The 72,089-nt window shown below is 39.7% G+C and overlaps 2 protein-coding genes across 7 annotated transcripts; one reads left to right on the plus strand and one right to left on the minus strand.

The window, feature by feature from the left end:
• Positions 1-2,234: 2,234 nt before the first annotated feature.
• Positions 2,235-31,341, minus strand: METTL4 (methyltransferase 4, N6-adenosine). Of its 4 annotated transcripts, XM_077810403.1 has the most exons (10): positions 31,200-31,341; positions 29,837-30,337; positions 24,960-25,025; positions 21,192-21,558; positions 19,681-19,750; positions 17,589-17,763; positions 17,231-17,337; positions 16,067-16,158; positions 3,213-3,304; positions 2,235-2,397 (listed from the first exon to the last, which is right to left on the minus strand). In XM_077810403.1, the coding sequence occupies exons 2-10, from the start codon at positions 30,257-30,259 to the stop codon at positions 2,386-2,388; spliced, it is 1,404 nt and encodes a 467-aa protein (XP_077666529.1). In that variant the 5' UTR covers positions 30,260-30,337; positions 31,200-31,341; the 3' UTR covers positions 2,235-2,385. The 4 variants fall into 4 exon arrangements, with proteins under 4 accessions (XP_077666529.1, XP_077666526.1, XP_077666527.1 ...); XM_077810400.1 differs by having other exon boundaries at positions 2,235-3,304; XM_077810401.1 differs by lacking the exon at positions 31,200-31,341 and adding an exon at positions 30,799-31,112 and having other exon boundaries at positions 2,235-3,304.
• An 18-nt stretch (positions 31,342-31,359) lies between these two features.
• On the plus strand, positions 31,360-57,989 carry NDC80 (NDC80 kinetochore complex component). Of its 3 annotated transcripts, none has more exons than XM_077810399.1 (17): positions 31,360-31,451; positions 34,883-34,993; positions 36,491-36,577; positions 37,807-37,930; positions 38,072-38,241; positions 40,033-40,135; positions 41,028-41,114; positions 45,120-45,213; positions 46,622-46,728; positions 49,563-49,707; positions 50,567-50,772; positions 51,998-52,150; positions 52,702-52,791; positions 54,479-54,571; positions 56,073-56,203; positions 56,834-56,936; positions 57,359-57,989. In XM_077810399.1, exons 2-17 carry the CDS (start codon positions 34,893-34,895, stop codon positions 57,479-57,481), a joined length of 1,917 nt encoding a protein of 638 aa, XP_077666525.1. In that variant the 5' UTR covers positions 31,360-31,451; positions 34,883-34,892; the 3' UTR covers positions 57,482-57,989. The 3 variants fall into 3 exon arrangements, with proteins under 3 accessions (XP_077666525.1, XP_077666523.1, XP_077666524.1); XM_077810397.1 differs by having other exon boundaries at positions 31,370-31,477; XM_077810398.1 differs by lacking the exon at positions 31,360-31,451 and adding an exon at positions 31,486-31,562.
• Positions 57,990-72,089: the final 14,100 nt, after the last annotated feature.

Raw genomic sequence — 72,089 nt, forward strand, 5'->3', positions numbered from 1 at the left:
AATTAGAAACACTGAAGAATATTTTTCTATGTTTTGTTCATTAAAGAGCACTCTGCATAAAGTCAATGTTCCTTGTTGCTGCATTAAGAGACCCACACAAACAACAAGAAAGAGGAAAACCTTTTAAAAATAGGAAAAAGATGACAAAACAGAATTTGTCAGGAAAACTAAGGGGCACACATAATACATAGGCAGCTGCTGTGTATCACACTGATCTGAATTAAACTCATATCATCTTGTGCTCCTTTATGTATTTCCAACTGTTCTGTCATTTTATGCCTAGGTTGCAAGGTCTTTGGGCCAGGGATTGTCTTTTTATTCCATGTTTGTACAGGCCCTGGCACAATAGGCCGGGGTTCCTTTCGCTATGACCACAATACATAGTAAGTACCTGTAATTTTTTTTTTTAAGAGATTAACTAGATTTCAGGCGGACAGGAGTCCACTTAAGTTCATTTGATTTTACTCTGCCCTGAATTTTCAATGTGCATCAGATATTTGTATGGACAATACAAATGGCATTATAGAAAGATTTGGCAGCTGGTAAGAGACAGATGGAAACTTTTTGCAGTCAGGAAAGTGTTGGAAACAGTTTGGGATTATGGGACAGACATAACAGCTGGCTATTTCTGCTAAAATAATCACTGACAATATCAGTGTCATTAGGTTTCAGAGTTAACTGTTCATTGAAAAAATGAGGGCAACTCATACCTTGTTAATGCCATTGTTTTAGATTGGCTGCAGACTCAGAGGACAATACATCTGTTTACATTGCTTCATGTTTGGAAGTATTTCTCCACAGCCATAAGGACCAGGAATGTAGTAGTTTTTTAAATAAATTTTTGACTCTGCCACATAAGACCTGATCATGGATAAGTCACTTAAGCCTAATCTTTCAACTTTTGGCAGACCTGGTTTTCAAAGATGAGTTCATGGTGCATCTGCTGAGTTTAACAGGAACTCTGGATCCTCATCTTCTAAAGATCAGGTCCCAACTCTCTTCAGATGGAACCCTGAAACTGAGACACCTAAAACTAGTTGACATTTTAAAAATGAAGGTGCCAACTCTATGCAGGTGGACTGTGGCACCCATGTGGACTCCACAGGTTTCAGTAGTGTCCCTGCTGGCCCAGAGCTCTGCCTGCCTGGAGCCAATAGGAGGATTAGGCCCTCAGACTGTAATCTCTATGGGTGAAAAATGTGCTGTGTCTACAAGAGGTGCAGCACAAAACTCAACCTCTGTGGGACCTATGGTGGCTTTACGCCACTTCTGACTTCTCCATATTCTGGACTGCTATGGCACCCAGAATAAGTCACACAGCCCTGGAAGACAGCCTAAGTTATAGCAACCGGTTGCCAGCTGCCTATGGGTGGTAGCAGCACCTCAGATCCCCAAAATACTAAGTGCTGTAGCCCTTCCCCCAACACACCCTTCTCCCTGCTAACTCCATGGCACCACACCCCTTGCTGGCACTTGCAGTAGAGGCTTTTTAGAGCTGCACAAGAAGTGTTAAACAAAGCCCAGAATAAGTCACACAGTCCTGGCATTGTGAAGCTTATGTAATTACATGTTTATAAAAAAAGTGTAGTGAGATCCTCAGTTTGGGAGCTGCTCTAGACGTTTTGAGTTTTATATGGTATTTATTTTCCTCTTGCAGTCCTTGACATTCAACTATCTTAAAACCATATTCTACACTTACTCTGTAAGCAAAGCTTCCATGATATCAATAAAAGTTTTGCATAAACATTTTTCCCCTTTATGATTGTTCTGTGTTAGTTTTTTAACTACGAGTTTAGCTTCCTAAGGGAAGCCTAAACAAACCCAGGGAAAATGTAATATATACACCCAGACATATTAAAAGCTAATTATATATATATTGTACATACTTAGCTTTTCCCCCCTTACACTTTGGACAATTCAAAAACCCATAACTGTTATTTAATACAATAGCCAACAAGAGGTTTTTGCCCACTGGTAGGATAACAGCTTGCACTTCATTGTTGAAATATTTGTGTACATTTTTTGTTTTGAAAATGACCTATCTAGCATAAAAACAACCATTATTTCAGCTTTGCTAATTCTACTGCCCAAATAAAGAAAAAAAAGTGAAACTGAACCACAATATAAACTATAACAGAGAAATTGAAAACCCGTGCATAATACACTGACAAAACAAATTAAATTTAAAAAATTTGTGTTAAAGTTACAAAAGAGAGAACTTGTAAACATCAGGCTTTGGTTAAAAACAATCAAAAGTTTATTTAATTTGAGGTGTATGATTTATTTTGCTTCTTGTTATCAATAATGGCAATGTATCTTCTGAAGGATCTCTTTGCCTCTAATGTTGCATACAAATAGCAATGTTTCATTAAACAGTTATCTTTTTCATAGTAAAACCTAAGGGAAGCAAAGGACATATGCAGTATATCATTCTAATTTAATTATTGCAGAAACAGTTATCAGTTCAAAAGAAAAGATATAAAACTTTAAATAAATATTTTTCAAGAACATTACAAGAAAGAGGAGCTAAAAAAAGTAAGTCAGGTATAAATTGAAACATGAAGCATAGCTTAGTTTTTAAAATGTTTTCAAGAATGAGGAAACAGTTTATAAAATATTTATATTCTGCTAAACTTTTGCAATATATATATGCCTTAATATGCAGAATTTGTAAGATATTGAGACCATACTCAAAGTATTAACAGCATTTAAAAAAAGATGGAATTGTTGACTCTTTTAAAAGTGTAATTTTTAGAAATATAGACTATGTACCAGTCAACGTACCTTCTTCTCAGCGGATAGAAGGGCACGTGACTATGTGGTAAGATATGCTGTATTTATACTTATTTACTTCAGTTTCCCTTGTTTTCTGATTTGTCACAGATCCAAAGTAGTATTTTCTTTCAGAAAATCAATCTGATTCAGAAGCATGTATTTCAAGTGATCTGCCCTGCTTCTCAAGGGGAATCAAAATACAGGAACACCTTGTGAAACCGAAGACACCACCATAATCTAATCAGAAGGCTAAGCACTATGAGGATTGCAATTTAAGTGTCTGTTTCATTTACATTGCCTTCTGAGTGCACCCCACATAATAAAATCGTGTTCTAGAACTATGGGGAGTGGGGCAGTTTTCAAGTTAAGCTAAAAGATCCTACTTCATTTTCGTTGTGCAGAGCAATGAAATAATCAATGTGTTGGAATTTAAGAACCTCATTTCCGCAACTGGTCCAACCAGGTTGCAGGCAGCGAGCAAACAACTCCAAACATTCCGCATCAGGTTTGATATATTCTGTCAGAATCTCTGTGCAAAAGAAAAAAAAAGAAACAGATGATGATGAAAAAGGAGAGAAAAAAAATCAATTTCCTCTGAGCTGTTGGGAGATGAAAAAAGGAATGTTGCATTAAAAAAAAAAAAGGACAGCAAATTAATTTCAAGGATTTCATCAACCAGCTTGACTATTTATAGTCAGAAAGTCATTTGAAATAAGTGCCCTTGAGATTTTGAACAATACTGTCAAAGCCTTCAATAGCCCTGATTTATTGGTTTTCATTTGGAGTCAGGGAATGAGGATTTCACTGCCTACACTGGTGACTTTTCAATTTTTCAATATTGTCATCGTAACATCTCCTGAGTACTGACTTGACTCTCTTTTTAAATACATGGACATTCAAAAAAATATATATAGTTTTCCTTCTTAAAGAGCAATTGCTTCTGATTATTTATTAGGGCTGCAGTACCCCCCACCTTTCGCAACACAAAAAGGATAAAGCAATTTGTGACGACATCCTATAAAAAGGTGAAGGAGAAACACCAGTTCAAGCATCTAGGAGGTAGTTAATACAGAGACTTCTTCATAAAACTAGAACCATTCTATCCTGGAAGCATTAGGAGAAAGATCTATTAAAGTGTTCTTTCCTTTAGTGATACAAATATAATCATACTTCTCCTACAATTTAGTATTTTTTTAGATGTTTAAATCTAAATAAATAGATATTTTCTGTTAAAATACCAATTACTTCACTGATTATGAGGAATATTTGGTAAGGGGGGGCAGGTAAGGTATCTTGATTGATTGATTTTATCTGAAAGGTATTATTTCAAATATTTCTTACATTTTTGAATGGGGTACTTGTCAGACAGATCAATATAGCTTGCTGCTGGGTCAAAGGGATTCTTAATTGTTATGTTTCAGGGAGAAGGTTTAAAGTACAAAAAAAAAAAGCTTACTAAGTAAAAGGTTTTAAAAAGTGACACAGTATGTAGGAGTGGGAAAGCCTGAAAAATACCTCTAGAACAAAAATATGTCCCAGCAATGTAATTTTTACTTCTAACTATGACTAACTACAGAATTGAAAAAACTCCCCCTTTCTCAACTTTCCTCGAGAACTCATTCAGAATTTTCACTATTCCTCATGAAACATGAGGTATAGAAAACAGTTCATTATTATATCAGGCATTTTGTTACCTGAACTGATCTCTCCCTCTCACTATCATTTCAGAAAGCAGAAACACATCTAATCAGCATACATCAGAGAAAGGGTGGGAACATTTATGGCTAGAATCCATTGTTTGATTTTCAGGTCAGAGTTGCCCATCAAAGAATTACACTGTTCTATCTCATCTGTTCAAACGCACATCATGAAATGCTCCTGCTGCTGGAAGATGAATATTCTCCCAAAGATCTACTGTGTGGCAATCTTACCACATGCTTTTTCTACCCAAACATTTTCCCTCCTCTGAAACCTGAAACCCACTTTAAACTCATTCTAATATTGTATTTTAAAAGTTATTTTCTCCGTTAAAGTTTCCATACTTCTCACATTTTGGTACAAGAACAGGGCATGTAAACCTGCCCCAACTCTTTTAAAAACAAAAAAACAAAAATTCTGTAGATGACTTATTCACATTGGGTTTTTTTGCCACATAATACTGCTATTACTAATAATCTCATATCGGAAAATCTATTCCTTTTAATAAGCAGGCTAGAAAACCTAATCCAATCTAACATTTGCATAAGCGTCTGGCAGGTTTAGAACAGAATGTGCATTCTGACACCAAGCCTGCTACACTGAACAGTGCTTTTTGATCTCACAAGAATTTCCCTCCCTCCACCTAATTAGACAGTTAGATAGTACTCCTTGAAAAATGTGCCTGTACCATTTTGCAAAGCCATCACCTAACAAAACAAAAAACAAAAAAAGTAAAACCTGTCATTCTTTTCCATGCTTTCTTTAGTTAAGGATTGTTTGTGTACGGATATGCTGCCAGTATTTTAACAAACATCTCCCAAAAAATCTATTCCCCCAATCTAAGAAAGCCCATCTACTAGGGTATGTGCCCTTCCAAAAGAGGGAAACTCTAAAGCCCCAAGCTGTCAATAAATTTGCCCTGGGAAGAATTCTGCTCTTTTGACTTCAACAGGGACCAACAGCGCATGCAGCGCTTATTGAAACATCAGCGCTTTAGTTTCTTTTCCCCATTTAGAAATAAAACGCACTTTTCATAACCAAAAAATCCAAAAAAGGAGACAATACCATTTGACCAACAAGGTTTTATTAAATATAAATTTTGGAGTACTTGTATTTTGTGTGTGTGTGTGTGTGTGTGTGTGTGTGTGTGTGTGTGTGTGTGTGTGTGTGTGTGTGTGTGTGTGTGTGTGTGTGTGTGTAAGTAAAAATGTATATATATAAAAATGAGAGAGAGAGAGAATGAATGAATATTGTTGCCGCAACAGGAAGTCCAGCGGCACTAGTCTTACCAATTATTGAGCATCAAAACTTCCATCTTCTGAAAATAATTTTAAAATACCTACTATCTGACACAGCACAAGGGAGAAATTACTTCTGATAGGGATTACTTAGCTGTAACTAGAGGTGTGACACCAACCTTTCCCTCAATTTTGGTGACAGAATTTAACCAGGGGTTCCTAGGAGTCTCTCCCACTTTCCCTTCCCCTACAGCCCCTAAAGATCCCACTCTAGTACATGATGACTGTGTGCACAGATGCAGCCAGATTATATTTACAATAATTCAAGCTATCACAATATAATTTTTCATTGCTTGGATTGGGTATTTACATAATCACATCAGGAAGTAACCTTCAGTGCAATGAAAATTAGCATATATAGAGGGCAATAACATGGCCATATTTTGTTGGTATAAAATCTAATGCCGCCAGTTTACTTGAACATTAACTTATAGCTTAAAATAGAATGTTATAATAGTATCTTTGTTAGGGTCTTATGGCCTTCCTACCTTCACAAGTATATGTTAACATACACTTGGGGACGGATCTTCAGACATTAAGCAAAACTTTGAGTTTTTCAACTAAGTAAGGACTGAAGGGTCAGGCCTTTGATACCAAAAGATAAAAAATATTATTTTCTCTAACTGCCACACATTAAAAATACTTTTACTTTTTCAGTTCTATTCACTATAAACACAAATGTCACTGAAAATCAATATTATTTTAATTTAAAAAGCTACTATCAACTTGCACATTTTGGGCCAAGTGTATTTTAGAACAACATTTATTTTAAATAAGAATTCAAAGAAAGGGTCGGTTTTTAAACAAGCAACCATTCCCCTGTAGTGTTTGAAACTCAAATACTGAACAAGTAGGAACCTAGACAGGAAATGGTCTATATAAATGCAAGTAAAAAAACTTCATTGATTCATGGTCTGAAATGTAAACATAAAACAAACAGTGAAAGGAAATCAAATGACTGAAATTCTCTCATGTTTAGTAATATATTAGGAATATTGTTCACAACATGTGGGCCAGATTATCTGTGCAGACTGATTTGTGCTTAGCACAGGACCAGAAAAGGGTGGCGAGGAAGTGTTGGAGGTTGGGCAAAGGTGGCATTATGCCACCTAGCCTTTGTCTAAGTTGTCTGAGTTCCAATTTATACCTGGCTGCCAACAGCCCCACAGACTATTGCACAGCACGGTACCACATGGGACATAAGGACTCCCTGTACATGCCTTCTTTAATTCCCTCTCAGACATGTCTCTACAACATGGCTCAAGGGGCACAGAGCTGCTACAGGAAGCAGGTTTTCTCTGGGCTTCCAACTGTTTTGCTCTGCTAGAGCAGGGTAAAGTGGCTGGGGCAGACCCAAGAATAAGGCCCAGGATTTTTAAGTGGGCTGTCTCTTCATAATTAATAGCTTCTTTACAAACTGAGGAAGAAATATGAAATCTCAAGAGCCAGTATATGAACCCGTACAGAACGTTAAAAAAAAAAAATCACATTATTTGAAATTCAATATTGCTCAGTGTCCTCCATGTAAGAGAGCCACCCTTTACGAATCCTAGCAGCAACAATGAATTGGACTAGAAGGAAAACCTGCTGTTATTTGAATCAAAATCATAAGTGATAAAATTTCATTTTAAAGTATTTGCATAAAGCAGTTTAAGTACATTTATAATGACATATTAAAGCCGTGAGCACTAAACACAGAACATGTATCACCAGAAACCCCTACAGTCATGATTTCATAGTTAAATGCACTGCAGGAACCTGAATGTCTGTTTTTGATGGCTTGCTTTAATTTGCATCTTCCTCTTCCCCCAGAGAAATAAATTGTTATAATCAGTCATTAAATGGCTACATATGTACCAACATAAAACTTTACAATAGTAACAAGAAATCAAGTGCCAGACAGTAGCAATAAATACTAATATTTTTGGCTTTGTTGCTACTTAAACAAAAACACAAAGAATGTGTGTGTGAGTCATCAAGTTTCCTTCTCCCCATCCCCAAACTTCAGCTTCTGTTCATGTTGTTCTAAATAATCTAGGAATGTGGATCAGCTGCTCTCTACTGGCAAATCTAGAATACTGCCTTTGAAAAAACAATAACAAAAAACAAAAAAAACGCAACCACCACCCTGTGTAATACCACTACTAAGAGTGTTTGCAACATCTTTAGACAGAAGCAACACCTTTACTCTTTAATTTTTGCTGTTCTAAGAGTAACCTTTACTTATTGAAAATATACATGTACATTAGAAAAAAAAGTGTAAATCACTGGCCAGATGATCTGTACTCAGTGGCAAATTTCTTCTTTCAGCAATAAAAATGAATAAAGTACAACAGGCATGCAGCAATTCTCCAAAAGAATTTTGGCATGTAATGTACACACATCTACATCAGATATTATGTGAAAGCTTATTTTATGTATCTTTATAGGAATATGATGTGGAGCTGTCAAGTGGTGCGGTAAGGCTGAAGGACACAGTGAAGCAATGGTATCCAAAATGAGTGTGTCTTTTTTTTGCAGTTCTGGAAACACTACAATATGACTGACTATAGTTTTTACTCTTCATGTTAATGTCAACACCTTAATGTGGTGTTTATTGGTCAAAACTACCAAACATCAATGTATTAAAGTATTTTTAATGGTTTTGCATGGGCAAATATTTTTTCCAGCAACGATTAAGCTATTTCGCACCTGGCAAAAATGGCAAATATCAACATTTTGCAATGTACTAACGTGAAATGTTTTCACATCACATTCTTCATTGTCAAAGTATCTCCTGAGTGATAACAGTTTTCTATATTTTCAGTTGAAATTTGCTAAACTGATCAGTCTCACACTGAAGATTGTGCACTAGTAACAGTAGATTGTGTGCCTATAGTTTGTACTACATAGTGGGCAGATATAAATGTACATGAATTTTTAACATAATACTTCTCCATTTGTCAGCTTTTGTACATACAATGTAGCCTCTAGTCTGCCTGGTAGACTGTTTTAATTTGTAATTGCCTATTCATGCAGTACTAACCTTTGAAATACACTAGAAACTAGCTTTTTAATTCAGTGGCACACATACACAAGTGAGTGTTAGTGATCATAATACACAGCTTCATATTATGAAAATGCAAAAGCTATGAGAGAAAGCAGCGGCCTAATGAAATAGTGAAGACAAAGTCCACAAACAAGTCCTTGCCTCTAAACTGCAGATGAAGAGCATCATACAAGAGTCTCGACTGAAAACAGCAGATGCTGAAGTATAAATGGAAAGATCTCTGTAAGGTGCATTTGATTTTCATGGGACATGTAGCTTCTTCAGCCCTGTCAAGAAATTTGTCATCAAAACATATGCTGACATGATGAAAAAGACCAAATTTAAGTCTGGCAAGGGAAGGACAATCACAGCAGCTATCTGTCTTGAAACTGTTTTCTGCAGAGCCCAATCCTTAGCAAGATACAGAGAGGATGTTTCAATACCAGCTACTCTTAGTCTCCCATGGGTACCTGAGCCTATGTCCCTCTTACATGCTGATGTAACAATAAGAAGCACAGACAAAGCTGAATTAGGGAATCTGAAGGAATCCATGAGCTAAGAGCATGCAACAAAGAAATGACAGTGTATAGCAAAGACGCCATGGCTGTCATACAAATAATGGCTGGACACAAATTCCACACATTTGATGAACTGGCTCCTGAGTACTTCAGGCAGGTCCTAAAAGCTAATTCTATACCTGAAGTCTTTGACAGAAAACTGCAGAAAGACAGCATCAGACAGGATCTAAGGTTAGATGCAAGAAATACCAGGTGACTGGTGGACACTCCATGCTTCCATGGAAAGAGTTTTTAAACATGGCATCCAAGAAGCAGTCACTTGTAAAATTTCTCTGTGAATATACAGTTCAAAATGCACCTGAGTGTGTAGGAGCACGCCAGCACAAACACTCCTTCTTGCTCGATGCATTTTCAATAATGAAGTAACAAAGTCCATCACCACTAAGTGTGTTGAAGAAGTCCAATGGCAGGTCTACACTACGGGAGAAAGTCGATCTAAGCTACACAATTTGAGTTACATTTGTAGCATAACTCAAGTCAATATAGTTTACATTTACTTACAGTGGGGTCAACACTATGCATTGTCAAAGGGAGATGTTCTCCCGTTGACTCCCCTTATTCTTCTCGTTCCAGTGGAGTACCAGAGTTGACAGGAGAGCGATCTACAGTCAACTTAGCGGGTCTTCACTAAACCTGCTAAACTGACCCCTATTGGATCGATAGCCGCAGTATCAATCCACTGGTAAGTGAAGACAAGCCCCAACACTTGAACAGTACCCAAAAGGAAGTGGACACAAAGATGCTTCTGCACGCTGTATGTGCCAGAGTGGCTTTTGGGTTTCTTGTGTGTCAAAGGAACTATAACAATTAGGTCATCTGACACACATGATTTGGATGTGCTGTTCACTACTTTCCAAAAATGGAATATGCAGATAACATGTGGCCTAAAACAGGCACCACTACAAGCACAACTAACAAGCATTGTTTCATACTTGTGAAAACAATTTGTGGCACACTCACTCCTGACTTCTGCAACATACCTCTTGCTATACATGCATTAAGAGATATAACGGTCTCATCCCTATTTGATATTGGGGGGGAAAAAATCTGTGTTTAATGTTGTCAAAACAAAGGGAGCTTACCACTTCAGAGATCTTGCCAAATTGGGAGAGTCTGACAAACAAGCTTCAATTTCTGGAGCAAAGCAGTACTCTATGACCAGAGCAAAAAAAGAAAACCCACAGAGACCTGAATTGTTTGCACCTCAATCTATTCATCAAAAAAGACAAGTCACTGGCCAAATTCCCCTCACATGAGGACAGTTTTGAATAGCATGTCAAAAGAGAATCTTGCCAAACAAAGATTTGGATGTCTTTGCATATAGGTAAACCAGATATTGGATCACCATTGCAACATATATGGAAAAATGTGTATGATCTACTTCCTATATTCTTCATGGGACCAATGGCATCTCAGCTCCTGCAAGACCTTTTTTGTGCCTGTACCAGTAGGCATTGCTCTACAGTTAACTGCGTCTATAGTCAGAACAATCTTTACTTCATAGAACTGCGTACATGCCAAGGCAAGGAAGACCGTGGTAACGCACACTCTCAATAGAGATCAGGAAGATGATGATAATTATGTTGACTAGAAATGTCACCAGTCATGTTTCAATGATACCAGTACAAAATGTATTAGATTTTGTTTTACACTTTAGATTGTTGTTGTGATGCTTTAAAGTCACAAAGAAATCCAATTTTGTGTCTTGAAATAATACATAGAGCAATTACACTAACAAACAAAGGCAAATATTTCAAAGTGGTCATTTTAGTGTGTTGATAGTGTCACTATTTATTCCTGTTTCTATTCCACTTGACAGCTCTACATCATCTCTCATCTTAAAGTAGACATAATAAGCTTTCAAAATGACGTATGTGTGCACGCACATAGTGAGGGTACATTAAGTCTACCAAATCGTGGTGCCTACCACTCGCCTACAATGGCGTTAGTACCAGATATTTGAGTGACAAGCAAGAAGCACACAAATGAAAGATGAATTCTAATCATATTTACTTGACTATAATTAATTTTGCCAAATCCCTGGCTTTAAATACTTTTGCTAATCCACAAAGTACAATATTTTGTTTTTAATCCAGTTTCAGACCTGAATTCATATACATGAATTCACTAGTGTCATTTCTATAGTTTGTATCAGACACATACAGTATGAAGGAACTACTCTAGTACAGGATTCCTGTACTAATCTATACATAATAGTGTCACCATTCTGCGCAGTGTGGATATAAGACACTAATGCAGTGGTTCTCAAACTTTTGTACTGGTGAGCCCTTTCACACAGCAAGCTTCTTGAGTGTGGCCCCCTTCCCTTATTAATTAAACAAAAAAACACAAATTTTTATATTAAAAACTATTATAAACGCTGGAGATAAAGTAGAATTTGGGGGTGGAGGCTGAGAGCTCACAACCCCCCATGTAATAACCTCACGACCTCCCTGAGGGGTCACAACCCCCAGTCTGAGAACTCCTGCACTAAGGGAAATCAGACATTTTGAGATGCAAGATCACCAGTGACCTAAGTCACTTCTGTCAGAATTGGATGGCAGTCTCCCTAGTACCTGACCAATGTCCAACACGGATGCGAGATAGTTGGCTGAAGTTCAATCCAAATAAGAAACTGATAGGTAGGGAGAAGCCTCTGGAGGGTCTGGTAGTGGTGGGGGTTGCAGCTGTTCCCTTGGGGGTTCTGTCTGCTCCCCTGATTCCCACATCACCCATTTCAAGATTGCCCACTCTCCCTCCACAATACTAGGGGCTTTGTGCATCCATTTTCCCATGCCAGGGTCTCTGCCCCCCATTTCCCCTTCAGCACTGTCTCTGTCTTCCCTCCATCCCCCACCCCTCCAAGCAGGATCTCCCATTCTCAGCACAAGGCCAGGGGCTCTGTTCCCCTATTCCTCTCTTCCCCCACTATATGGATCCTGTTCCAACCCATTCCTCCTATGCCACAGGCTATGTGACTCCCCTCCCACAAATCATACTCACAGAATCATAACAATGTCAGGCTGGAAGGGACCTCGAGAGGCCAAGTCCAGCCCCCTGCACTGAGGCAGGAGCAAGTAAATCTAGACCATCCCTGACAGGTTTTTGTCCATCCTGTTCTTAACCTCCAACCTCCCTTGGATACCTATTCCAGAGTTTATCTACTCTTAGAGTTAGAAAATAGTTCCTAAAAATCTAACCTAAATCTCCTCTACTTCAGATTAAGTCCATTACTTCTTGTCTGACCTTCGATGGACATAGAGATCAATTGATCACCATCTTCTTTATACCAGCCCCTAAGATATTTGAAGAAGACTTTTTTAACCTTTCATCTTTGGCCAGCTTTTCTATACGATTTGCTATTTTTGTCACTCTCCTCTGGACTATGTCCAAAGTACCTTTTTCCCCCAGGATTGAAAGGGAGGGGAGCACTTCTGCCTCCCTCCCCACCACAGAGCAGGAGTTGTGGAGGCAGGACACTAGAAGGGAGAAATGAAGCCTTCTTCTCTCCCTCTGTCTGCCCCTACTGGCTGAGCATCTATAACACAGCTTTCATCAGGAAGAGAAATTATTTCTCTTCTGTCTGTCTGGAAGATAAATCAGTCAGGGTGTCAACCACATTAAATTCTATTGGGAGGATGAGCAGGGGTTATGCTGGAAGGCATTAAGGGTACCATCAACAAGTTGCAAAAAGAAAAGGAGTACTTGTGGCACCTTAGAGACTAATCAATTTATTTGACCATAAGTTTTCGTGAGCTACAGCTCACTTCATCGGATGCTCAAATAAATTGGTTAGTCTCTAAGGTGCCACAAGTACTCCTTTTCTTTTTGTGAATACAGACTAACACGGCTGTTACTCTGAAACCCATCAACAAGTTGTTTGAACTGCAGACAAAGTGCAGAGGTACATGAAACTGTGGCTGCACTGAACAGATGACAGCAACTCCATATATTCCCCATTTCCCCCCTGATCAATAGGATTCTGCCCACTGATAACTAGATCTCTTCCTGAAATTTTGGAATTGATCTAATGCACCATTCAAAAGTTATCACATTACATACACTCAACTCGACTGCATTTCTGTTTGTCTGTAAAGCCTTTCCAAGCTTGGCCAGTAAAGTCTTAAGAGGTCTGAGCCCCAGCTGCCTCAGTGACCACGAATCTTGCAATCATATAGATCAGTCCAGGCACTCCCGTTAATCAACCAGAAAGATTTAAATTCTACGGCTTATTGCAGGACATTGCTGATAGATGGTCAAGGATTCAAGCTTGCTTATATTTCAGATTACTAAATTGTGCCCAATTACTTGTCTCCAGACACATGTATATTAACACCCACTACTAACAAAACAAAAAAAACCCCAAAAATAAACACTTCAAAAACTCCCTCTCAGACAAGAGTGAAAAGGAGTTGAGACTAGTACCCTATCCACAGACAACTCTGCTCCTCAGACACAATGCAACTTTCTACCATGAGAGTAAATCTTGTTAGTGCAGGAGACAGAGCTTCTTGGGGGTTGGACCAAGAATGTGGAACAAATTCCCACAGGAACCAAGAATCACCTCCAATCTCATCACCTTCTACTCCAAGTGCAAGGCACGCTTCTTCAACCTGACTGCTACACCAGAAATACATAGCATTATATGAATATGATTTTTAAACCTACAATAACCAACACTACACTGCACACACAATTTCCCCCCTTGGGAGAGGATGAACTGAAGAACGAACCACACATGACATATGTTAGTCATGTCATTTAATGGACCACTGGAAGGCGCTCAGATACTACAGTTATGAGGTCAGTATAATTACCTATATAGAAGAGTAATCAAACTAGGATTTTGTCAGAAGTGCGTATGGAGAGAAGTGTGGGCTACATTAAAGTTGAAAGACTTCTACTTTGCACACCCTGTCACCAAGCTCTCACACATTTAAATCCAGTAATTTAACTCAAACTGATCTCATTTATGGTAGTTCAAGGTGAGAGACGCAGTCTCTTCAACAGCCAAGACCCAAACCAGTTATAAAAATCAGTCAGTGACTGGATTTACACCCAAAACCTAATATGGATTCGGTGCAGTGGCCAGAGAACAAGTCTAACAGGTTCCCTGTGGTTACTGGCACCTTCTGCAGATGGAACATGAAGAGTCTTCAAGTATAGCATATTTCAATGATACAATCCATAAGTTCATAGATTCCAAGGCCAGAAGGGCCACTGTGATCACCTACTGTAGTAATATAGGTCAACATTAGATTTGGGTGAACCACAGTTTTAAATTAAGTTGCGATATTAGCATGAGCAATGGGCTCAAAGCATGTGACCAAAAAGAATGAGTTCATGTGAAAGAAGAGTTGTGTTAAACTCGTAGTGACCCTTCAAAATATCAGTATTATCTTAAAGTATGGGCTGAAGTAAGAGAAATAAAACACAGTTAATTGGATACCAAGTGCAGTAAGTAATTTGCTATATAAGAAACTGCTTCATCTGGCCTTAACTGAGGTCTGATAATTGGCAATGCCATCGCTTGTTTGTTAAAAAGAGAATAAAGTCAACTCTTAAAGCGTTCATGGCTAATACCTGTCTGACCAAGTTGAAGCCAACCAATATGGATCTAAGCACTCCTGGAGTTTAGCCTATTTATAAGTATCTTGATCAAATGCTTAGAAGTGTTTTGTTACTGTTTGGATGTACTAAATTGCTTATTATTTAGGCAGGTTTAGAGCAATTATAAATAGCATTTGGCCTTTAGTTTTACCCGGCATAAATAATAATACTTCCAAAACACTTAGTCTGACCTCCTGTATAACACAGGCCACAGAACTTCCAAAAAATAAATTCCTAGAGCATATCTTTTTGAAAACATCCAATCTTGATTTGAAAATTCATCATTGATCCGCCAGAGCCCCAGTTTGCAGACCCTCATGGCACTGTGTACAGGTCAAGAGATTCTTCAGACCTAGCATGAGCAAGGGCTTGGATGGGAGGCACCTATAGTCTAACTGATTGGCTGGAGATCAACCCCTGTAATGTATAATGGTTATTGGTAATTAATATGGGTATGGTCTACTTGCTGTCAATTACTGTCATTTTGTTAAAAGTTATTTTAATTAAATCTGTGGTTTTAAAAAGATATACAACATACCCAAGGTTTTGTGCTATATGTGCATATTCTGTGTATGAAAAAATAAATAAATCTCTTCCACAATTAGGTGTCCCAGAAAGAAAAGACTGGTAGTTTTAATTAAGTAAGCAATAACCAGTCTATTTTATGTATTCCCAGCCAGGGAAATGCTGCTCACCACACAAAGGAAAGAACTCAGGTCATCTGGAACTATTTCATACAGAATGCAGGAACAGAGCAATTTTGAAGTAGTTATAAAACTAGAAAACAAATGCAAAAAAATTTTTTTTTTAAATTTAAGACCTCTGTCCAAAAATTTCAAACAGAGATGCCCAAACTTCGGTGCCTAAAACCCATATTTAAGGAACTAAATGTGGCAAGATTTTCAGAGATGTTGAACACTTGTCATTCCTATTGACTGCATTTGCTTGACATCTCTGAAAATCAGGCCACTTATTTGGCATCTATATATGGATTTAGGTGCCTAACTTCAGACATTCAAGTTTGAAAAATCTTGGTCTATACAAACACTATATTGTAGAGAGGTGTTCAAAGAACATACCAGTAAGAGGAGGTTTGTGTGAATGAAGAGTGCAGGGTACGCTGACAATTAATTTGTGGTCTGGAATTGGAAGTACTTCCACGTCTGATTTCCTGTTGTATAAAATCAGAAGAAAATAAATGAGATTTCTCAATCAATACTGTGATACAGGTACGCGTTTTCATGGGGTTTTGTCCCAAATGGGATATAAAAAATACAGAATACTCATTCACTATCAGACTTCACCGCAAGCCTTGGGGAAGCTAAATATCTAAATGTTGAGTATATTTGTTTTCCTGAAAGCTAAAGGTCAGTTTATGACATTTCAGAGGCTTTGAAGAAAATATAGGTAATAAAGGGATAAAACAAGAGGGGGAAAAAATCCAAACTAATCAATAGCTCTGTCACTTTTCAACTGCAGAATATCAGTGACTTTAACCAAAAGAACCCAAAACACACCCCTACATTATGTGCATACACAAATACATACACACTGGCGCTCTGCTATGGTGAGGAATGCACAGCACAACCCCACCCACTTGTTCCTCCTGATTGGGGCCACCTGTTCATTTGACTGGTCCCCCAGTGAGAGAGAGAACAGACAAAGGACTGCTCTAACTTCTGATGGCAGTCAACAGCCCCAGGCAGGTAGGACTGCAGCTGAGAAGTGCCAGCAAGGGGAAGCCATGTCCCCTTTCCCAGAGCCATGCGCCATACACTGGCAGCTGGGAGACACAGGAGCTGCTTTGGTCACTCTGTGCCACTGGAGAATTCCCCTTTCACTGAGATGATGCTCCCAAGGGTGACTGTGCCAACTTTAGGAGCAGTATGCACCAGGTGAGGGGCAAAAAGTGACTGGTATGGCATAGATACATGCCTTAGTGTACAGGTACAGTATCACAAGTGTAATTTGTAGAGTCAAAATGACTAAGAACTTAAAAACTGGATTGTAACACATCACAGATCCCACTGATGATTACACCTGATGATATTCTGAACAAAAAAGAGCTCTCAACCTTGCTTATAGCTGTTTCCATCGCTTCACACTGACTAAACAGAGATTCTAGGCTCCAGAGTGACACATAGTGACAACCCTGAAAGCTTATTATATAGCTTATATAAGAATGACAAATGCAAAAAGAACAACCACTTAGAAAAATACTTACTAAAAATAGTCTCTCCTACCTTAATGGAAAATCTATAATTCCTTGAACTCTCCCCAACACAAGGACTTCATAGGGTTTCTTGTGGGAAGAATCTAATGGAAATACAAATTCTCCAGATCTGGTAATCTGACAAAAAGAAATGAGAAATAAATTTTGCATGTGACTTGGTATACAATAGGTATATTTTTTTCTATTAGTAATTATTAATCTCTTTCCCCCCCTCCCCAAAATGAAGATCTAAAATTTCTGCCTCCCAGTGAAAAAGTAATGACCTTTAAATACAAAAAACACTAAGGGACAGAAAAATTACAGAAATATGCAGAAAAGCACCATGTTGCATGCCCCACCCACCAAAAGCAAACAGATTCAGAACTTACTTTCACCCAGTGCCACTCAGCAAGAGTCTTCACAGACCAATGAGGATAAAGTTCATCCCTAACAAAACGCAGGTGCTTCTGTCTATTGGTCACCCATGTGACCACAAGACAATTTGGAGCAGCTAGTGATGGTATGGGAATTTGCTTGATTTGCCAGGAAGACAAGTGGTTGTATCTGTACCTCAGGATATTTCAGAAAGTGTATTAGCAAATACAAAACTAGTATAAAAAACAACAGTGAAAGGCGCTATATAAAGCCCCAACTCTGACATTCTTCTTTAAGAAACATTTCCTGAATATAAATAAAACCCCACAGTTAAATAAACTTAAATACGAGTCAAGAGTGACATCCAGTGGCCAAATATGTTGGATGCTTTTGAAAAAACCCCACACATATGGTATACATATGGTATATATATATAGGTTGTAATTTTTATCTAAATATTTCTCCCATTCCCAAAACAGATCAGCTCTGTAAGAATTCTACTTTTGAAAAAGGCTGAGTTCCAGTCTTAATTTTGATAAAGATTACTGCTTTTAATCCAATACTCTCATCTGATGACACGATAGTTTCTGTTTATATTGTAGTTTCCACTCAAGTCAATACCATTCACTCTCGAATAAGAAATCTCCCATCTGAATGAAAAGCAAATGGAGTAACCTACAAGCGCAACAGTAAGACTGTTACAGTAATCCAGGAGTTCATACTTGTTACTGGGTTGGTGAAATCTAATTATAGAACATATTGCCAGTTTGGGGCGTCTGCCATGAGGTTAGCATTCATGGTTGTGAGCCACTCCAGACAACGTGACATTACATACAATTTTTTTTTCTTTTAAAAAGAGAGTAGCTCCTGTTTCCCTCCATTTCCCAATGCCGCACAACCTTAACTGACTACACCAACATGTCTTACTGACAGACATACTTCACTTTAAAAGTCTGTAATGTGTTATTACCATTTAAGAACACTTGAAGAGAGTTAATGTTGTGCATATGAGTGTGATTTTCAGGATTGCATTGGTATGTATTGTCTGTGGCTGAATGCTAAAGCAGTTTATTTCAGAAGAGGCGACCGGAACTCTATTTGGATTTTATGATTAAGAGGCAAAGCATGGGGTGTGGATATTAATGTTTTAAGTAACAAATTATTTAAAAAAAAAATTGCAGACAGGATAGAATTGAAGTTAAGTATTTCCTGAGTTGGCAATTTTTTTGGTCTGGGTTTCAAAATTAAAAACACCAGACTAATCCTGTGACATTAGAAGTCTGATTTTTTTTTCAATTGCAAGCTTCCAGAACTACAGGAGAGAAACTATATCAATATTCACTTTGGAAAGTTATAGGTCCAAATTCTCCACCATTTTCACCACTTCTACATGGTGGTGAGTCTATGTAACAAACTGAGTCCTAGTGGAATAAAATGTATGTAGCTCACTTAAGAAATAGGGCCATAAATTCTAATGTAATGACTTTGCAAACTAGAGTTCTCAGCAGCTGACCTCATTATGCCTGAGAATTTCAGTACTGTATTATTAAATTTTCTACTTCTACCAATCAAGCAGAAAATCAAACCCACAACAAAAAAATTCTGAAGTTTCTAAATTAGGCCCCAGTCCCGCAAACACTTATGTAATGCACTTAACTTTGAAATCAACAGTAGTACTCAGGGTAATAAAACTGAGCACATGCGTAAGTATTTGCAGGATTGGGGTTTTGCTATAAAATTGGCTTCAAGCTCTCCTGGAAAGTAATTTAAGTGCCAATACTGTCAACTCTTTGGCACATGAAGCATTTGACTAGTCTCAATGAAATCCACGAGATTACTCACATGCTTCAAGTTAGGCAGATGTCAAAAAAAGTGTTTGATAACTGCTAGCTTAGGCCCCGATCTTGCAGTGTGTTGGATTGTATTACCATATAATCAACTGTATCTGTGTGGAGGTAAAAAACCAAAAATAAAACACATAATCAGAACTTTGCAGGAACACTGCAACAGCACATGAACAAAATCAAATGTGGGGTTTGGTGGGTTTTTTTTTTTTTTTTTTTTTAAAAAAAACAGTATATATATATAAATTTACAAAAAAGTTACCGGTTACTTCTTTTAACAGACTTGTTCTGCCATGGTGGATCTATCACAATTACATCATATTTATTCTTATCTAGAAAGAAAGTAAAATTGAAAGACTAGTTTTAAAACAAAAGCTAAAATTGTTCCCCAAAGTTTAAGCAACCTAATTACAAAGACCAGAAGACTAGACTGTGCAGAAGAGGGGCGATATTCTACTTTGCTTTCAAAAATAACTAAAATGCTTCTAACTACTTTAACTTACTACACTATAATTATCATCATTTTGAGGACACTGTATCAGACTAAGATATTTTTCTGTTTTGATGGGTCACTGGGTCAGATATTAATGATTTTTAAATGGCTGATCAGTTAGAGCTCTGGTTTTAGGCCACACTCAGATTCTGCTATGTTTTGTCACGTTGACTACTTATGTATTAATGTTTCAGCTATTATCCTGCCAGTACTGTAACCACCACTTTAATGGTCATAAGAGAAAAAAAACCCTTAAAATTCTTTATCTAAATTCAGATTTCTTTCTGACAGAATTTGGCTTAGATTACAATTTTATTCAGTTAAAAATACTGAATGAGATACCCAGTGTATTTAAAAGGCACAAACTTTAATTACTCACTGTGGAAGAGTATGTGTAAAGAATGATGCAACAACCCATCATTCTAAGTTTTTAAGAACAGATTAGACCAGGCATGGGCAAACTATGGCCAGTGAGCCTTGTATGGGCTTTCAGACCTTTCAGTCCAGACCTCGAGCTGCCAGTGATCTTGCCCCACTCCGATGCTCCAGCCGGGGAGTGGGATCCGGAGTTTGCTCCGCGCCATGACTTCCAGAAGCAGCGACATGTCCCCCCACTCCAGCTCCTACACATAGGGGCAGCCAAAGGGCTCTTGCATGTCTTTATCAAAATATGGGTGATTTCTTTTTAATTTTAAGATGGAATATTGGAGAGTGGGAAATAAAAGTAACTATCAAGTCACAGGTTATTGGTTACAGCCTAAGTAACTTATTCTTTTGGTAATACACATGAAGGAATTAATGCTGGGGGGGGAAAAATTCTCTCTCTTCTTAAATACCTTGTCATATTGTAGTTATAAATTACTCAAATGAGTAAACACCACATTCATTTAATGGACTATTGGGGGAAGCACAGAAATAAAGTGCTTAGCTAATTAAAGCAGCATTAATCTGTTGAGTTTCACACAATACACTGCAGATGAGATTTTCAAAGGAGCCTAAGGGATTTAGAAACCTCTCAGAAAGTTGGGCAACTAACTCCCATATGCATCTTTGAAAATCCCAGCCAATCTGCATGAAGAATAGCTCATTCTCAAACTTCCAATGGTAGCAGCTTGCTAATGTATTCCCTACTACCAATACTTCAATCCACATTGAAGTCAAATATCAAGATGATTACTTGAGAATTGGCTCTGTGGCTTAACAGACAACATATTCCAACAGTGAGCAGATTGATGGGCTACTGACAAAAAGAGAAAATTTTAATGAGTAAAGATACTTACAATTCATAAGTGGTTGCATGCAGGAAATATCAGATAAAAGGAAACTGCTTTTTGGCGGCACCAGGTACTTCTGCCCCATTAAATTTATTATCTTTGCATAGTCTGTATCGTTCTCTGTAACGCATGAAAGCAGATCCTGCTCTGGAATGGATGTTTCCTCATCTATAATTTGTGCAGATCTGTGGTCATTTTCATTCAGAGAAGGAAAACGTTTTGCCATTTCACATAATTCAGCCATCCCACAGCCAACATGTCCTGTAACAACATTCTTGATGCTACTCTGTTTTGCAGAAATGGGGTGAAGAAAACCACTTTTGAGTCCTTCTTCGATTAAACACCTGGTTCCTTCCAATATCAGCCCCCTAATCTGTACAGTAATAAGAGATACAAAGCAGAGGGAAAGGATCTTTGAAATGTCTGGTTGATACCTCTGGAGAATTAAACAGAAATTTCATAAATATTTGCTACACTGCAAATCTGCAGATCATCATCAGGACCCGTATTGAGACAAACAAATTTACAATCAGGAAAACTGAGGATGTCAGTATCCAGAAATTTTAATATGGTATCTTTCCAGAACCTTAAACTCACTTTAAACACAACAGGTTTTATGCATTAAACTAAGAATGATTAAAAAAAAAGTTAGTGAGTCAAATTATTATAACTTGTTTTTAGTGACCATCTAAACGACACCCTCTTAGGCCCTGATCCTGGAAGTCATTCATGCAGGCAGATCCTTGAACTTGCACAGAATCCCAGTGACTTTAATTGAGAATCTGGTTATGCACCTCTCATTGACAATTCCGAGCCTCAAATTACTACCTGCATCCATAATCATCATCAAGACCCCAATATTTTCAATTACCGTATATACTCGTTCATTAGCCCATTTGTTTATCAGCCGACCCAAGATGGATAGGTAAAAACAGTAAAAACTGTATGACTCTTTCATAAGTCGACCCTATATTTCAGGGGTTGGCAAATTTTGGCGCCCAGCCTGTCAGAGTAAGCCACTGGTGGGTCAGGACGTTTTGTTTACCTGGAGCGTTCACAGGCACAGAGCCCCTCAGCTCCCTGTGGCTGCTGTTCACCGCTCCCATGGGCTGGGAACGGCAAACCGCGGCCACAGGGAACTGAGGTGCTCTATGCCTGCAGATGCTCCAGGTAAACAAAACAAAAATGTATTAGATATTCAATCCAACGATTTCACAGAGTTTAAAATCATCAAATTTTGGTGTAGACCATTTATAAGCCGACCCCCGCTCTTTGAGTCACATTTTTACCAAAAATATTTGGCTTCTGAACTAGTATATACGGTATAAACCAAAGAATACTGTCCATTTATCAGTGTTGCCAACTATCATGAATCTTACAATATTTATTATTGTTTTTAAAGCCCCAGCTCCTGGAATCATGAGATTGTGTGGGAATCTTAACTTTTAAGTAAATTTCTAGCCTTTATGGTTACAATGAACTTTTAAAGGATCAAACATGAGAAGGCAAATAACAAGAACCCCATATTTATTATTTTTAAAGTCTCACGAGTAAGCCAATCTGAATATTTTTGAATACTTGGGGTTGGCAATATTGGAATATAATTATAGTCTTAGCATACAAACATTCAGGAATACCAATGAATGAACAAGGGGTTCCTAAAAAAAAAAAAACAACCAAACAAAAAAACACCTTAAAAAATGCACTTGCTCTGTTCCTACAACAGCTATGAATAAATGTTAAAACAATTTGAACTTACTTATCCTATGTAGAAGAACAACCTGGGGAGGTTAGCTTTTACTGCTCTAAATGCAAAGTTTAATTTTCTAATGGTTTAAAAAGAGGCTAGTAGAGATGACTAGTGTTTCATTAATGGCTACTGTTTGATTACACCTTCATTAAAAAAAAAAACAAAGTTGTGCACATAGCTAGTATCAGCAACCAAGAGATTTTATCGCTTGTCCGTCTTTCTCACTCCCTCATGCACTGTTTTTATTTTGCCCCAATTTTGCAAAGTGCTAAGCACACATTTAACTTCACAAACAGTGATCTCATTGGATTCAGTTCATGAAGTATGTGCATAAGTCTTTTCAGAATCAGGGTCTTAAACTGTAAGCAATTTGGAGCAATGCATTTGTATAGCACCTAGCATACTGAACCCCTAATCGGACTCAGACCCCTGGATCACATTATATTATAAATAATTTTAAGTTTAAAGCATTTTGAGATCTGTAGATAGGTGATGTTACCTGCATAAACAGATCACAAAGTTTGGTTGGAGTATACAATGGGGATCCTATACATATATTGTGATGTAATATAAAAATTATGTATCTTAATATTTTAAAATACAATTTCAAGAGAAAAATAAAAATTAATATAGTGATTATCACCAATTTCAGGAGAAAGGAATGCAAATACACCTCTCAATTGAGGAAAGTATTACTATTCAGGAAACACATAAGCATGTGCATAAGTGCTTTCCTGAATTGATGCCTTAAAAATCTATTGCTTTATGCACCTGGCTTATATTTTTTTTTTAATTATGTCATATGAAAGCGCCAATGTTTAACCACAGAATCAGTGTATACTTGATACAAATATAATCTAAAAATACATGTATTTCTAGTAACGTGATCATGTATAAGAAATATGTCACAACGGTGTTAATGAATCCATCTGACACCAAATATTAATGTCTTCACCCCATCAAAACTGCGTTTGATAATTCTTTCAATATATTTTATCTACTTTTAAAAACTACACAAACTAATGTTCTACAACACTGATTTTTTTTTGTTAGTAATAAATTTTGACAGTCTATATGTGATATAGATCTTGTTTGCAATCAAACAGAACTGAGGAAACTACCATTTATATAACATTTTCTTGCTTTTTACAATCAAATTTTTCCATGAATTAGATTCAGTGTTGGATAGAACACAAATCATCACTTTACTGTGCATTTCTACTCTTATAAATGAAATGTCAAGACTAAAGATTCCTACTCAAAAAGAAATTAAACTCCTCTCACACATCCTCCCAAGTCAACTCACCTTCAAAGATAAGCACAATTTTTTTTAAAAAAGCCACATTTAAGTAACTTCACATTTCTACAATAATTTTCCATTTACCTGACTGACATGTTTAAGCTCAAATCATTTTACAAATGTTAAAAAAATTAAATACAAACTATAAAGTTTCAAAAACTAAAGCAAGGAAAATTTTGGAAACATCATGGGCCAAACAGGATACTATATAAGATGTTAAAGAATGGGTAATTCTGCCCCTCTCCAGTGGATGTGACACATCAGAGCATCTTTGTACGGAGTTGGGGAATAATCTCAGTTCAGCATCCAATATACACATCATTAGAACTGTTTATACTGCCCAGGCTCAAAACCAGCATCTGTAGCATTTTCTTGCTGACATTACCTAGCTAGCTAAGTCAGTGCTTGCTCCAGGAGGTTCAGCGACCTAGAATATCAAAGATGTTATGTGAAACCAGTTTCTAGCTCTTTGAAATTTCTCAGCAGCAGTTTGATTTTTATACAAACACACACACACACATAAACACACACACTTAAAATAGTCTCAGTATTGAGTCCTCCACTTGGGGACTGGCGAGACCAAATATTGCTTTAGCTGTAACGAACTGAAATTACAAGACTCATGCTCCATATATTTTGGAATAGTTTCAGAGGGTTTATATTCAATAAATTACCTATAGATACATACCGTACACTTGTCATTGTTACTATTGCTCAGGCTTACCTTTGTATGGTATTCTAAAGCATCCAGTTCACCTTGATTGAACACACTACACTTTCTTTTATGTTTCTGCAGTGAAAAAAATGACAAAAAAAAAAAAAGAGGGAGTCAGCTGTGCTACTACATGGCATAAATATGCTAGAGAAATACACACATGCCTTCAGAGCTTGTAACAATTTGCCATACCCTTCTTTATTATGAACTTAAGTCCTTTATCAAAGTCATCTTCTGTTGGTGCCAGAGTAATTTTAAAATCTAGGCTGATACAGATAAAGTAATAAAATAATCTTACCTCACGTTTGCCAATGCTATTCAATGATACCTATGCCACCTGACACCTCATATTAACTCCAATCTTCACTGCTTAGTTTTTCTGTCTCCCTTGGGATAATGCTATGAAATCTTTGTTTGGTTGCCAAGCCCAGGCTATTGGCAACAAGAAAGTGTCACCTAACTCCAGAAAGCTACAATTATTGATTTACCCCAGACATCATATACGCAAAATTTAAAGGGAACAGACACACCTCATATTTCTGTATTTCAATGAACACTACATGAAGCACATCAGCAAAACTGTCAAAAAAAACTTCAAGCCCATGCACAAAATATATTTATCCACCCTTACCATGTTAATTAAAAAAAAATAACCCTCAAAATGACTTAATCATCCTTGGCAAATACACTTGTCGCAAGGCTGTATTTAAAGAAAATTTAAGTATAGTCCTGCAGTTGTAAAACAGTATTTGCAATTAAAGTAAAAAGAAAAAAAAAGTTGGGTTTTGTTTGGTCAATAAATGAAGTGCAACAACAATTGGCAAAATCCAGAGATCCATCATTTTGCCCATCTTCATTAAATTTTCAATAATACAGCATGAAGAGTATTTAATATACACAGTAGAACCTCAGAGTTACGAATACCTCGGGAATGGAGGTTGGTCGTAACTCTGAAATGTTCGTAATTCTGAACAAAACGTTAAAGGTTGTTCTTTCAAAAGTTTACAACTGAACATTGACTTAATACAGCTTTGAAACTTTACTATGCAGGAAAAAATTCTGGTTTTAACCATCTTAATTTAAATGAAAAACAGAACTTTCCCTTTTTTTTTTTTTTTAGTAGTTTACGTTTAACACAGTACGGTACTGTTTTTGCCTTTTGTTTTTGGTCTCTGCTGCTGCCTGATTGCACACTTCTAGTTCCAAGCGAGGTGTGTAGTTGACTGGTCAGTTCATAACTCTAGTGTTCATAACTCAGATTCTACTGTATACACCCTAAACCTATTCAGTTACTCCACTGGACATACACTCTTCTGAGTGTGCCTGGATATGCAGTAACAGCCTCAATATAGAATAGCAAACATGCCAACAAATGCTGTAAAAGTTGCAGTAGGGTCAGAAAACAGTGTGCAAATGAAAGGTGCTTTCTTAACAACATATCTGCACCAACAGCATTTTCAGAGATATAGCTGTTTTTTTGACTAACGAGTTGTTATTAATTTAAAATCAGTAGTGAGTTGTATTCTTTTCAGTCTTACATATAAATCAACAAAATTGCGAAGTTTCACTTGCAGCTTTGTTACTGATCGTTAGGCGTTAGCCAAAACACAAACAAACAAAACCCCAACAACTTGACTCTCAGATCTGAGTTTGTAAAAAATAGTTGTTAAAAAAAAATAGATATGCCAGTTATTTATAAATTGAGCAAGTTTAACCAAGGAGTCATTCAAAGTTACTTTTTACAAAATATAACTACTGTAAGGTTATCTAAGCATCTGAAGTTCCACTACAAATCTTTGTTTTCAGTCTTTCCTTCCTAACACTGCTCTTTTGGGCTGAAATGGTTGACGATGGATTTCAGCCAAAGGTACTCTTTTTAAAAAGTTTGAGTAGAAACTACCCAGCCATTTTAGAAATGCTATTTACAAGAAAAAAAAAATAGATGAGCATATCCTCAGATATCAACAGAGCTCCATTGAAATCAGTGAATTTACACCATCTAAACACCTCGCCACAGATTTATTTTAGAACGGAATAATTATGGGGGGGAGGGGAGAGTTAAAATAATTTTAAAATAGCAGAACACAAAAATTCAAGCTCTTCTTGACCTGCTGCTCACAAACCGGGAAGAATTAGTAGGGGAAGCAAAAGTAGATAGGAACCTGGGAGGCAGTGACCATGAGATGGTCGAGTTCAGGATCCTGACACAAGGAGGAAAGGAAAGCAGCAGAATACAGACCCTGGACTTCAGAAAAGCAGACTTTGACTCCCTCAGGGAACTGATAGGCAAGATCCCCTGGGAGAATAACATGAGGGGGAAAGGAGTGCAGGAGAGCTGGCTGTAATTTAAAGAATCCTTATTGAGGTTACAGGGACAAACCATCCCGATGTGTAGAAAGAATAGTAAATATGGCAGGCGACCAGCTTGGCTTAACAGTGAAATCCCTGCTGATCTTAAACACAAAAAAGAAGCTTCCAAGAAGTGGAAGATTGGACATATGACTAGGGAGGAGTATAAAAATATTGCTCGGGCATGCAGGAGTGAAATCAGGAAGGCCAAATCACCTCTGGAGTTGCAGCTAGCAAGAGATGTTAAGAGTAACAAGAAGGGTTTCTTCAGGTATGTTAGCAACAAGAAGAAAGTCAAGAAAAGTTTGGGCCCCTTACTGAATGAGGAAGGCAACCTAGTGACAGAGGATGTGGAAAAAGCTAATGTACTCAAAGGCAAAAAAAGCATTGTCTTCATGAACAAGGTCAGCTCCCAGACTACTGCACTGGGCAGCACAGCATGGGGAAGAGGTGACCAGCTCTCTGTGGAGAAAGTAGTAGTTCGGGACTATTTAGAAAAGCTGGACGTACACAAGTCCATGGGGCCGGATGCATTGCATCAGAGAGTGCTAAAGGAGTTGGCGGATGTGATTGCGGAGCCATTGTCCATTACCTTTGAAAACTCATGGTGATCGGGGGAAGTCCCGGACGACTGGAAAAAGTCTAATGTAGTGGCCATCTTCAAAAAAGGAAAGAAGGAAGATCCTGGGAACTACAGGCCAGTCAACCTCACCTCAGTCCCTGGAAAAATCATGGAGCAAGGAATCAATTCTGAAGCACTTAGAGGAGAGGAAAGGGATCAGGAACAGTCAGCATGGATTCACCAAGGGCAAGTCATGCCTGACTAATCTAATTGCCTTCTATGACGAGATAACTGGTTCTGTGGATGAGGGGAAAGCAGTGGATGTGTTGTTCCTTGACTTTAGCAAAGCTTTTGACACTGTCTCCCACAGTATTCTTGTCAGTAAGTTAAAGAAGTATGGGCTGGATGAATGCACTATAAGGTGGATAGAAAGTTGGCTAGATTGTCGGGCTCCATGGGTAGTGATCAATGGCTCCATGTCTAGTTGGCAGCCAGTATCAAGCGGAGTGCCCCAAGGGTCTGTCCTGGAGCCGATTTTGTTCAATATCTTCATAAATGATCTGGAGGATGGTGTGGATTGCACCCTCAGCAAGTTTGTAGACGACACTAAACTGGGAGGAGTGGTAGATACACTGGAGGGTAGGGATAGGATACAGAGGGACCTAGACAAATTGGAGGATTGGGCCAAAAGAAATCTGATGAGGTTCAACAAGGACAAGTGCAGAGTCCTGCACTTAGGACGGAAGAATCCAATGCACCGCTACAGACTAGGGACCAAATGGCTAGGCAGCAGTTCTGCAGAAAAGGACCTAGGGGTGACAGTGGACGAGAAACTGGATATGAGTCAACAGTGTGCCCTTGTTGCCAAGAAGGCCAATGGCATTTTGGGGTGTATAAGTAGGGGCATTGCCAGCAGATCGAGGGACGTGATCGTTCCCCTCTATTCGACACTGGTGAGGCCTCATCTGGAGTACTGTGTCCAGTTTTGGGCCCCACACTACAAGAAGGATGTGGAAAAATTGGAGAGAGTCCAGCGAAGGGCAACAAAAATGGTTAGGGAACTGGAACACATGACTTATGAGGAGAGGCTGAGGGAACTGGGATTGTTTAGTCTACAGAAGAGAAGAATGAGGGGGGATTTGATAGCTGTTTTCAGCTACCTGAAAGGTGGTTCCAAAAAGGATGGATCTAGACTGTTCTCAGTGGTAGCAGATGACAGGACAAGGAGTAATGGTATCAAGTTGCAGTGGGGCAGGTTTAGGTTGGATATTAGGAAAAACTTTTTCACTAGGAGGGTGGTGAAACACTGGAATGCGTTACCTAGGGAGGTGGTGGAATCTCCTTCCTTAGAAGTTTTTAAGGTCAGGCTTGACAAAGCCCTGGCTGGGATGATTTAATTGGGGATCAGTCCTGCTTTGAGCAGGGGGTTGGACTAGATGACCTCCTGAGATCCCTTCCTAACCTGATATTCTATGATTCCAACTTTGTATGTGGATAGTTCTCCTTCAAGAAGTTAGAAAACATTAGAAATCAAAAACAAGCCATTCATTTCTAAGCTTGCTGGGTAGGCATCTGCTAAGCAGATTTTCAGAGGGACTGAGCAACTCACACTCAAGTCAGCTCACCACTTCTGAAAATTCAGACTGTAAGTGTTTAGCATATGCATGCTAAATGATACAGGACCAACGGCTTGAAAATGGGGTCATGAGCTACAAGGCCCTGACATCATCTTGTTAAGGAGCTAGGTAAATCCCTGTGAGTATCTAGCAAAGGCTTCAGTTTCACACAATTTTTAAGTGCAGACCTCTTTCACATTTTGAAACCTGCTGTGGATCTACATCTCCCTCCTGCCCCCTAACAACTTGTGCTTTAAATTATTTCAGGAAGCAGCAAGACAATTTGCAAGAAGTTGTTATGGTAGACTGTTCAATGCATAGTTATTTTATTAATTGTTTGATTTTTCTATAGACCATACCTTCCTAGCACTGGCAAAGGAATCCCCATCACTGTTCTTTGCTCCTTCGTGCTGCTCTGTTCCATTGCCACTGTCTTTCCCCTCCCTTGGGCCAGCATCAGAGTTTCCTTGCTGGGGCTTCTGTTGGGAAGCTGAAACTATATGGGGCTTAAAAACATGAAAGAACTCTTCCCGAAACACATATTTTTTCTTTTTCTTTAGTGTTGCTTCTGCTCTCTGTACTGCAGCTCCAGCAGAGTAAGTAATATCAATGGTGGAAGGAGCAACAAGATCCTCTGTAGAGGGGGCGGAAGAAACAGGAGCAACACGAGAAGCCGAGGGAGCAGGGTATTGGTGAGAGGGGCAAAGCTGGTATCCAGCCTTGTTGATGAAGGAAAGATGATCCAGTAGCCACCCAGCTGACAGCTGATGCACCACAGACATCACATTTTCTCCTTTTCAAGGACAGTCTCTGAGTAATCGGAACTGAAATTCACACTCGCTTTCTACTTTAGATGTTTCCTATAATTAATACAAAAGCAGACTTAATAGAATTATTAAAGTGTACTAAAACAATGTCTAAAGTGTGCTAGGCATTTCAAATATACAGTCTGTTGCTGACCTCCACCATGCACTGTTAATAATTCTGCAGAAACCCCAGCCTTTAAACTCCCTGGCCATAGTACTGTAACTGTATGTCTATTTCTCAAGTGTCTCTATAAAATACAGACTAACTACCTGTTGTAACATGTCACAATTCCCTACTCCATGATTATCCCTTTAGCTCAGCAGCTCTGACCGTTTTAGGTAAAATGAGAGCCTGGGCTAGACAACCCCCGACACAGGAATGCGCAAGTGCTCCCTTTGAAAATAACGTGCCACGAATTCACACACAGCTTGGACAGACTTCTGCAACTTGCTGCGCGGGCTGGGGAGGGGGCTGATCCTGCAGCCCCCAGAGAGGATGTCGGGTCACCTCACACCTCGAAGGGCTGGTCCTGGGCAGCGGCGCCAATCACAGCCCGCTCGACACACACCCAGATTTTGTCCCAGGTCTTGCTAGGGCCTCGGCCCTCCAGCCACCCCAGGCCCGGCGGCACCTGCCCGTTTCGCCAGCCCGTGACCGAAGCAAGGCGCCGCGACGGCGCTTCCGGCCGTAGCTCGCAGCCCGCCCGGCGCCACCTCACGGCAACACCGTGACTAGGGCGTGCGCAGCTCAGGGCTAGCGGCGCCTCTGGGGTGAGAGCGAGGCAGCTAGCGGGACCCCTGCTCAGGTCCTAGAGAAGCCCCATAGGGCCTGCTTGCGCGAGCCCCTCCTACTGGCCCCTCATTCTCGGACACTGACAGGCGAACGTCCGGTTGTGCGAGGAGAAGCTCCACTCACCTGAGCGATTAGAGCCCACACTGAGCGCAGCCATCTTGTTGTACGGACACAGCAGCTGTGTCAGGCGGACGTTCCCTAACTTCCGCTGAAGCGCCACAGCTAGGACTGCTAGTAAACCCGATGCTAATGAGGGATTGTTTTTTTAACTGCCGTAGCTATTAGAACAAATACCCTCCGGAGGAGAACGGAAGTGACGTCACCTCCGTGAGACGGCGCTCCTTGCCACTGGCAGAGCCTCCCCCCTCGCCTGACGTAAGACGCTCGGCTGCGCGCATTGGGTAGGAGGCCGAGAGACGCCGGTGGCGGGTGGATTTGAAATTGGGACGGGAGGAAGAAAAAGTTGCGGCGGCCGTAACGACAACAGTGAGTGGGTGGCTCCGGCGCGTGCGGCCGCGGCCAACGGGTGGGAGGGAGCCTTTAGGGATGGCGGGGCGGTCTGGCCGGGGCCGGGGCCGGAGCCTCTCGCTCAAGTTCTCTCCCGCTCTGCAGGCGTCGTTGCTGGTAGCTCCCGCTCCCTGGCGGGGCCAGGGCAGAGTCCCTAGGGGCGGCCCGGTTCCTTAGGACTAGGGTTGCCAACCCTCCAGGATTGGCCTGGAGTCTCCTGGAATTGGTATCGAACTGCTGGTGACTATTGAAAGCAAGCCAGGAGACTTAAGTGGGTATTTTAAGAAAACAGCATTGCGTCGTGTTGGGGGGACCTCCAGAATAGCTTCAGTCAGAGTTGGCAACCCTACTCAGGACCGCTCTGCCTGTGAGAGAAGGAGGTGGGGGCGTGTGTCACGTGGAGCCCCTGCTCCGCCTGCCAGGGGCACGGACAGGCCTTACTGCCAACTAGCTGCCGAAGGCACCACTGTACTCCTCCCACCTCCCCCCGTACACACGCACACACCCCAGTAGGGCAGGCCTGCCCTGCACTAGCTATGCAGGCCTTGTGGGGCTGGGGAGGGTGTTGCGGGTAAAACCAACAGGTGCCTGGGTTGGCCTGGATTTTGCAGCTGTCTCCGTCCAAAGCGCACGGGCTGCAGCAAAGAGATCGCCCAGGGGAAAGGGTTAATCTCAGTGCAATATATTAAAGTGGGGTACACGTCCTCCACTGAGCCAAAAGGCTGGTGTGTACATTGTCTCTTCGGCGATAGCGGACTTGGTAATTTCTGGAAGTGTCCAATGACAGGGTCTGGATATTGCAAGGGAATGCTCTTTGAGGGGGGCTTGAAGGTTGGGGTGCACCTAATGTTAAAGTAAGGATAGGATTACCAGAGTCCTGAGAAGAGTGCCTGAGTTGTTGAAAGGCTGGTGTTGCAGTGGAGCTGATGTCTATCTATAATCTCATCCCCTCACAAACCCACCCCAGGGAACTTCTACATGCTTCCCAAGATGCATCTGCCTGGATTTCCTGCTTGTATATCATATGTGGGTGTGGTATTCCTTCTGAAGCAATATCGGGACTCCTAGAACCTGTCTTTAAACCATACAAAGGGCAAGTTTTCTCCAAGATTCAATGGACTTTCTCCAGGAACTTTGCAACTTTAACAGTTTCCCTCAGAACACTATATTTACCACCATGGATGTCACCTCCCTATACACCAACATCCCTCACCATGACGGCATTGCTGCCTGCCTCAAATATCTAAAAGACAGATGGCAAAACACACACATCCATCCCATCGCAAAACTCATCCATTTCATTCTCCATAACAACATTACATTCGATGACACACACTTTGTCCAAACCATGGGAACAGACAGTGGCTCCCCAATATGTCACCCTCTTCATGGGCCACCTCAAGGAAGAATTTCTGGAAAAATGCATCATGAAATCAATGGTATACCTGAGATGCATCAATGATGTTTTCATCATCTAGACAGACAACCTAAATTCCCTCATAGATTTCCACCACAACTTCAACAGCCACTTTCCATACATCACTCTCTCTCTACAACACTCACATATCAGCATCAACTTGCTGGACATCATGGTTATCTCCATCAATGGAACCCTACAGATAACTATATATAAGAAATCCATGGATCACCAGATTTAACTTCACAGATCCAGTATCTACCCCAGACGTGTCAAAAAATCTTGTATCTACACCTAAGCAAGAATATGCTGGGGGGGGAAATGGGATACACACCTTAACCCACTTAAAATCTCCTTCACCAAACAAAGACACTGCACCAGAGAAGTAGATCACATCATGGAATGGGCCACCCAAATAGCCTGAGAGAACCTGCTTCAATTCAGAAATAATAACCCCACTGACCGCACATGCCTAGTTGTCACCTAGCACCCCATACTGGAACCTCTATGAAACATCATCAAACAACTATAACCCATACTTGATGGGGACCACATCCTGAACGATTTCTTTCTGGAACTCCCTTTTCTGGACTTCAAACACTCCCCCCAACCTTGCCATGCTCATGAGAAGCAACCTCCCTACAGACTAGGACCTACCAAGTCAAAGCAACCCAGACCCTGCCAGAATAACAGATAAAAAACTTGCAGACATAACTCCCCTACTACAATGATCAATCACCATTCTCACCCATAACATATCTTTCAAGATCCATATGTCCTACAAAAAGAAAAGGAGTACTTTTCGAATGCATCCGATGAAGTGAGCTGTAGCTCACGAAAGCTTATGCTCAAATAAATGTGTTAGTCTCTAAGGTGCCACAAGTACTCCTTTTCTTTTTGCGAATACAGACTAACACGGCTGCTACTCTGAAATATGTCCTACAGATGCCTATCACAATATGTGGTGTACTTCATCCAGTGCATCAAATGCCCCAACAACAACAATGTGGGTGAAACTAGGCAATCACTGCACTCTCAAATTAACTCTCTCAGAAAAATAAGAGAAAAATACCCTATCACCCATAGGTGAACACTTTTCACAAAGCAGTCAATCCATATCTGATCTCTCAGTCCTCATCCCCAGAGGAAACCTGCACAACACCTTGAAAAGATGAGCTTGGGAGTTTAAATTCATAACTCTGCTAGATACCAAAAAAATCATAGATTCATTAGATACTGGTTTTATGTTTCATTACAACCTTCTGTAATCCAATAAACCTCTTTTGACTTATGGCTGCAGAAGTGTTAACTGTCCACTTCATTTTAAATGGTCTCTTGCAACATGTGTTAACTCTTCATGCTAAACAATCTATTCCTCTTTATATTCTGCTGTGACACTCAGATTAATTTTCCCTGACCTGAAGAAGAGCTCTGGGTAGATCAAAAACTTTTCTCTTTCACCAGCGGAAGTTGGTCTAATAAAAGATATTACCTCACCCACCTTGTCTCTCTAATATCCTGGAACTAACACTGCATATAACACTGGTGAAATAGTTCCTTTAAATGTTTAATGCTGTTATTCAGAGTTAGAGCATCACTAAGGTGAATCGGGCAGGTCATCCCTTTCATAAAGCTTTTGTTTCAGTCTCTATCTGCAGTTCTCAGACAGTATACATTTGGGAGGCTTACTTACTATTTCTTTTATTATACAAAACTTCAATTTCTTCGGGAATGATAGGGCCATCAGATAATTGCTGGTCCAAGATACCAACCCACCCTAGTTCAATCCAGCCTCTGCACATATTGGCTGTGATGTTACAAGAAGGATGATGTTCCTTGACACTGTGACTTTCCTCTAATACCAACATAATTTGCCTTGTAGTTTAATCACAATGCGGCGCAGCTCGAGTACCACTGGTAGCAGTGGTCGACAATCCATGATGCCTCTGAGAGTGCAGGATACCAACAAGATGGGTCTTCAGACACCACAGGCGTAAGTGTCACTGATCAAGTCATTCAGAGTGGATTTTCACAAAGTTAATTGTTAATCCCACTGGGTTAAGCATGTCTAAGTCTCTGTAGGGTCAGATCCATAAACAACAAGTTGTGTGATGGTGTTAACTTTAATGCCATAATTTATGTGTGCGTGCAAATATGGTCAATGTAGGATACTTTGGGAGCTAAAACTTTAATTTCCTGGCTTTCATGTGACTAAAATGTCATATTTTAACTTTTTTTGTTGTTGTTGTTGCATTATCAAGTACAGAACATCTGGCAGCAGTGGTTTTATACAAGTGGCAGTCTCCAAACAATATATTTAATTGGTCAGCAGCACCAAGAAGCTGTAATTCTAAAATGCTTAGTCTAGCTCAGGGTGGATAAAAATTAGTGCTTTTTAAAAAAAAAAAAAAATCTGATTTTTTTAAAATTTAAGTACAGGTTTATTTTTTAAAAATCAGTTTAAAATTATCAATCTGTGCTAATGCCTTAATTTATTATACTCTATTACAATCATTTAAATTAAATGCAAAATATAATTCTAAGCAATATGTGTTTGTTGCCAGTTTTTAAAGAATGTTCCACCAGTGCTGTGGTTTGTCACTGGGTAAATACCCGGAACCAGTGCTTGTTGAAGTAGCAGTTGCCTTTTCTGCAGGTGCACTGTAGAGAAAATGTTTTCTTCAGTTTATTCAACTAGTTCAGCATTAAGAAACCAGATGGGCACTGAACCCAGAAAGCTTGTCTTCCTTTCCCAATCTAAAAATAAAAGCTTGGCGTGAGAGGATCTCTATTAGTTCTAAAATCTTGCAGGACACAGTGACCAGAAACAATCAATTCAATTCATTAACTACAGATAATACTTCCTTTTTTAATAAGTCAGTTTTAAACGCAAATCATGTTAATATTTTTTGTTGTTTTTTTTTCTTGTATACCCAGCATATTTAAAGTGGTTTTATTTAATAAAAAAGTGAATGCCGGTTTTGTGCATTTTAAACTGAATTTGAATTTACCCCCAAGTAGACCTTGACACACATTGCAAGTACAAAGTTCATCTAATAAATATCATTCACCATTTCTAACATAATAAAAAATGTCAAATTTAAGAATCTGAGTAAATGTACCTAAAGCTATATAATTGCATAAATAAATGTATATAGGCATTTTGTATCCTCCTGGTAACAAAAAGCAGCAGCATATTTATTGTAAAGGTTATATTTAGTTGTAAATCAGTATGTTTTCATGGTTACCAATCAATGAAAATCAGCCTTTCTTTAGGACAGTAATTAAAAAGTACAAATGCAAAACACAATTAAAATCAATGATTTAAACTGAGGTTTGCTGTTTTAAATCATGATTAAATCGGTGACACAAATCCATACACCCTGGTCTAACTTGCCTTCTGCTATGAATATGTGCTGTAGTTTTCTTAAGTGAGCATAAAGGTGAACTTATTGTAATATCAGTAACTTACACAAACCTTTTTTTTAAGGCAAGACAGAACAACCTTTGGGAAGCTGAGTATGAGTAAACCTGCATCTGGTACCTCAGAAAGAAAAGTCAGCTTCTTTGGTAAAAGGTATTGATGACAGGGCTCTGTGCAGTAAATTTAAAAAGCTGTTCAATTACTTTTTAAAGATTTCTGCAATTTATGTTTTCCCTAGAAAGATTTCTGTGGGGGAAGAATGGATTTGGGGCACTTTGGAGGAGGAGCAGCTTCATAGCTCTATCTCTCCTCACAAGGGTCGAGCAATACAGAGATCATGCACCTGTGCAGATCACTGACCTCCCCTCAGAAGCCACAGCAAGGGGAGAGGCAATGGGAAAAGTCTTTAGTGGGCTGTACTGCTCTGCTCCCACATGAATTTTTTTCTCAGTTAGACCTGAGTTGGGGATAATAAGGTAGAGCAGGGGTTGGCAACCTTTTAGAAGTGGTGTGCCAAGTCTTCATTTATTCACTTTAATTTAAGGTTTCGCGTGCCAATAATACATTTTAACGTTTTTTAGAAGGTCTCTCTCTATAAGTCTATATATTATATAACTATAAACTATTGTCGTATGTAAACAAGGTTTTCAAAATGTTTAAGAAGCTTCATTTAAAATTAAATGTAAAATGCTGATCTTACACCGCTGGCCCGCTCAGCCCCCTGCCGGCCTGGGGTTCCGTTCACCTAGGCCGGCAACAGGCTGAGTAGGGCCTGCGGCCAGGACCCCAGACCAGCAGTAGGCTGAGCAGCTCAGCCCGCAGCCAGTCTGGCGTACCGTCCGCCGGCTCCTGCCAGCCAAGATCCCGGCTGCCAGCCCCGCTCAGCCTGCTGCCGGTCTGGGGTCCCGGAACTGTCCACATAGAGTAGGTGTGTGGCAGACAGCAGAGTGCCATTAAAAATTGCTCGTGTGCCGTCTTTGGCACGCATGCCATAGGTTGCCGACCCCTGAGCTAGAGGATGGGGACCACCAAAAACTTCCGTGATAGGATGAAGGTAAGGAAGATGAGAATTTATATTTTAAATCTAAGGATAAGGTTTATATCTGTTTGTTTTGGCTATTAGTCCAATTAACTGTTGTTATTCAACTAGTATTAAAACTAAGGCTTTGTCTAAATGGAGACATTGACTAGCATAGATAATGCAGAATAACTTATTCTGCAATAACTATTTCAGAATAACTCCGTGTGGATAACCTGTTCCAGAATACAAATGACACAGCAGAGTAATTATTCTTTAATAAAAGTGATTAAGTGAATAAAAGTAAATAAGCTTAAGAACACTACGGTTATGGTCTACAGGTATCTAAACTTTTTGTTTCTAGAACTAGTGGTCCTGGAGGTTCACGTAACAGTCAGTATGGTGTGTTTGGTACAGAAAAGATCAAGGATCCCAGGCCACTTCATGACAAGGCATTCATCCAGCAGTGTATCCGACAGCTCTGTGAGGTATTTTGCTATTTTCTTTAAATGTTTGGTTTAAATCATAAATGGGGTTAATCAAAATCTACCTTTGTCCTTTGCCTCAAACCTAGCTTTTGTCTAGAATCTGCCTACATACACTAGTAATATGCATGTGTCTTTTCTCAGTTTCTTGTAGAGAATGGTTATGCCCATAATGTCTCCATGAAATCACTCCAATCTCCATCTGTTAAGGACTTCCTAAAGATCTTCACTTTTATCTATGGCTTCCTGTGCCCTTACGAGCTTCCTGATTCTAAGTTTGAAGAGGAAATCCCCAGAATCTTTAAAGAGCTTGGGTATGCATCAGGAATTCATTCTTGTCAATTTCTTAATGTAAAAGGGCATGGTAAAACTTAAAATTGTGTAGTTTAAACTCCCTCCCCAGTATTGTTGTTGGTCCTGTTTGTTTTGTTTAGGAGGTGGCTTGTTGAATGTAGAGGGTTTTTTGGGGTGCGTTTCACTCAAGCTGGACAATTAGCTGTTGTAATGGTAATCTTAGGTGTTGCTTGGAAATAGTAGTAGGTCCAACATTTTCAAAAAATCTTAAATGTTGGTAGTCTCCAAATTTCCAACTTCATGAGGAAGTGTGAATTGCATTTAACTCATCCTGTGAGGTGCCTTGTGCTGGTAGCAAGGTGATGATTACCCTCAGTTCATATTGATATCTTTGAGTCAAGCATGCTCACCATGTCAAATACGCGAGGTTTTTGGTTTCTGTTACCTAGTGGAAATTTTGAAAAGAAGGATGCTCTCTAATGGCCTTTCTTTGTGATACTGAGAAACTGACTATTTTACTAGAGACCAGGTAACCAGAATACAATCCTGGGTAGCTGTCAAAACATGGTAACGATTCTTGTAATGAAAAGACTGTTTGAGAAACTTGTCTCCAGAGCTGGAAGATGGATTTAAATAATTCATTTTTTTAAAAAAACTGAATCTGGGTGTTTAAAGAACATTTGCATTTAAAACACTTTGGCACACTTTACCAGCAAAACGTTTTTAGCTCATTGCCCTATAAATCTAAACTAATTTTGCGTACTGCAATCCAAAATCAGAAGAAATTGTGCACTTTTCCACACATTGAATTTCATAAGATTTCCAAACTGTGTCTGTAGTTAGCAATGCAACATCCAGGTGTTATATATTTATGAACTTTCTCAGTAACTTGCATGTCAAATTTGGTCAGATTACAGATGTTGTTTTATTTAGCTCCCAGCACTGTAAATTCAACCTAAGATCTGAAAACTATGCTATTTCTGCCTCATAATATGATCTTAAGTTCACAACCACTTTTGAAAGCCAGTCTTGCATTTAGAGAGCCCCAGAAGTGAGAATTTCATTTAGTGGGGACTTGGGTGCTCTTCCTCTGTTTCTCTTGGCCACTTGGTTAGGGCTTCAGACCTGCCTGCACCATTACCACATCCCACAGTGAGGGAGAAGATAGGTCAGTACTTCACATGTTGGAATTCTTTTTTCCTTCCTCACCTCATCACCCTCCCTTCCAGGCCTCTCTGTCTCCTTTCCTAGCACCTATTTAAATAGCTCCCTCTCCTGCCTTCTAGCACTGATGTGCATGTCTCTCTCCTCAAAATAGCCTAAAAAGGAGAAAGGGGAGAATCATTCCGAGTGGGGAGATGTCAGGTGGGAGGCAGAGCAGCAGAGGAGAGTCAAGATCAAGAGTTGCCCCCAGCACCAGACTAAAAAGAGGGAAAAAGGGAGGGATGTGTCTTGCAATCTGGTGAGCAAATGGGAGTTGTGGGAATAGTCTGAAGACATCCCTTCTGGCTCCAGCACTACCTTTGTCTATGCAACAAACCGCCACCTCCTCACTCCAAGAAGACATTAAACTCCTGTCATCACCAGCTGCAATATTCTGCTTTTGGAACTTAGCTGTTTTTTTTTTTTATGCATGATGTAAAATAGAATCTATTTTGCTCTTCTGTAGCTGCTCTGTAGAAGCACATCCTTCCTTTTATTGGTAAGGTTCGCCTCAAGGTGTATGTAAGAATGCCATTTTGTGTAGTCAGGGTATTTTTACCAGAACAAAACTTTTATTTGAAAAATGCTCTGATTCTTTTTCATTGTAGGTATCCCTTTGCATTGTCAAAAAGCTCTATATACACAGTGGGGGCTCCACACACCTGGCCTCAGATTGTAGCAGCTTTGGTTTGGCTAATCGATTGTGTCAAGGTACTATCTGACTTCACTGAGCAGAATAACTTTGTTTTCATGTATGGAGTGTTGTTGTAGGATAGAATGTTAGAGGTATCTTAAGTGACTTTTGAAGTAGCCTTAACACTACAATAAGAAAGCAAAAAAAAAATTGCCAGATGACATTGTTAGTGATGATGTAACATAAGAGCTAGACTTTAGCCTTATTTTTATAATGCTATATCATATGACTTGATTTTAATTTTATATTTACACTTCTTGTTAAGCTAACTTGTGATGTTGATTAATACCTACACTAAAACAAGGTACCTACATGTAAGTAAAAATGAAATATATGAACACTTAAAAAAATCTAGACTCAGTTCAAAGTGGGTATGTAAGATAGGGCTTGAAAAATCCACTTGCTTCTGAGAAACTTCCCTTTTGCTCCTGTTGACCTTGGCCATCTACTTCAGTTTATTAAATTTAAACTGTAAGGGTGGGATTTTCAATATGCAGGACACCTGTCCCACAATGGGATGTGTATGCCTGTGTCTTGAGCACTCTTGAAAAGCCAACCCTAAAACTTCCAGTATTTATGGCTGCAAAGATACATTTGGCTTACATTCAGAAGGTTAAATGATACAATTTTGTTATATGGAGTCTCCAGACAGTTCTTTTGCCTCTCTTGCGAGACTTAGCTTGGCAACATAACAGCAGAATTAAACTAACAAAACTTGGTATTTTCACTGCTGCTATTTAGAAACCACCTCCAAAAAAAGGAGATACTGGTCCAGTGATGCTAATTCTGCATCCATGGACTTTTTCTTAAAATTAATGTGATACTGTAATCCAGCAACTGGTAGAGGTCTTCACAGACTGCATTCTCTGGAGTACTATTAATTTCATATGCCATTAATTCCCCTTCTAGTTGTATTCTGCCATGAGGGAAAACACACCCTTTGATGAAGGACAGACCTGGGAAGGAGAAACAGAAGATGGCATTGTACATCATAAGGTACCAAAATAATTTACCAGTGACTATAGTAACTGATCATCTAGAGCAGTGGTCCCCACAATTTTCAGGGTCGCGTCTCCCCTACCCGCTACCCCCTCGAGCCAGGGCTGGCATGGCTGTGGTTCCGGGGGGGGGGGGGGGAGTGGGGGCAACAGGGGTAAAAGGGGCTGAGGCTGGAGGCAGGTCTGGGGCCAGGAACAGGACTGAGGCTGGGGGCAGGAGTGAGGACTGGGGCCGGGTGCAGAGGTGCAGCTGGACTACGGTTGAGGGCCGAGGCTTGGGATGGGGCTGGAAGCCGGGATCCTGGCTGGGGGCAGGGCCAGAGCAGAGCTAGAGTGGAGCTGGACGGGGTGGCGCTCCCTCTCTTCCCCCCTGGCCCCACTACGCCCCCTTGAATGTTTTTCCACCCCTAAGGGGGCACGCCCCACAGTTTGGGGACCTCTGACCTAGATTCTGAAGTATACTGTCATAAGACAATGTGTATAACTTAAGCTAGTTTAATTCGGCTTTCAGTTTTCTTGGTCAGTCTTACATCTTTAATGCTATTTTTCACAAAATCATAAATACAATGTAAATTAGCTTAAGAAAGTAACAGTTTGTACTAGTGTCTCCTTATTTTTTTAAAATTGTAAGATTGTACTACGTTATGTCTGCAGCATAAGCTTTATTGTATTTTCTCGATTATTGGCTGGACTGTTTACCTCAACCTAAATTAATTTTTAAAATAAAATAAATTTCTTAGGAAAGGCACTCATCCTCCTTTTGTCTGGGCACTGGTAAATTACAGCTAAAACTACTCCCCTGAATGTGGATTAACACCAGATTAATAGTCTAAGTGTTCCACTTCAGGATGGAAACTGTTTGTTAAATTAAAATAGGAATCCTTTGTTTTTATGATTCTGTCACAGAGTGCTTCTGCTCCTCAGGAGGGGTGGGGAGGAGAGAAGAGAGGATTGTCATCCTGCTTTTCATTTTCCTCTCTTGGCAAAGTCCAAAAGATTTCCTGTATTTGGAACTTGATTCTTTTCTTATTAAATTGCAATACTGTTATGAACAGTAACTCCATTTAAAAAAGGTAGGGTTTCTTTCTTATGGGGGTGACGTTTCACAGGATTGTGCGGCACCTCACCACCATCTGCCCTTAGCATGAAGTAGTCTTGTCTGTGCCTTATGTAGATCGGTTCCCTGACTCCATCATCCTTTGGCAACACAAGCACTGCCTTCCAGGCCTCCCTAGGCCTCAATTTCTTTGCATAGGTTAGCAATAGGCACATGCCAACCCCCAAGTCTTTCAAGCATCCCTCTGGAGTGTCCAGCCCCTATTCCACTGAACACTCACAGAACTCTGAGATTCACTGCTCCCAAGGGAATAGTACACACCATTTTACTAGTTTTAATTCAGGATTACCTGCCTTCCCACTTAACCCACAGCACTCAGATATATGTATAGGAAAAACCAGAATAAGTTTGTTCTCTGATCATAAAGATTCAAATGGTAGTAAGAATATTGGAAATATGGTTACACACAAAACAAAATCATAACAGACTTTCTAGACCTAAACCTAATTCACAGGACGGTCTCTTTCTGCTGTGGGAGAGCTTACCCTAAGTCCTTTTTAAGAATTTTCAGCCAGGATGGCTGAGATCTCCCTTTTATAAAATCAAGCCCACTGGCAGCTTGACTTTACAGATTAAAAGATGACAGGGTGTGTCTCTGCATCCCCAAATATACCAGACCAAACCTTTGATTTTTTTTCACCTGAAAACAGGGTTCCTCATCCACCCTGCTTCTCCATTCCCTTCCACTCCCCACAACTGTCCATCCCCATTAGGGTTGCCAACCCTTCAGAGTTGTCCTGGAGACTTCAGGAATTAAAGATTAATCTTTAATTAAAGATTGTCATGTGATGAAACCTCCCGGAATACATCCAATCAAAATTGGCAACCCTAATCCTCATTTACCTCTTCCTGTTAATTCTCTTCTAAAGTCTCCATAAGTTCTTCATTAGCATTTGAATCAGTATGCTAATAGACTTCTATTGTGAGATACTGGATACTGAATGGTCCACCAGGGAGATAAGTGTCTCCCATCTTCTATCTGGAGAAGTTTGTCTCCAGGTACTGTATCCTTGAGTGATCTGCCTTTAACTACCAGACCTATACAACATAATTTTCAGCATATATTCATAATTCCTCACATATTTCCTGTATGTACATCTGTCAATGATTATGATGACCAGTGGACTGGCTTTCATTAGAGATCTTCCATGAAATTCTTTTGGTGAACCCAGGGGATCCCTTTATCCCGGGCCCTCTGCCAGTTGGCATCAAGAGGTCCTTTAGTCACAAATGTTGCCAGTTCAGATCTTCATTTTTACATTAAAACTGAGTAAAACTTTTTTCTAGCTGCTAGCCCTACAACCTAACCCCAGATCTAAAAACCAAGCTTCATTCTTTCCTCCTCTTATCATCAGTAATAAAAGTTCTACCCTGAGTTAAAGCTATGCAGTACTTTTCAGTGGGGTTGCACAGTTTGACAGAGGGCATAATTGGACCTATAGAATTGTTATTAGCAGTGATGTACAAGCAAGAAAGAACCTTGGATGAATTTTGGATCCTGGGGTGAGGTTGCTGGGCTGGCAGTTGCAATGGAAAAAACTGTTTAAAATATAAAACCTCTGTAAACTGAACAAATATGAGCTGGAGTTAACGTACAAACAAAAGACACACAATACCACTTTCAGTTGCTCTTGAGAGAACTGCAGTTTAAAATTGCTAACCGATTACAATCTTTGGGGATTCCTGGATTACATGGACACGCTCCCCAACAATACAGGCTACATCATCTGTCAGGGGACTATATCAGATCATCCCTCATACATCTTATTTTTAAAACAAACAAAACCACCAAAAAATAGACTTTTTTGTCCGCACTTACCTCTGCAAATACCACGTCAGCTTCCTCCCTTCTCCTTTGCATCTAAATTCAATTGAATACACAATCTATTCTTTCTGTCTTTAATTCCCTTAAATCCAGTTCTGCTGCACCATTTAAATGTCTTATCAAGGTCACCAAAGACCTCATAGCCACACCAAAAAGCTGCTTGCCTAGACTCCTCTTTTGTTAATGTGGTTGATTACTCCTCCCACTTGGATTCACTCTTATATGGGTTTTCTCTTCATGCTTTGCTCTCCATGCTCACTTCTTGTTTTTTCCCAAATTTCTTGAGCATTTTGGTTGATGACTATTACTCCTGCTCCTCTCCCTCTTCAGCTCAAACTGAACTCATCCTTTTGCCTCTAATTTTTCCTCTTCCCCATTATGTACCATTGAATCCTCATCCATTCTGCCTCATTTACTTACACCTTGCTGGTTTCTCTCTTTGCTCTCCTCCAGGCCATGCAGAATGTTGCTTCAAAAAAATTTCCCCTCATGCCTCTGATGTACCATATAAGTCCCTATTTAAATCCTTTCATTTGCTATCTGAAAGTCAAGTTTTTGGACCTTGCCTTCAAACTTCTGAACTCTGCTCTGGCTTACATCACTTTATTTTCATCCTGTTCTTGTTTTCACTCCATTGCCTCTTACCATGCTTTTTGTATTCTTCTGCATTCTCATCTTTGTACCCTTTTTTTTTATACTTAGAATAGTTTCTTTCCTATGCACCATATAGTTATGCTATCTTCATTCAAACTATTTAAAAATATCCTAACAGGATTAAAACAAACAGTTCTAAGAGTTAATGGTCATCTGATCAGTTGGTGTATAGTAAGTATGAACTGTATTCTGTTTTTTAATTTAGAATGTAAATCCCTTGGGCCAGACCCCATCTGTCTGTATTGTAAAGAGTGGAGCACATGGACAGTGCTTAGTAAATAAACTGATAACAGATCTTTTTGATTAAAATGTTCAGTTTAATTCCACTTGCGGGATGGAACTGGATATCCAGATGCTTAGAAGCTTTTGGCTTTCCTTTATGCAAGTTTTTTAAATTGTATTTTCAGCTCTTTATGGACTACACTGTAAAGTGCTATGAGCACTTCATGAAGGGTGGAGACACTTTTGAGGAGTTTGATGCAGAAGTGCAGTCAAAGCTAAGTAAGTTTTGTGTGTGTGTGTCGGGGGTGGGGGGGAAGGAGTTAGTCTATATTTGGCCATAAATTGTTTCAATTAAAAGTGAAATTCTTCTCTGTAAAGTGCCTAGTTGTAACTAAAAGGTTGATTCCATATTTCTCTCTTGTTTGCAAATTAGATATGAAAATAAAAGGATGGATTTTTTCCCCCCTCCAAACTGCCAACCATGCAAACTCAGCCTGGGCTCTGAGAGTCAGATGAGGTTGTCTTCATCTTATGTATCATCCCCAGTAATACAGGCTGGTCACCCTATGCCCTCAGCAATACTCATGCAATCCTGTGTTATCAGTGGTGTTGTATGGGTGTAAGTTATTGGAATGCATTATGCAATGCTGTTGATGCACAGATGAAATAGCATTTGCTGCTCATTCTTACCTCTGGCTCAGCAGGGCTGACAAATAAAAGGCAATACAAAGTTCCTTTTCTCACTAAAAGATGCAGATGTGACTGAATACATATAGACAGCAGATCAGATGAGTAAGAAGGTTCCACTTCTGCAGTCTCTTTTCAGGACCTGTATGGTTCCACACTGTATTGCAGAGCTTCTCAAACTGACCTGTGAAGTACTTGCTGATGGTCTGCAGAGTGTTGGCAAGTTGTATGGTGCAGCTCCCTGTTTTCACCTGCTTCTACAGGCATCCAACAGAGAGCCTGTCGAAACCGCTGAAAACAAGGAGACAACCTCACTCAGTCCCTCAGTGGCTGCTGTTTACATAGGAGCCACTCTCAGACTAGAGCCACCAATAGGACTGGAGTTGCCTGCTAATGGAGCCATTAGTAGGAGAGGAGACATGAGTTATCAGTGAGAGGGGAAAGTTCAAAAGGAAAGAGAACCAGGCAGCTGTCCAGCATGTGCAAGGAGCAAGGGAAGGGACAAATCAAATTGTTGGGAGGCACCTGGGAGGAAAAGAAGAGAATCATTGTTAGAGGAGCAGAGTGAGTAAGTGACCATTTCCCCCCACATTTATCACAGTTTTTACATAAGTAACATATTCCACAGTCACAAATGGGGCTATACTTGAGAAGTTTTGAGAGACTTGGTTCATGAGGTGAACATTCTACTACAATTATGTGTAGTAATCATTTCAAAAAGTTTGAGAATCCCTGTTTACTGGAACTCGCCACATGGTAGAGCTTCTGCATATATCTGACATAGGCAAGAACTCACTTGGATTAATTTTATATTTATTTTTTTGTCTATGTTCTAGATTGTGTGATAAGAATTAAATAAAAATTATAACCTTTTGATAAGTGTGTCTATTCAAAGCCTGGGTGTCTGGTGTGCTATAATAAAAGCAACTGCATTGGTATTATGCAGTATGGATGTTGATGTTTTACGAGAGCAGTCTAACCTTTTTTTGTTTCCTTGCAGAGGATTTGTTTAATGTAGATGAATTCCAGGTGGAGGCTCTAGCAGCAGAAAATAAAAGGTTGCAAGAAGAGATTGCAAGACTAGAAAAAGAAAGGGAAAGTGAGCCGGTTAGTAAATATACCCAAATAAGTGAAGGGGAGCTGTTTTTTAACTTGATTTATATTGATATTCCGGGTCCCCGCTCACATTCCTTGGAAATAATATTTCCATAGCAAAGCATTGATAACACAACAGTAAGACGGGCAAACTGATGTGGCTATTTCATGCTAGAATAAAATGTAAATATTCCTTCAGATGTTCCAAGTGACTCACGCTGGCCCTGGATATCATTTGCTCTATATCAATGCAATATAAAACATTTTATTGGGAAGGCTTGAGTCACAGTTGGGTATTGTGTAGATACTTTCAAATAATGGAAGACTTTGCAATGTTCACAGTTTAGCCAATGTAATTCTAAGCACTGTTTATCCAACAGGATTTCTCTCCAAGGACTTAATATCCAGAGGGTTTTGGGGGGAGAAGAGTATGGGACAAGTGGCAGCAACTTATCAAAATGTTTGTTTTGTAAGAAAGCATTGTGTATTTGAAAAGTCAGTTTAAGTATTTTAAATATATATAATATACTGAAATATAAATTGGCTCAGTAGCTAGGAAACTGGGAAACTGAGACTACAGTAACTCCTCACTTAATGTTGTATCAGAGGGATAGCCATGTTAGTCTGGATCTGTAAAAGCAGCAAAGAGTCCTGTGGCACCTTATAGACTAACAGACATATTGGAGCATAAGCTTTCGTGGGTGAATACCCACTTTGTTGGATGCATGTAGTGGAAATTTTCAGAGGCAGGTATAAATATGCAAGCAAGAATCAGGCTAGGGATAACGAAGTTAGTTCAATCAGGGAGGATGAGGACCAGATCAGCCACACCATCACCGGTTCATTCACCTGCACGTCCACCAACATAGTCTACGCCATCATGTGCCAGCCATGCCCCTCTGCTATGTACATTGGCCAAACTGGGCAGTCCCTACGTAAGAGGATAAATGGACACAAATCAGAGATTAGGAATGGCAGTGTATAAAAACCTGTAGCAGAACGTTTCAATCTCCCTGGACACACAATAGCAGATTTAAAGGTAGCCATCCTGCAGCAAAAAAACTTCAGGACCAGACTTCAAAAAAAAACTGCTGAGCTTCAGTTCATTTGCAAATTTGACACAATCAGCTCAGGATTAAACAAAGACTGTCAATGGCTAGCCAACTACAAAAGCAGTTTCTCCTCCCTTGGTGTTCACACTTCAACTGCTAGAAGAGGGCTTCATCCTCCCTGATTGAGCTAACCTCGTTATCCCTAGCCTGATTCTTGCTTGCATATTTATACCTGCCTCTGGAAATTTCCACGACATGCATCTGACGAAGTGGGTATTCACTCACGAAAGCTTATGCTCCCATACATCTGTTAGTCTATAAGGTGCCAGAGGACTCTTTGCCGCTTTAACGTTGTAATTATGTTCCTGAAAAATGCTACTTTAAACAAAACAATGTTAAGCGAATGCAATTTCCCCATAAGAATTATTGTAAATAGGTTCCAGGGAAATTTTTTTCGCCAGACAAAAGACTATATTTTATATTTTTATATATATATATATATATATATATACACAATATAAGTTTTTTTTAAGCAATTTAATACAGAACACAGCAATGATGATTGTGAAGCTTGATTGAGGTGGTGGAGTCAAAGGGTAGAAGAGGAATATTTCCCAGGGAACGCCTTACTGCTAAATGATGAACTAGCACTAGGCTGAGCCCTCAAGAGTTAACACGTTGTTAATGTAGCCTCACGCTCTACAAGGCAGCACAAATGGAGGGAGGGGTGACAGCATGGCAGACAGAGACACACACCATGTATGAGAGAGAGAGACGTGTATTGCCCCTTTAAGTATGCTGACTCCACTCTAAGTACATTGCCTTTTTAAGTAGATCAGCAAGTTGAGACAGCAGCTGCTGCCAGCAAGCTCCCTGACCCCTGTCCTGCCATGTCCCATCCCTTCACCCCCCCCGCACCACACGCTCTGTGTGGATGGCCCAATGGTATCCCCCTCCTCCCTGCTCCTTTACCCCCTGACATTAGCACACCCCCTCACCTCCCCGCACAGCAAGCAGTAGGCTCCTGGGAGCAGCTCCAAGGCAGAGGGCAGGAGCAGCACATGGCAGTGGGGGGAGGGACAGTTGAACTGCCTGGCAATTGATAGCCTGCTGGGTGGCTGCTACACTGGGAATTTAGGGGGGTTGCCGATCCACCCTGGTTCCAAGCTCCTGCCCCCCTCCCCCCCCCGCGGCTAGCTCCAACGGGCTACTCTTTCTGCAAGCAGTGGACAAAGCAGGTGGCTGCCAAACAACGTTATAAGGGAGCATTGCGCAACTTTAAATGAGCATGTTCCCTAATTGATCAGCAAGGTAATAAGGAAACAACATTAACCGGGAGGACTTTAAGTGAGGAGTTTCTGTACTTCTCCTGTTCAAAATGTTGTCCCCTCTCCCCTGTTTCCACCATCTGTTGTGTCTTGTCATAACCCTAAATTGCAAGGTCTCTGAGGTGGAACTAGCTTATTGCTTGTTGTTCAGTGCCTAGCACTACTGGGCCCTTATCCTTGATACAGGCTTCTAAGTGTTGTTGTGATACAAACAAAAGTATCAGAGGCTTTTAGATTGAAATGTTTGAGGTTAATAAAGCTGTTGGGAATGCCTAAGGCTTTGGGCAAGTTAAGTCAACTGCTAAAAAGAGGGAGCGAGTATAAAGGAAAACTTCATCAGCCTAGCAAAGCTTCTTGTCGTCACGGCACAGTCCTGCGTAGAAAGTAAAAATGATTTTATTTCTACAAATTCTCTAAGTGAGAGGTTGGTGTTTTTTTTTCCCTCCCCTTCTCCTCCCCACAAAAGGATCGTTTAGTGTCATTGAAAAAACTGAAATCTTCTTTGCAAGCAGATGTTCAGAAATATCAGGCTTACATGGTTAATCTGGAGTCTCATGCAACCATCCTTGACCAGAAAGTGAAAGGAATTAATGGGGAACTTGAAACAGCAGGTGAGGAAGAAGCACTGTTCACAAATGGTTGACCATGCTAAAAACAACTTAGTTCAGCTTTAAGAGTGTGAAATATTTATTGTGCATATCATGATCCTACAGAGAAACTTTCCTATATATATTCCTAACAAAACAGATTTTATTAGATTTGTAGCCACTCTATAGGCTCTGAAGAGGGTGTGGTGAGGAAATGGCAAGTGAGTGATTATTTCCCAGACCAACGTATGCATCACTTTTAAAAAATGCATAGGCTGATAATTAAGAACCTATTAGTTGATCCTGATTTTTTTATTTATTTATTTCAACATCTAGAACACAGGTTCTCAAATTGGCGGTCATGAAGTTATTACACGCTTTTAATTTATAAGGATAGCTGCACTCAGAGGTTTGTTGTGTGAAAGGAGACACCAGTACAAAAAGCTTGAGAACACTGGTCTAGAGTTAGGTTTACTTCAAAACTGAGTGAAAGCATCCCTATGTTGTTTGTAAAGCATTTGGGGATCCTTTTTATACAAAAATAATCCTTCTAAATGTAAGATTCTATTATTAATTTTAGTGTATATTTAGTGATTTCCTTTCCATATTAATATTTAATTGGCAAAACATCTGATTCTAACTTGTTTTAACTAGAAATTGCCCAAACTTCTGAAACAATCACTTTTGCTAAAAGTTATAGTATTGCTGAATTAGATCACATTAGAGATGTTAGCTCCAGGGCTCAGAAAGATACATCAGGTATTAAATTAGGAAACTTTTAAGAAAGCAAAGTATGAACTAATATGGAGTAGTTATAATGCTTACACAGCCATTAACTAGTCTGAGTTTCTAATAGATCTAAAAAAACATTTTGTAAATTCAGAAATGGAAGTTGAAGCGATGAAGCAGGAGAATGCACGTCTCCAGCACATCTTTGATAACCAGAAGTACTCAGTTGCAGACATTGAGAGAATAAATCATGAAAGGGATGAACTGCAGCAAACCATCAACAAGCTGACCAAGGAACTGGAGGCAGAAGAACACCAATTATGGAATGAAGAGATGAAATATGCTAAAGGAAAAGAGGCGGTATGTGAAAGCACTACTATCTGAGAGAGGCAATTGTCAGTTTGCATCCTTAAAACTTAATTCAAGATTAGTCAAAAACTGAAATTTAAGACACTACTGCCAATTAGTTTCCTAAATTAATTTAACAATAGCAGTAATGTGTCTTATCATTTTTAATCTGTTAAAAGTGTCTGTATTTATTCTTATCTTGAACAAACATTTTTGTTCTTGCCCACCTCTCCTTTCAAGTGGAGTGGAAATGTCTTTGTGATGCATAATGATTTGTGCATCATCTATGGGATAGCAGGTATGCACCGCTGTCAACCACTGATGTTGATGCAGAAAGGCAGTTTTCAAAGTTGCTGGCTGTCTAAATCACTTTCTTGGAATTAAATATCCCTAATGTAATTTATGCCATTTTAGCACTTTAATTTGCATTAATATTTCTCTGAGCTTTTAAGACCAAACTCATCCCTCAATTCCACTGAATTCAGCCCTGCTGAAAGTATGAGTTTGGCCCTTAGTATTCTAATTTAAAATGGCAGTTTTTTAAATTTGCTGCTTGTTGGGCAAAGCACACCAAAAAAAAATAATTCTGCTCAAACACTGTATAACTTTACATGGCACTTGCTTATAGCTGTAAAATTCAGAGCTAATGCGAAATAAAAACAAAATAGATGTTGCACTGTTGCTAAGTAACACCTGGGGATCAGGAAACAGGCCAAATTTGAAACTCTCTAGGTAAGTAATCATTAAAATAACTTGCTAGGCCATACAATTGTGTATGTGCAGTGTCCATAACTCTTGCTCCCTACATTAGAAGCATTGCAGTTATGACAGATGTTTGCCTTTTTTTGGAGCCTTACAAACTACTCATAAGTATCCATCTCCTAGCTTTGAGAGTCAGTACCCAAGTGAAAACTGGAGAGTAGTTATACTTCATGATGAGAAAATACAATAAGTCAAATAAGGAAACTGTTCAATCTCACTTGTATACATTGGCTCTCAGAAGTTTCATAATCTACAAGACTCGCAGTGGTTAAACCAAAAACGCTAATTGGTAAGTTAACAAAACCTAGAACTCTTGCATTTCCAAGAAGTGTGTCCGCTCATGGAGCAATTGGGCACTCTTTTACTCATAGTAAGAACAATGAGCTTGCTGCAAGGCTTTGGAGTTGGATGCATGCTTGGAATTTCTGTTAATTTTTGGTTTTTCCCTCTCCTCTCTCCCCCCGCAACCGAACAGATCGAAACACAACTGGCAGAGTATCACAAGCTGGCTCGTAAGCTGAAACTAATCCCAATAAGTGCAGAGAATTCTAAAGGCCATGACTTTGAGATTAAATTTAATCCTGAAGCAGGACCAAACTGTCTAGTCAAATACAGAACTCATATTCATGTAAGTGGACACCATTGTGTTTAAAAGACTGATCATTTTATTGCTGCTTCACTCCTAGGAACAGAGTTAGTACTTCATTTATAAGCAACTTTGTTAGGAAGTTTTAAACTACCCTTTATGTAACGTCAGTACAGTGCTTTGAGATGTACTGACGGGAATGGCAAAAGGAAATAAATGGTAATGTATAGATGGTCTAAGTAAAAAAAAAAAAAAAAAAGTATAAGGGGTGGTGGGAGTGGTAAGTCATTTTGGGAGGGAGGGGAGAAACTGACATCACTTTCAGGGTGTTTTTTTTTTTCTTTTTGTCTCTCACACCACCCCAAGTCATCTTTTTTGCTTATAAAGTGGCTTGGTTGAAAGCTTGAGTCTTGCTGAAGAGGTTCCAGATGCCCATCCTTTGAAGTTTTAAATTGTGGTGGGGCTTTTCTCTGAGCAATAATGGTTTTGTTCAATTCTAAATTATTGTAAATTCTGGAGGTTTCTGGGACAATTTCCTTATTGCAACACGCACCGCTTCTTAAATGGCTATTTCTTTTGTATGTGCATTTCAGGCTCCCCTTATGGAGCTCATAAATAGGACAGAAGAAGAAATTAGAAAAGCTACCCACAAGAAAATGGGTTTAGAGGATACATTGGAACAGGTGAGCTACACATGCTTATGGTGTCTCGATATTAAGCTTTGCTAGACCATTACCAACACTTGACCACTTACATATTATAAAAACATTTTATTTTTATTTTTTTTTATTCTGGTAGTGCCCAAAGGCCTTTGCCAGGGTCAGTCCATCCCCCACCCCATATTGTACTAGGCACAGTACGAAACAAAGGTACCTATGGTCCATGCCTCAAAGATGCAAAAGTGATTAACAGAAGAGAAAGTTGGGTGGTCAAGGGTAACAAAAATAAGATGCAGTCACATAAGTTTGCGGAAATATTGGAAAGCTTTTTCTTTTTAGACAAACAAATAAGTAAAATGAGCTTTCTCAGACTTCTGCCCAACCTAGCCATCACTAACTGACTGATATGTTGTAGGTTTCAGAGTAGAACTGGGCCTAGCAGGTACCTGAAGATGGATTAGTTTGGGGAAGGTATTCCATGTTTAGAGGTTGTTGATTAATATTATAGCCAATTGATTTTGACTATATTTGCAGTTGGATATTAAAAATGCTCAAGAACTCAAATAACAAAGCTCAGCCAATTTGTCTATATACAAAACAGTGTGCTACAATACAAAAGGAAGACATACATACACCTCCTGAGAACAACTCTCTTTTTTCTCTCAGCATGATTATCACACAATAGGTGTGCTTCAAAGATACAGCCCCAAGACCACTTACATTTATATCATGGCTGTTTACCAGTTAAAAAGTACTTTACTTTATACATCACCTAAGATCCAACTCACCAGTTCCTTAACTTCTTGTCCTATACCTTTCCTTATCTTTGTTTTGGACACTATATTCCAAGACAGTTGCCTGTGAAAGTACCTCTATTGGGACCTAGAACAAATGTATCTTGACTTTGACAGGCTTCCTATTTTCTAATGAGTTTCTGAACTCAGCTTTGCAAAGTGTTATGGGATACTTGACATGGGTGAACAGAATTGTGGAAAGAATAGTATAATACATTCAGTTACTATAACTTCCCAACACATATATATATATATATATAATGTATATGAATACTGAAGGCATAATATCCATTAATGTGGTGTATACTACACATAATATATATGTATTAGCTAACAGGAGCAGCATTTAAAAAAAAAGTGTAGACCTGTCTGGAGGAGGAGCCAACAAATGAGCATTCAAAACTGGTACTGCATCAGATAGAAGAATTGTTCTTGAAATTTCTGATGAAATAACATGCTGCTAAGTTTGCTGCCACTTTAAGAAGCACTTTTAATAGGACACCTATTACAAAATTCTCTTGTTCAGGAAATGTTTTGTACACAGAAAATATGGCTTGTCAAAGTTTATATTAGTTTTCTAATAGTTATTCATATTAAGAATATTAAGACCTGTTTTTGAAGTAGCTTATTTTCACCTCTTCCCCCAACCTCCATCCCCACTTAATCAGAGGTAATACTGAAGGCAAAGGGTACAATTCTCTCTGTATACATAGTTTTTGTCACTAACAATTATTCCTTACACTGGTACATAATAGGAGTTGATATAAGTATTCATTTTTGGGAGTTGAAATAAGAATCATGGGGGGATGTGGTTTCTATGTATATATTTTCTGTGGAGGTGGAAAGTACTCAAAATTGCAGGTTGGAATTTTTGAAGGACTACTGCTGGACTTTTTTAACCAACTGTGTACTTGCAGGTGAACACAATGGTATTAGAAAAGAAAAGCAGTGTTAAAATGCTTAAGGAAGAGGCCCAAAAGCTGGATGACCTTTACCACCAGAAGCTTAAGGTAGGCACTATTTATAAACTGAGACAAATTCAATGAGGGATTTGGATAGTGAGAATCTAAAGTTGTGTTCTGACTGGCCATTTGAGTCTTATTGGTGCTGTCACAGTCATAAACAAACTGATACATAATTGAGACTTCAGCGCTGAAGAAAGTCTTGATCTAACATCCAGTAGAACATGTTTGGTAACAAAAAAGAGCCCTCCTGTTGACTGAGTGGTCCCCTTAACATCCCCATTACTGCTTTGGCACCTGTCACCTTATATAGCAACCCCTTCTCTTATGTTTGTTCTTGCCCTGAGAACTATATTTCTGAGAGAGAGTGATGCACAGGAAAAAATGCTACTTCAAAATAAGCTAGTGTTAATGTTAGAGGTGTAGATTTGAAAGAGTTAGTAGAGCTGTAAACCACAAAAAGGGTCTGCATTACTTGGCTACTGATGCACTAATTAGGAGTTGAAGGCAGCTGACCATCACACTCTTGCCTCACAACACACCTAAACTCGGCTATTGATACTATGCTATTAGAGTAAGCCCTGATCTACACTGGGGTGGGGGGGAATCGATCTAAGTTAAGCAACTGCAGCTACGTGAATAACGTAGCTGAAGTCGACTTACTTAGATCGACTTACCGTGGTGTCTTCACCACGTTGAGTCGACTGCTGCCGCTCCCCCATCAACTCTGCCTGCACCTCTCGTGGCGGTGAAGTACAGGAGTCAATGGGAGAGCGCTCAGGGGTCAATTTATTGTGCCAGATAAATCGACCCCTGCTGGATTGATCGCTGCCCGCCAATCCGGCGGGTAGTGTAGACATACCCCCAGGCAACAAAATATTTAACAGCTGTGATATTGGTAATAATACTTATTCATATAACTTTCAAAACACTATACAAACATTAGAAAGACTATCAACAATTTTTGAGCAGAAGTATGACTTATCTGCTATTATGAGTAACATTTAAGTTTACTAGAACTGAAAGCTCTGGAGTGCGGGAATTCTTTTTGTTGGTTTTGTGCATTTGATAGCACTATGTGTATTGCCAACTTCACTCTTTCCCTGCGTATAGTCAGTCTTTCGCCTGTTTTGTTTGAGCCTTTCACAGAGGAACAGGGGAAAGAAAAACTTAAAATGGATATTCTTGTAAAATCACAGAAATGTGCAGGAGTAATCAGGATCCCAGAGTACTCCCACTGTGAGAGAGGTGAATACTACTGCCTATCTTAATTCTTCAAATAACTTGGGGGGGCGGGCTGGCTGTTAGACTTGGAAGGGAAGGCTGGAGCAACCCAAGCGTTGAAGGGTGGAGTGGGAGTTGTACTCCAGAGCAGTACAAAGGGACTCCCTTGAACTCTCTCATTTGGTTTCCAAATAAGCTGCAGCATGGCATTACAAGTGTGTTGATTTACTAATTCTAATATGAGTATTGGTAGGAAATTGAGAGAGAACAATTTGTCTCTTAAAAATAAAAAATAGAAATACTAACTTACGTGTTACCATTACAGGAAGCAGAAGAGAAAGAGAGAAAATGTGCAACTGAGCTGGAATTATTGGAGAAGCATAAACACTTACTTGAGAGTGGAATCAATGAAGGCTTCAGTGAAGCTATGAACGAGTTGCATGATGTTCAGCGGCAGTAAGTCCAACAACAGCTAGGGATTGGTTTTTGACATATATTGCACAGGTCATTCAGTGTTAAGTTTTAACATGTCTAGCATTATATGATGATATTTTTATAGTTCCTTAAGTGAGTAAGTACCCATTTCAGTTATTTTTCATGAGACTCAATATCATTACCCTCCTTCTGCAAGCTTAGAGCTATAAAATATTTTCCCTCCACAGTAAATGTGCTTTGCCAGGATATTTAACCAGTTTGCCCCATAGTTGTGTTCAGTTGTCTTCCAGTGTACCTTCATATGATGTATTTGGTTATAGTGAGAGTGTAAATCCATCAGAGTTCAGTAAAGACATACTTGAGTGCAGTAATTCATCCAGAAAAATCCAGGAAAGCTGTATTTTGATCCTGATAGACAGGATTTTCTCTGTTGTTCTTCTTTTCCTTGTGATCCTTTACTTTTTATTGACCAGCATAAAAATTATCCTTGTTTTTCAAAGTTAAGTTTAAGAAAACAAGTCTGATCTAATTCAAATAAATTATCCCATAAAAAGTTGTATTACTCTGAAGAACCATCAGCCAGAGTAAAGTGATTCTGTTTCCACTGTTGTTCAACTTGTATAATTAAGGAAAGGGTTTTTTATTCTTTAGATACCAGGTTGTTATGCAGATGACAACAGAAGAGAGTAGGAAAGTGGGTGATAATTTGAACCGACTGTTGGAAGTGATTGCTACTCATGTAGTATCAGTAGAGGTAAGTCAAACTTGTTGCTGTCTAAAATGAAATCCTTCTGAACGTGGGACTTTCCGAAGGATAACTGCATCTGTATTAAAGAGTTTGCTCCTTTGAATAAAATACCAATCATAGCATCTATAGTCCTGTTAAAAAGAGCTTGGAGCTTCTGATAATAAAGTTGATGAGTTTAATCCTTTGTTCAGTAGAAGTCAGGAATGGCAGCTGAAATTTAGTAGTCCTTCCTTGTCCATTTTAATCTTCCTCCCTCCTCCTCCTGTGTCTCCCTCAAGAATAGAATGACTTAAAATATTTCACATTTAGAAGTTGAGATTACTCAAAACACATGCAGCTCGCAAATCCCAAATACTTAAGAAGAAACCATCGTTCAACATTATTAGAGAAAGCAATAGTTTAACTAGTTTGCTGTAACTCTCTTTCAGAAATACCTGGGTGAGCAGAATGTAAAGGTTGATAGAGACTTTGAAGAATTCATGTCAGAAGATTTATTGGCAAACTTAAGAGAGATCCTAGACAACTATAAAAAGAAGGCTGATGCAGTGTAATTCTCAAAAAGGATGAAGAAGATAAAAATTTTGAATTTGCAGAGCTCTAGAGGCATCCGTCCTTCAATGTAGGCATCACCTGTCAGAGATTTCCTTGTTAGCTGAATTGCTGTTATGTTTCATAGACTCTTTTACAAATGTACATAGCTTCCTTTTAGTTTTTAGTATGTGCATCATTCTATAAAACAAATTAAGAGGTTAATCAAATTATTTGCAAATAAAGTAATGGATTTGTTTTTACTTTCCTTGTTATCCATTTATGCAACTATGGCAAGACACAACCCAGAGAACAAATTTAATTTTAATCCCTCTGTAACTAGTAGGAGGTGTTCACGTTACTTGTGCTCCTCCTAGAAATATTTAATGGGTTTAAGATACAGCGCTACCATTCTGAAAAATGACCTGGAATGGATTTATAGATGGGACATCAAGTCCCAATGCTAAAAGGGACATTGCCAACTTGAAAATCTGCCATCTGAAAACTTTGTATTGACTAATGTTGCAATAAACCTATAAGATTACTAATAACTGAGATGAAAGGGTTTTTTTTTTCCCATTTTTGTGTTTACTGTGCATTTGACAGTATATAGCAAATTTAACTGTTTCTATTGATGGTGCACATCCTTCCCCACGCCCTGCAAGAGACAGTGTTTTGCTTTTTTAACCAGTGGCAGCAGCAGCACCAAAAGAGAGCAGGCAGTAGACAGGGGAGGAGGACTGTGCTTGAGCATGTTTGGTATTGCTCATAGACCTGCTGACACTCAGAGGAAACCACCTGGCAAAGGCTTCACTGTACTTTACAAGCAACTCCTGTCTCAGACCTGACAAACTGATTACACCAGTACCCCTCTTTCATGGTATTTATTCATAAAGGGTAGCATATAAGGTCTCTACTGAAAGCCTGTAATTTATCAATACTCATAATCATTGTGAAATGTGTGCACAGGTAATAATTAAGGAATAATGTAATTATATTGAAAATTATGCCTGATGGTCTTGAATTGGAAATTAGTCACTAGGGAATGATCTGTCTCAGTGATGGCCTGTTCAATCAGGAAAGAGTTGTCATCGCACCCTGGTTAGCTGGTGATATAATGCCAGGCTCAATAATCTACCGTGGCCCCATCTCTTAACAGTCAAAACCATCAAAGTCCATTGCAAACATTCAAAACCATATGGAGATAAAAAGGGAACGTTATTCACAGAAATGGCGATCTCTGGTCTGTTATAAAGACAAAAGACTGATTCAGTATGTCACAGGGTGGAGAAAGACACTCTGCATCCATTCACTGAGGAGACATCTTGTTGAGTGGAGGTATTTCATAAAAGACTGATTCCTGGAAAACCAGCCAGCTCCCTATCAGACTGACCTTTTTAGGGGGACTACTGTATTAAATAGGAAGGATATCTATTAAGTGTAGGTCCTAGTTTGTGTTTTATTATTTTGTTTTATAGTGTAACCATTTGTTTCTATGACTCTTGTTTCTCATTAACTATCCATTCTTGCTTAAAGAAAACCTTTTTGTTTTATTGTAAGTGCTGTCTGTTACATATTGGGCCCTACCAAATTCAAGTTCCATTCTGGTCAATTTCATGACCATAGGATACGAAAAATTAGCCAATTGCACATTTACAGCTGAAATTTCACAGTGGGCGTCCCAACCCAAAAGCGGGTCGTGGGGGGTTGCAGAGCTGTTGTGGGCTGTTGCCACCCTCACTTCCATGCTGCCCACAGAGCTAGGCTCTGAAGGCAGCAACCACAGAGCTTCCTGTAGCTGAAGGAAGCTTCCGGAGGTAGAGGTGAGTCTGATCTCCCCAGTGCTGCTGGGAGCACCCCAGCTGGGGTCTTCTAACTGCTAGTCCCAGCCAGTGGCAAATTATTGCGTGGGCCCACAGGGCTCGTGCCCAGGACTCCCAGCCAATTTGGGGGCACCCTGGAGAAATTGGTGCCTGAGCCCTGGAAGATGCCGCAGGGGCGGAAGCTCCAAGCCTGACTCCTGGCCGGGCTAGGGAGTGACAGAACTTGCTCTTCCCCTGCACGGCTAGTCTCGTGGGGAGATCAGACCTATGTCCAAGTACCTTCCTTGGCTGCAGGAAGTTCCGGGGCTCCTGTAGTGCAGAAGTGAGGGTGTACTGCCCTCAGTTCTGCGTTGCCTCTGAAAGTTGCTCTGATCTCCCCACTGAAAGCGACTGCTGGGGAAGAACAAGTCCTGTGCTTCCCCAGCCTGGCTGGGACTAGCAGTGAGGAGCCTCCTACTGGAGGATTGGATTTCACGGGGAAGGACCTGTTTCACAGTCTGTGAACTTGGTAGGGTCTTAGTTATTATAGGTGCGATGATTCAAAGTAAAACTGGTAAACTTGGATACGCTTAGGAGCAGAGAATCTGGGATTTCTGTGAGTAGCCAAGATAAGGGGCTGGATATCACAGGGGAACGATTCAAGAGGACTTGGGCACTTGTTAATCTGCAAGGTAAAGACAGGGATGAAATAGCCCAGAGTAGAGTGCTGGAGTCGCTGGCTGGTCGGTGGTGTTACAGAGCTAACACCCAGCTACCTCAGGGGATAGCGAAATAACTCCAATCTGGGTACCCCAAGAACTGTCACACCTGCCCAAAGACCCTTCTCAACATAAAGCAGAGTAGAAAAACCCTTAACAATTTTTAAAGAAGGTTTTTTGGGGGGGAATTAAGGACAATATTGAACCTTGTTAAGTAGTATAGAAAAAGTGAGCTTAGTCTATTAAAAAGTCACGTTGTATCCCTTTAAGTGGTCCACATTCCCAGAAAACAACCTTATCTTGCTACCCAGATATGTCTGAACCAGAGACAGATGTAGGCAAGGCATGTTATCCTCTCTGGCAACATGGAAGCTACTGTTAGATATACTATTATTTTTACAGAAAGCTATTGGGTTGTTAAGCAAAAGCTCTCATTATAGCTTACTTTAGCACCTCTTCATCCTGTCTTCCTTAGAGGGGTTAAAATTAGTGTCTATAAGAGAGGCTCAAGCCTAATAAACAGGAGAACGTGGGTAGCTATCTTTTAAATCAGTCTTGTTTCTCTTTTTTGTTTCCTACTTTGTACAGCAGACATGGACTTTTTTTAAAATCAACATTTATTGTCCTTAGTAATTAAATGTACCACAGTATCTCCCAGCTAGCTAACAGAAAATACTTCAGTCAATATTTGGATTTTTTGATGTATCAACTGTGTATAGTAATAAATAATAAAATATCATTGATGCTAATGAATAAGTATCTATAATAAAAACTAATTACCCCATTGTGTTTTAGAGTTGCTGCTTATGCTTTCATCAAGTCTCTAGAAGGCAGATGACAAAACACAGTCCAATGTGTAAATCTACCTGCAGCTAGGTAGAGTTTGAAACACAGACCCACACAATAAAACAAAACCTGAGCTCAAATCATCTCTCAACAAAGATTATGCACAGGTCTGAGCTGGATGTCTCTTTAATATCTTATATATGGCTTATATTGTGCTTTCAGATTATAGAAAATAGCCTGGAATTAATGTGGTATGTATGAGATCTTCTGGCTCACAAATGGGTATTCTGCTTCAAACATTGTCATTGGGATGGTAGCTTTAAATATTAGGTTCCTAATTATTCATTCTCCCACTTTACACTCCAATAAGTTATCCCGACCATACAGACTGTTACAAAGGTTTACAAGTAGCTAATACTCCCATTTCTCCTCTTACTCAAGGCTCTCTGTTCCCTGCTCTCTCGCTTGCCATTTTTAAGCTGTCCTCTTCTGCTTGAACAGCCTCCCTCTTCCTGCGAGCCAGACAAATTTTCTTCTTTTCAGAATGCATTTATTTTGGTTCATTTTCTACTACGTATATGCTCCCCAGAGCCATATACTCCTACTCTAATTATAAGGAAGTAACAAACAAATATACACAACAAAGCTCCTCATATGACCTGCTATTATTAGATTTTGAAAAAGCTCTCCCAAGGGCCATGTTCTCTTTCATTGCTTAAGTCTCTGTCCTCCCCTGCTTCCCTAACCAACTTGTCACTAGGTGTTTGTCTAATTTCGGGCACAACTTGCAGTCTCACTCTTAGGAGTTGTCTACTGATTATAGTGAATAAAATTGGAATAAGATTACATGAGTAAATCTCATTTCAGTGGGACTACTCACAGGGGTAATGGGTGAGAAGTTGGAGAATCCAGGCCAGAATGTCTTGCTCTTGAGTATTCTGTAAATTTCCTGCTCAAATATTAAAGCTGCTTGAATAATGGAAAAATTTCTACATTTGAAATTAATATTATTTGCAATAAATTATTTAATCAGCTATGATTTTTGGGCTAGATCACAGCATGTAAATTATATATATATACATATTTAAAGTTAATGGAGCTGCACTGACTTCTACACCAGTAGAAGATTTGGCCCTCTGTAATGTGCTATCTACACCCATGCCACAATGATTACCAGCTGAAGTTAGTAAAACAGGTTGCAATTTAGCTAATCCTTCTAGTTTCTTCAAACTTCCAGACTTTTTGGAGTGTGGGTGCTCCTCGTCTTTTTCTGAAAACCCGGCTTCTTTAAGGTGTCTGGAGTTGGGCACTCAAAAATTGAAGCACTCATAATTAGTCATTTCTGAAAATCTTGCTCACGGAATGAGGCTTCTTCCCCAACATGAGTTTGTAATCTAATAGGTAATCTTTCTGTTATTCCAGAGGAGAAATAGGCCTTCTTGAAATGGAATGTTGCTCTTAAACTGCTGCACCAAAGACAACAGAACATTACTACTTTGAATCTATTTTGTTACTAAAGTACATTGTCTTAGTTGGAAACAAATGTATCTGCTACTGGTTATCGGTATGTAGCAATTTGTAATTGGTTCTTTGGCTTTTGTTTGGATACAGCATACTGGTCTACTAGTTTATCACAGATATAGCTATTGTACAGAATGTGATTGCTTAGAAGTTCCTTATAGATTTTTGGGGTATTTTATATTGAATAAAATGTTAAATACCTCATTTTCCTAAATGATTCTATTATGAGAAGGGTGGGATAAACCACATAAAGAATGCACATAACACTGGAGTGTGGCTGGAGAAACTTTCTGGTAGATAAGGAGTGCCTCTTTCAACAAAAACTAAATGAATTCCCTGACTTATGTTTTGGAGCTGTATTTGTCTCTAGGAAATGCACGTTTTGAATGTGAAAATATTTTCAAAAAATGGATAGATTTCTTAAGCTGTTTAAGACAGAAAAAATAATAATAATCCAGGAAAGTATAAACTGACCTTCCTTAAACTTTAGGGGGGGGGGGGGGTTTAAAAGCACTACAGAGGTGTAGATGCACACATCCAATTGACCTTAAATAGGACTTGTGTGCCTAAATCTCTTAGGTGCTTTTGAAAATCTCTCTCACTAGGTTTCCTGACCTCTTGTTATAGTTGAAGCATTAGAGGTCCACCTAACTTAAATCACACTTCAGTCTAAAAGTTTGTAACCTAATATAGTTACAAGTAACACCTCAGGTTACTGAACTGAAAAATTACAATATTTTTTCCCAATGTACTTTGTGCGTTTGACAGCACTTTACAATTTTATTCTTTCCCCTATGTTGTCAGTCATTTCCCCCTGTTTGTGTGGCCAAAAACCCAGCAGGGAGTCTTTGGGACTAGACTGAAATCTGGTCTACTTTTTATGAGTAGAGTAAGTTTCAAGTTGACTGTCCCCTTTTATGGGCCAAAATTTTAAATTACGCCAATTATGTATGTATAGCCATTATTTCATATGTGCATTCTTTCTGCAGGTGAACTATCACTTCCTTTTTAAGAACTGACATTAAACATAGATTTTTACTTTCCATATGCATAATGTATCTCACAAATTAAAAATATTTTTTTAAAAATGTGGTTGTAAAACCACAAAAATTAGTAGGGGCAATATAAGGGCAGGTGAATAAGCAGAAACTTTTTTTAAAAAGCATCACTGGGATATCTAACATCCAGACAGCCATGTTTTAAGGCCCTATCTGAAGGATTCATATCTAGTAAATTTCATGGTTCTCCCTTTGTCTCCCTTGGAGGGAAGAAGGGCCAAATCCAAACTGCTGGAATATAGTGGTTCTAGGTAGATGAGTGTTTCCCAAACATTTAAAAATGAAAGGGTTTTGTGATCCAACTTCTTTCCCATTCACAATCATGTAACATCTCTTGGTCATTTACAGCAATTACTTGGAAAAGTAAAATGGGTAAGTGTACATTTATCTGTATTCAGAGTAACAGCCGTGTTAGTCTGTATTCGCAAAAAGAAAAGGAGTACTTGTGGCACCTTAGAGACTAACCAATTTATTTGAGCATAAGCTTTCATGAGCTACAGCTCACTTCGTCGGATGCATACTGCGGAAAGTGTAGAAGATCTTTTTATATACACACAAAGCATGAAAAAATACCTCCTCCCACCCCACTCTCCTGCTGGTAATAGCTTATCTAAAGTGACCACTCTCCTTACAATGTCTATGATAATCAAGGTGGGCCATTTCCAGCACAAATCCAGGGTTTAACAAGAACGTCTGGGTGGGGGGGAGTAGGAAAAAACAAGGGGAAACAGGTTACCTTGCATAATGACTTAGCCATTCCCAGTCTCTATTCAAGCCTAAGTTAATTGTATCCAATTTGCAAATGAATTCCAATTCAACAGTTTCTTGCTGGAGTCTGGATTTGAAGTTTTTTTCTTGTAATATAGCAACTTTCATGTCTGTAATTGCGTGACCAGAGAGATTGAAGTGTTCTCCGACTGGTTTATGAATGTTATAATTCTTGACATCTGATTTGTGTTCATTTATTCTTTTACGTAGAGACTGTCCAGTTTGATCAATGTACACGGCAGAGGGGCATTGCTGGCACATGATGGCATATATCTTGGTGGATGTGCAGGTGAACGAGCCTCTGATAGTTTGGCTGATGTTATTAGGCCCTGTGATGGTGTCCCCTGAATAGATATGTGGGCACAGTTGGCAACGGGCTTTGTTGCAAGGATAGGTTCCTGGGTTAGTGGTTCTGTTGTGTGGTATGTGGTTGCTGGTGAGTATTTGCTTCAGGTTGGGGGGCTGTCTGTAGGCAAGGACTGGCCTGTCTCCCAAGATTTGTGAGAGTGTTGGGTCATCCTTCAGGATAGGTTGTAGATTCTTGATGTTGCGTTGGAGAGGTTTTAGTTGGGGGCTGAAGGTGACGGCTAGTGGCGTTCTGTTATTTTCTTTGTTAGGCCTGTCCTGCAGTAGGTGACTTCTGGGAACTCTTCTGGCTCTATCAATCTGTTTCTTCACTTCCGCAGGTGGGTATTGTAGTTGTAAGAATGCTTGATAGAGATCTTGTAGGTGTTTGTCTCTGTCTGAGGGGTTGGAGCAAATGCGGTTGTATCGCAGAGCTTGGCTGTAGACAATGGATCGTGTGGTGTGGTCAGGGTGAAAGCTGGAGGCCTGTAGGTAGGAATAGCGGTCAGTAGGTTTCCGGTATAGGGTGATGTTTATGTGACCATCGTTTATTAGCACTGTAGTGTCCAGGAAGTGGATCTCTTGTGTGGACTGGACCAGGCTGAGGTTGATGGTGGGATGGAAATTGTTGAAATCATGGTGGAATTCCTCAAGGGCTTCTTTTCCATGGGTCCAGATGATGAAGATGTCATCAATATAGCACAAGTAGAGTAGGGGCGTTAGGGGACGAGAGCTGAGGAAGCGTTGTTCTAAGTCAGCCATAAAAATGTTGGCATACTGTGGAGCCATGCGGGTACCCATAGCAGTGCCGCTGATCTGAAGGTATATATTGTCCCCAAATGTAAAATAGTTATGGGTAAGGACAAAGTCACAAAGTTCAGCCGTATTGTAATGCACTTTAACAGCTGGAAACAAGAAGAACCAACACTGGATGAAATCCTGACCCACTGATTAATGATAACACTCCCATTGACTTCATTTGAATCAAGATTTCACCTATGTGATCAACTTGCTCTCCAAGGACCATCCATTGCCCATATACTGTAGTTTGGGAAACTGGTCTAGATAGTCTAAAATGCCAGTGAGGCCACTAACTCATCCCATTTACTCAATTCAAAACAGAACACAGTGTTAATAGCTAATAATGGGATCATCCGTTTGACAACTCATGATTATCTAAAGCACTGAACGGCTATATGCAGCAGCCATCCTGAATTTGTATTAAAAAAATTAAAATAAACACCTTTGTCTTCCTCCAGCTGAATACACAGAACAATACTATGATTGAACACTTTACATATTAGACATATATTACCAAGCTAAAGCAGGAAAAAATGTAATGCAAAGAAAAGCAACAAAAAAGGCCTCTCATCTTTTAATCAGTTTCTGCTCTACAGCTATGTGCAGTGTCACTGGGGGCCTGCTGAAAAGAACAGCACCATAATATCTCTCCTTATGTACCAGCCAGAGAGACTCAGCAATGCTACAGATCAGGATGGCGTGATATTCTCTTCCTGGGTATTGGATGTTGATGGGTACATTGCTTTGTAACGGTTGGTGAAAATCTTAATGATATTAACAAATATTTTGAAAAAAACATGAGTAGTAGTTACATTGGGCACAATCTGTCAACTTTTTTCTGATAGGGCAGTAAATTGATTTCATTTAATGAAGTTATTTTATTAATTTATGAGTGACTTTAACACCTTTTTATTCAGAGAAGATTTTTTGCCAATTAATTGTTCTCAGCTACGGGCTATATTATACAATGATGCCCAGGTTCTTGTGGTTGATATGAATGTGATTTCTGTCTCTTTATAATATGCCTTATTTCTGCTACATGGTCAACCAGTTCTTGCTGGTTGATCTGAAGTGATCATGAGAAAACACTTCTGAAATTATTTCTTCTTACTTTTTGATTTTATACATTTTCAAAAATTATTTATATAGCACTTTTCCTTCTGAAGATTCCAAAAGTAAGATCACTTCACCTACAACTGAATGCAGCCACCTCCACACTGAAAATGTGGTAGCAATTCTTTGCCAGAAACACAACACCAGTTTTATATGTTTTTAAGGGGAAGTGATTAATAGTTGAATTTGAAGCTACAGTGAGAGTTTTATGTAAGTAGCATGTAAATATCCAAGTTGGAATTCCGTTCCCTTGATACTCATGTTTAAAAAAGTAAATACTGGTTCTCTAAATATTCAATCATGCATACACCAGTATCTTCTTTCTTAGGAGTAATTTTGTTGAATTTGTGTATGGAAACTGCTGCATAATAACATACACCATAATTGTGTATGGAAACTAACATTAACAATTCTACTTGTATTTGCTGATGACCATTTTGTGTAGTGGAATTCTGCTAACCATGTCTACAACTCAGATTTGTCCTCTGTTGACTTTACTGAGGTAGAATTAAGGTTATGGTTGATAATTGAGTGTGAGCTTTGTTTGAGAAATGCAACTTTAACTCTGCATGTTCAACAGTTGGTAGCTGGTGGTAGTTTTTTTTTAGTTATTTTTCAAATCCTGAAAGATAATATGCACTCACACCACTAATAACTTTCTCCAAACTAAGTTTTTTGTGTCCCGTGTTACAGATTTGCCCTTCAAAGACTAACTTAGTCAGAAACAGTAGGCAAAATTAAGGAGACCAAATATGCTCCCTAGGCCTGATGTAGCTTAGCTCCAGAAGATACAAGAAGCCCTTCTGTTTTAATGGAACTTTTTCAGTCCTGTAAAAAAATAATTAGTCTGTTTCTTGCCCCAACCAAACAGCCTTCAGGAATTCTGTCCTTAAAAGCAGAAACAGTTAACTAGCCACTCAGGCTTTGCTTCACTACCCTCCAGACAGCAACTTCAATCCTGCATCTGAGAACTTCACTTGCCAAATATATCTTTTATTTCCCCTTTATCTTCCCATCCTCCTACCTTGTCCTGCACCCTTTAGGGAATATCTATCTGTCACTTCTTAGTGGCATGGAGGAGAATTATTTCAGACAAAGTGCTAGAAGTGATTGAAAAAAAGCATGCTTTCAAATGCCACTTCATGCTGCCCTCCTATCCTTTTTTTCTCCTTCTCTTTTGAGGAATCCTTCAAATGAGAAAACTGTTGATAATTATTGTAAAGTCACAGAAAAAGTTCCATACAGAATTGAGGGAAGGGATTCCCACTGTTTTCTTATCCCAGAAAGGAAGGGAAGCTACATCCCATAATGGGCTTGAGAGATTTGAACGTTCATCAAGAAATTCTGTTTGATGAGATTAACATCTATCATCCCTTCTTTGCCTTCAGATGACTAGTTTAAAGGTCTTGATCTGAAAGATGTCTGTTTACACATCTCAATCGGACAGTGTCATCAGAAACACCTTCACCTGTGTGTAGACCATGACCACTTACCAATACAAGAGCCTTCCTTGTGGACTAGCAACAGCACCATATATCCACAGAATTCCTAGCTGCAGCCCATCCAAGGTATCAGAACATTGATCTATCCTTATCTTCAAATATATCAAGGCTTAAGCTTATCTCTGAAAATGAATTGTCAGTTATCTGAGAACTGGGGCTGCAGATTAACTAAAAATTCCACCTTAGTGGAACATGGAAACTGATACCTGATAATGGTTTTGTTTTGTTTTGTTTTTACTTTGATACAAAATATAGATTACATATGTTCAACAAAGAAATTACACTAGTCAGAGAGATGGATTCAGGGGCAGAACCAACTTTAATGGAAATACATCCACCCTCTAAAAAGTACTACATCACAACTAACAACACGGCATTTCTTTTGCAATCTAGCTATACTTTAAACAAAACTTGTTAGACTGAAGAATCACTGTCTAGTGCTTTTTAGGAGCAGTATTAAATGTTTCCAATTAAAAGCCCTCCTGAGAGGTTTCACAACATTCCAAACTATTAATTATTAATCCTGTTTATTATGGTAGTACATAAGTACCAACCAAGAATGCCTCTCACATCTGCTCTCATCAAGAATCCAATAGCTCCAAATTAGAACATTTTTACATCTGTTGGGGCTCCAGGTGTCCCCAGGAGGTCTCTTTTTACTTCACATAACACACAGTCAATCTGTAGAACTCATTGCCAGTGGATGTTGTGAAGGCCAAAATTATAACTGGGTTCAAAAAAGAATTGGATAAGTTCATGGAGGATAGGTCCATCAATTACTATTAACCAAGATGGTCAGAAATGCAACCCCATGCTCTGGGTGTTCCTAAGCCTCTGACTGCCAGATGCTGGGACTGGATGACAGGGGATGGATCACCTGATGATTGCTCTGCTCTGTTCATTCCCTTTGAAGCATCTGACATTGGCCAATGTCAGAAGACAGGATACTGGGCCAGATGGAGCATTGGTCTGACCCACTATGGCCATTCTTACGTTCTTATATTCTTATTACCTCAAGCACTCAGGTGACATCTCATACCAGGATTACAAATGAGAATCTTCTTGAATTTAAATGAATGCACATTACAAAGCAAATAGCAACATTATTTAAAAAGTTGACCAAGCATCCAGAGATATTGGACTCATTTCTGTGGCGGACAATGCCTCAGTCATAATGCCTCAGTACAGCATTCCATTCCTCCCTCCTTTGGTATCCAAAGTCATGATATGCACAAATACCTCTTTCAGAATAGCAGCCATGTTAGTCTGTATCCGCAAAAAGAACAGAAGTACCTGTGGCACCTTAGAGACTAACAAATTTATTTGAGCATAAGCTTTCGTGAGCTACAGCTCACTTCATCGGATGCATGCAGTAGAAAATACAGTGGGGAGATTTTATATACACAGAGAACATGAAACAGTGGGGGTTACCATACACACTGTAACGAGAGTGATCAGGTAAAGTGAGCTATTACCAGCAGGAGAGAAAAAAAAACCTTTTGTAGTGATAATCAAGGTGGGTTATTTCCAGCAGTTGACAAGAACGTGTGAGGAACAGTGCGGGGGTGGGGGGAATAAACATGGGGAAATAGTTTTACTTTGTGTAATGACACATCCACTCCCAGTCTTTATTCAAGTCTAAGTTAATTGTGTCCAGTTTGCAAATTAATTCCAATTCAGCAGTCTCTCGTTGGAGTCTGTTTCTGAAGTTTTTCTTCAGAATTGCCACTTTTAGGGCTGTAATCGAGAGACCAAAGAGACTTAAGTGTTCTCCGACTTGCTTTTGAATGTTATAATTCTTGACATCTGATTTGTGTTCATTTATTCTTTTACGTAGAGACTGTCCAGTTTGGCCAATGTACATGGCAGAGGGGCATTGCTGGCACATGATGGCATATATCACACTGGTAGATGTGCAGGTGAACGAGCCTCTGATAGTGTGGCTGATGTGATTAGGCCCTATGATGATGTCCCCTGAATAGATATGTGGACACAGTTGGCAATGGGCTTTGTTGCAAGAATAGGTTCCTGGGTTAGTGTTTTTGTTGTGTGGTGTGTGGTTGCTGGTGAGTATTTGCTTCAGGTTGGGGGGCTGTCTGTAAGCAAGGACTGGCCTGTCTCCCAAGATCTGTGAGAGTGATGGGTCGTCCTTCAGGATAGGTTGTAGATTCTTGATGTTGCGTTGGAGAGGTTTTAGTTGGGGGCTGAAGGTGATGGCTAGTGGCGTTCTGTTATTTTCTTTGTTGGGCCTGTCCTGTAGTAGGTAACTTCTGGGTACTCTTCTGGCTCTGTCAATCTGTTTCTTCACTTCAGCAGGTGGTTACTGTAGTTGTAAGAACGCTTGATAGAGATCTTGTAGGTGTTTGTCTCTGTCTGAGAGGTTGGAGCAAATGCAGTTGTATCGTAGAGCTTGGCTGTAGACAATGGGGTCAGATTCTGTATCTGAACTGAGACTCCCCACAGTTAGAGCATGGAAGCTGACACTCTCGTATATGGATGGACTTACATAGCTCACCATAAGTGCAACAAATACATCTCATAAGAGCTAATCACACAATACTTATATGCAGATATTTGTCATTACATGAATTTCATGCATTCTATATCTACTGCCAACATGTATTTATCAGATACATCCACTTGTCACCCACTCATTCAAGGGTAATTTATGCTTCCTCATCCTAATATGAAAGGTTTGGACCATACATATTCCCAAAAAAGACAATCACTTCCTACTTGAGACCTTAATTTGGTACTCACAACAAAAATCGACACTCTGAACCATTGCTAGACTGTTTTTTATTTCATCTGTGCATTAAAACAGCATTTCTGATTGCTATCACTTGAATGTGTTGACTGAATTGCAGGCACTTATGGCTGATCCACCCTTCATCATAGGATAAGGGGGTTCTTCACCACAACCCAGTTTTTCCTGAAAGTGGTTACAAGACAATTGTAGGGACATAAAATTGCCATACTGAATCAGAGCTCTGGTCCATCTAGTCTAATATTCTGTTTCCAACAGTGGCCCACCAGAGGCTTCAGAGGAAGGAGTAAGAAATCCCATCATAGGCAGATGTGGATTCAGCCCTCAATGCTGCCAACAAGTTGCCACTGTCAGGACCATCTCCACAGCTGTGGTGATATGACAAACATCATGGCTTCACCTCTCGAAGGAGGTGTAGATCACTGTGGAGGACATCCCCTTTCAGGGGGTGAAGCTCTTCACCGAGAAGAGCGATGCCTCTCTTCACTCCTTGAAGGATTCCAGGGCCACTCTCAGGGTCACTGGGAATCTACACGCTGGGGCAAAAGAGATGTTTTGGCCTTCAGTACCAACAAAGGCCTTATTCATCCCAATTCCTGTCACAACAGCACTATGAGCCTCGAAGGAAAAAGGGGAAATTCTCAAAATGGAAGCCTTCCAGCTCCCAATCCTTGACCCAACCACCTGGCCCTAAGCACTACTTTTGACGGGCAGTTCAAGGTGCTGCAAGACCTCTCCCCACTACTACCAGTGCCCATGCACCTATCTGGCCACCCTTTGGCAGCATTCCACAGTGCCTGGGAGTACATAACGTTGGACAGATGGGTCCTAGAGATCATTAGATCTGGTTACACCATCCACTTCACCCTCCCTATCCCTCCCACAACACCCTTCCCTGTCCCTCTTCAGGTACCCTTCTCACAAACGTCTACTAAAGCAGAAAATAAACTGCCTCCTGCAGTTAGAAGCCATAGAAACAGTACCTCAACATCTCTGAGGCAATGAGTCCTACTCTTGTTACTTCCTAATATGCAAAAGAAGGGAGGGTGGAGATTCATTCTGGATCTCAGAACTCTCAACAAGTTTGTTGATGCTCAGAAGTTCAAGATGGTCATCTTGTCAACAATCATTTCATCACTGGAACAGGGAGACTGGTTTTTGGCCCTCGACCTACAGGACTTTTCACATTTCAATACTACCAGCTCACAGACCTTTTCTCAGGTTCTCTGGGACACGACCACTATCAATACAGAGTCCTCCCCTTCGTTCTTTCATCGGTCCCGAGAGCATTTTCCAAATTTCTCTCAGTGGGGCCGCCCATCAACGATCAGATGAGATAATGATCTATCCTTACCTAGATGATTGTCTCCTCAGAGCCCGATCACTTCAGGGGGCTTGTTGAGCCACCAAAGCCACAATATGCTTGTTCATGGAACTGGGCCTACACAT

Source organism: Eretmochelys imbricata, chromosome 2, assembly GCF_965152235.1.
Source record: "Eretmochelys imbricata isolate rEreImb1 chromosome 2, rEreImb1.hap1, whole genome shotgun sequence".
Classification (NCBI taxonomy): domain Eukaryota; kingdom Metazoa; phylum Chordata; order Testudines; family Cheloniidae; genus Eretmochelys; species Eretmochelys imbricata.

Excerpts from the sequence above, each read along its gene's own strand:
- METTL4 (XM_077810400.1), bottom strand. The coding sequence starts at position 30,259 with ATGTCTGTGGTGCATCAGCTGTCAGCTGGGTGGCTACTGGATCATCTT. Across the intron at positions 19,751-21,191 it reads CATGCAACCACTTATGAATT|ATAAGAATAAATATGATGTA; the intron begins GTAAGTATCTTT and ends CTTTCTTTCTAG. Across the intron at positions 17,338-17,588 it reads CTGAGTGGCACTGGGTGAAA|ATTACCAGATCTGGAGAATT; the intron begins GTAAGTTCTGAA and ends TCTTTTTGTCAG.
- NDC80 (XM_077810399.1), top strand. The coding sequence starts at position 34,893 with ATGCGGCGCAGCTCGAGTACCACTGGTAGCAGTGGTCGACAATCCATG. Across the intron at positions 46,729-49,562 it reads AAGAAAGGGAAAGTGAGCCG|GATCGTTTAGTGTCATTGAA; the intron begins GTTAGTAAATAT and ends TCCCCACAAAAG. Across the intron at positions 52,151-52,701 it reads AATACAGAACTCATATTCAT|GCTCCCCTTATGGAGCTCAT; the intron begins GTAAGTGGACAC and ends TGTGCATTTCAG.